The sequence below is a fragment of the Vulpes lagopus genome, chromosome 18, assembly GCF_018345385.1.
Source record: "Vulpes lagopus strain Blue_001 chromosome 18, ASM1834538v1, whole genome shotgun sequence".
Taxonomy (NCBI): domain Eukaryota; kingdom Metazoa; phylum Chordata; class Mammalia; order Carnivora; family Canidae; genus Vulpes; species Vulpes lagopus.
In genome coordinates, this window is record NC_054841.1 from 18874520 (window position 1) to 18945861 (window position 71342).

The window sequence follows — 71342 nt, forward strand, 5'->3', positions numbered from 1 at the left end:
TAGGAAAGGCAGTTTTGCTTGGCATCCTTCGCAGCGTCACCACTGGGAACTGCCAGCATCTTACAACCAATGGAGTTTTCCATTTCTCCCTCTGAATTCTGGCCCAGTTCTTGTGTGTACAGGGACAGAAGTGAGGGTTCCTGGGAAGGGCCCAGCCCAACTTGCCCAGAGGGCTGACCTTTTGGACAACATGACTTTGCCTCTTAGTTGAATGGCTACCTGCTTTGGCCAAAGGAAGAAGGAAGAAGGAAGGAGGAAAGAAGGGGCACTAATCATCTCATGACCATTTCCAGATCATTTCTAATTAATTACCTTTTCACTTGGCTGGTGTCACTCACCCTTCAGGTCTTAAAAGTGCTCCCTCTTCAGAGAAGCCCTCGCTGACCACCTACCCAAGTAGATCCCTGTCCTCGTATCCTTTGACATAGTCTGCCGTTGTATCATCCACAGTCTAGGAATTGTGAAAAGTCACTTATCTGAGGCTTGCTTGGTATCAGTCTCCTCCCACAAGGTGGTAAATTCCAGGAGAAAGTGACCACATCTCTATTTACTCTACTACTCCCAGTAACTTGCCTGGCATCTGGCTCACTGAGGGTCCTCAGAAAATGCTGTCGAGTGAGTGAATGAATAGATGAAAGCTGGGATATGGTTATTATGAGTCCTCTTGTTACAGTTGGGGAAAAGAGGCCAGGAGAACCTGAAGGAATTGTCCAAGTGGTGGAGTCTGGGCTGGAGCCAGGGCTTGATCCCTGGTGCTCTCCAGCAACAACTTCCTTTCCAGCCCTTTCCAAGCCCTTGGCATTCCGCCAGTTTTCAGCATTACATCTCCTCAGACCATACCTGGGGAACCTGGAGGCCAAATTTCAGCCTTGAGATTCACAGGAGAAAAGATTCCAAGAGCTGAATAGCCCATGCATGGGGCAGGTAGGAAAGTGGGTTGAAATTCTGTTCTCCCAGTAGCCACACCGGGCAAGCACAGGGTGAGACTGGCATGTTGGTCAGCCCTGCTTCTTGGCTTTGCAGGGTCATGATATTGGGTATCAATTCCTAAGGTTCAGCTACCAGAGGAATTTAAGATCCTGAGGAGAAGAAAATATTCAAATATCCAAGAAACATTTCAGGGCCAAGACTCTTTTCTGATAATCTCCTTAAAGACATTTCCCATTCCAGTAATAACCCTTTCTTTGTTTCCCTTTTCAATAAACTGCGATTTTTTTGGTCCCTCTTTTGTAAAACTGAGGCAGATGAGTCTCCATAGGATTAGATGATTTTTAAAAACTTTTAAGATTTTGAAGTAACCTCAGATTTATAGGAAAGTTACAAAAATAATTCAAATAATTGCTTTGGATTTACCTAAATTCTCACAAACTTAACATTTTACCACATTTATTTTATCATTGTGGGTATGTATGTGTGTACGCACATACATATAACATTTTTTCCTGAACTGTTTGGTAGTAAGTGGTGGACGTAACATCTCTTTGCTTTTAACATATTGATGTGTATCTCCTAAAAACCAGAAAATTCTCATGTGACCATAATCACAGTAGAATTTTCAAAATCAGGAAATTAACGTTCAGAGAGTACTATCATCTCATCAAAAACCTTCTCCAAATCTCACCAATTGTCCAGTTATGTCAATAAAGTGCCTTTGAATGAGCAGTATGGGTCTGGGGCTTGGTTAAGGAAACCTGGTACTGATCCTGGCTCTTTCCCTTTTTAGTCTGGGGGCTTTGGATAAGTAATATATTCCACCCAAGCTTTGGGTTCTTCCTCTATAGAATGGTAATAATAATGGGACCTTCTTAAGATTGTTTTAGAATTGGGACACCTGGGTGGCTCAGCGGTTGAGCATCTGCCTTCGGCTCAGGGCGTGATCCTGGGGTCCTGGGATCAAGTCCCACTTTTGGCTCCCTGAGAAGAGTCTGCTTCTCCCTCTGCCTATGTCTCTGCCTCTCTCTCTGTGTCTCTCATGAATATATAAATAAAATCCTTAAAAAAGGACTGTTTTAGAATTAAATGAGATATAATATATATGGAAAGGACTTACCCCTGCCTCTGGCAACAAATACACATGCAAGAAATTGTAGCTCTTGCAATTAATGGCATAGGAAAGCCTTATTTATTTATTTTTTAAGTAATCTCCATACCCAGTGTGGGGCTTGAGCTCATGACCCCAAGATCAAAAGTTAGTTGCATGCTGTGATGACTGAGCCAGCCAGGTGCCTCAGGAATGCCTTGTTGAAGAGTGCCATGTACTGCAATGAGGGCATTTAACACTGCTGCTGCCTTCTCCAGGTTTGGGATAGTGAATAGGGCATCTGGCTCTACCTCTGGATCTGCTCCTGACTTGTCTGTTCCCTGTGCCTATGGACATATTCCTTTGTTCCATCTCTTCTTTTGCCTATATTTGCAGTGGGGGGTGGGGGTGGTTCCCAGGCACATGTACAAAATTCCATTTTAAATCCTCACTGTGTCTCTCAGCTCCCTTGTTTCCAAAACCTGGAGGGAGTTTCTTCATTCCCTGCCCAGGTGCAGCCTGAAAATGTGGGAGAGAGCACATCCTGGGGCTCACACGCTGGGGCAGCCCACAGTACTAGGTGAATGCCCAACTTCTGTTCTAGAGAGACTTTCTAACAATTCCCCAGGGAGTCCTCAGTGGGAATGAGCTTCATTTGCCCCCAGAGGTCACCAGCACAGCCAGACCCACCATGTATTGGTCCTCCATCCTTTTGTGGCTCACCTTCCTCATTCCTCACTTCAGGGGTTACCATCTATGTAAACTACCTTCACCTAAGTTCTTACTTTAAATTCTGCTTTGTCAGGGAACTCAAATTAAGGCAATAGCCCTTTGGCATTTTGCAAATGTCTTCTATGTCCCTTGTTTTTCAACCACTCTTCCCAGCTTCTAGCCCCCGGCTTGTTGACTCTGCCCCTCAGATTCTCCTTCTTCTGGATGCTTGAAGTGCTACACCCCGGGTGGGGCCAGACCTTTGGATCTCCCTGAAGAATACCCCTAGACTTCACCCCTCCCCTCTAACTTAGTGGCCACTGCCCTAGCTCAGACCTCATCATCTCCCAAGAAGCCTGTTGAAAGCATCCCAGCTGCCTCCTGTCCTGAACTTCTCCCTTTCAATCTATTTTGTACAAGGCTTCTCATCATGCCAATTCTGTTTTTATGTTTCTAATCTGCTCACCACACTTTTTGACCTATAGGATGAAGCCTCATACTGCAGCCTGGCACACAAGGTTCTGGCTAACCTCTTCAATTCCTCCCACCTCTTTGCCAGTTTTGTGTCTTCCAGGACTCCCAAGTTCCTGCAGTTCCCAAACACACCAGCCTGTCTCATGTTCTGTGCCTCTCCATGTGCAATTCTCTCTGCTAGGGAAGTAAGTCTACCTCAATGGGTCCAGAAAATTCTTGTTGATTGACCTTTATGTTTCATCTCAAGCATCACTGCCTCTTAGAATTTCCTGACCATGTCCCCCTTTGCTTTTCTAGCATAATACTTATTGCCCTGAACTGAAATTTGCCTCGACTGGAGTGCCTTCAGGGCAGGCCTGATCTTTTTCACACTGCATCTCTCAAACCTAGCACAGTTCTTGGCTCAGATGAGCACCTGGGAAATGCTTATGGGATGAATTCAAATGATAGGCTTTTTGACCCAACTCAAAGATCTGGACTCCTTTTATGCAAACATGCATGCATGAGTTTGATGCTCATTGGTTTGCTAAGAGGTCAAAAGGCTGGAGGAGCTCCATTGGGAGAAGGGGACACTCAGTCACATTGATCTGATTTGGACAGAACCATAAGTAATTTCCCTCCTCCCATATTCCCCCGATGTTCACATTTCCTCCCTTTTCGACTGTCCTGGTCCCAATCATGGATGTCTGCCTCTCCTTGATTCCCAAACAAACTTCCCATTAATGCTTGCCTGATGCAAATGTCGAATGGTCCTATGTGGATGCTATTAAAATAATAAATGCAGAAGGGGATAGATGAACAAGGCTGGGAATCGATCTTGGACCCCTGATGAGATCATTAAGAACTGGGGGGAAGGAGTAGAAGCATCACTCTCACAGGTTGAGATTTCACCAGTGCCTCTTCCCACCCCCCCATCAATTCCTTTCCCCCTTCCCATCTGCCCTTTGATTTATGAGCTGGAAGCCTACCCCTCCCCCATCCATTACCCTCAATGCAGCCCTAACTCACCATAGAAAATCTATTTGAGTCAAATGGACTTTTTATCTTTGCCTGGGAATTAATGCATTTTGTAAAAGATATTTTAATCATGCTTTCCTTATGGCAATAATTTTTGCATAAAGATATCTGCTTCAAAGACTCAGGCAGGTGCCATGTAGAAGATATATCTTGGAACACATAGCAAGGTGTCTAGACTGGTCATACCTGAGGAGTAGACATTGTGGGGAGTAGAAGAAGCTGCCTGGAGAAAGTTTTTACTGGATGATGGAGAGGGACATGAAAAACTCTTTAAACTCTCAAGAGCAGTTGCCTCTCTTATTTGTCAGTATATTCTTCTTGGAATTGAGTTCTCACTCTCTTATAAAAATAAATAAGACTTTAATTGAGGTGATTTAATTGAATTCAAAAGAGGTTGGAGAGTGAGCATAATATGGAGATAAGAACCATACCTGCATAGGTCCAAATCCTAGTCGTACCACTTTCTAGATGTGTAGGAATGTCTCCCTGAGCAGAAGAAAATTAGAAATTACCTTAATTACTACTTCCATGACACATGAAGATTGAGTGAAAACATGCACAAAGTTTCACAGCTCATGTCTGGTACATAGTAAGTCCCCAATAAATGCTAGCTTTCCTTTATTCTCTTCTTTCCTCATTTGAAGTTAGAGACACTAGGTCAAGTTTTAACATTGTCACTTTATAACAGCCAGGCACATGGTACGTGCTCTGTAAACACATGTTGAGTGAAAGAACAACTTATGTTTTGAATCACTGACAAACTCAGTTCTCTCTTTGGCTTATGGAGATAAAAATTCTGCCAAACAGACCTTTCCAGGTGGGCTATAGATTTGCTATTTTCTCTGCAACCTATCTCAATTTTATTTATCTATTCAGTCATTCTCTATTATGTCACCTTATTTAAATTCTTTTATTTTCTGATATTTTCTTTTTTTACTTACTTATTTGCTCATTGCCTGCCTCTTGCACTGAATTATAAGCTTAACGATGGCCCGTATTCTTCTCACAACCCATTGTATCCCTAGGACTTGGCACATAGTAGGCACTTAATAAAATATTTGTTGAATATAGTCATAAATAAGTAGAATAAATAAAATCATTTTTTTCTTTGTTGATTCCTGCTTGATTGTATAAGTGCCAGGAAAGCAATACCAGGGGGAGTCCATTTCCAGAATAGCTTGTACAAAGGACTTAAAACTGTAGTCATAGGAGTGGCAGGGGCTGTGGGGGACACTAGTGAAGAGGTGACCAATGGTCCAATGTAAGATCTCTGAGTGTTGCAAAAAATTGCTTTCCTCCTCTCTACTTTGATCTAGGAAGAGAGGAGGGTGTTTTGGATTGCCAAGATCAGCCTCTTAGTGGGAGTGGGAAAAGGGGAGGGGATGACCCCTGGTAGGAAGGTAGGAGAGAGAATGGCAGAGGTCTTCTTGAGACCATATAGATGACATACCAGCTTTAAGAGAGTGGGAAAGAAGGCATGCTCCTCTCCCTTAAGCCCCTGGTTTGATGGTTGAAGGGGAGGAAGCATATGTTGCTTGAGCTCCCCTCCCTCTACCCACTAGTGCTAGTAGAATGGGGTGGCTGCCAAGACTAGGATGAAGGGTGGCAGGGAGCCCACTTGCAGATGGTATAACTTCCAGAATTACAAAAGCTTGTGCCAGAGGCTCTCATTGGCTCACAGGGGTTCAGGTTCTCATGGCTGATAGGCTCAAGAGTGAAGTAACAACTGCTCTGACTTAATCCCTCTGCTGTGAATTGCTTTGGAGAACAGCTCTGTCCTGGCTATTTGGGAAGTGGGAGAAAAAGGGCTGCAGGAGGAGTAAATGGGATGCATTCATTTATTCACCTATTCAACCATTCCATTTTATTCATTCACTCAATGAATTTTTGAGCACTTCCTAAGGGTGAGGTACTGTCAGGTTAAGGAATTCAATAATGTAAAAGATTCACAGCATCTGCCAACACAAAGCTTATGGTCTAATGAAGGAAAAACACTTAGAAGGTAAATGTACTAATAAACATATAATCGTAGTTGTGATCTGCTAAAAAGGGAAATTTATCAGTATCAGTTCTCAGTGGTCAAAAAATGGGGGGTAACAAACATCCCAAAACATGAGGCCTTAAAACAAGTATTTATTTAACTCATGAGTCGATAGACCAGCTCCGTAGGCTGAGGTCAGTTTGGTTGTTCTTCTAGTTGTAGCTCAGTCACTTGTATACTAGGCAGTTGGCTATGGGTTGGCTGATCTGGATGACTTCGGCTTGGATGAGGGGCAGTGTATTTCTGTTCAATCATCTCATTGCCAGGCAGCCTGGGCATATTTTCATGGTGAAGGCAGGTGAGCAAGAGAGTAAGTGAACATGCACAGTGCTTCCTGAGGCCTAGGCTCAGCACACACCACCACTTCTGCTTCATTCTATTGGCCAAAGCAAGTCCCAAGGCCAGTTTAGATTTTAGTGGTAGGTAAATATACTTCATCTGTCTAGTGAGAGAGGCTGCAAAGTCGTATTCGAAGGCTGTAGGTGAAGGGAGAGAGGAGATGGTGAGGCATGGGGGCACTGATGCAATCGGTCTATCGCAGCATATCCTGCTCATGCAGAAGAGAGCACTTGATTTAATCCAGCAGTCACGGGAGGCCCCTCTGAGGTTGTGACATATTAGCTGAGCTATGCAGGGTAAGTAGGAGTTAGCCAAGTCAAGAGAGCATGTGCTCTCTGAGCTCTGAGGTAGGAGTGAATTGGATAGAATCAAGAAGCTAGAGGCAGGGTGGCATGGCTGGAACATGGCGAGAGAACCTTTGGGAGGACAAGAGGTCAAAGGTGAAGGCAGAGGCCAGCCCAAGCTTGTTCTGGAGCTGCCCTGCCAGGGGCAAAGGATGCCTTTGAAGCAGTAATCATAATAGTAAATCACAAGAGCTCTAATTTATTGAGCATCTACTCTGGGCTGAGCCTGGGCAGGTGGATAGAGGACAAAACACTGTCCTTGTCCTTGAAGGACTCAAAGAAAAAGTGAGGAGTGACTGGTGTCTGAGCAAGTGACCATGCATATTGAGAGGTGTGATGAATGGAAGTGCAAAGCACTAAAGGCCCTGTAGAAGGAACAGCCTCCCTGCTGGGGAGGGGGGAGCTTGGTCAGAAAGATGAATGGGAGCTTCAGGTGCCAAAGAAGGAGAGGGCCTTCTGGGTAGGGGGAAGGGTTTGGGTGGCCGATATGTGATATGTGTGTGAAAAGCGGCCTGAGGGTCAGTGTGGCTGGAGTGTAGCAGGGTGTCAGGGCAGGAGTTGAGGCTCAAAAGAAAGCACGTCAGGTCTGTGGAGGGTGTCAACTAGCTGCAGGGTCTGAGCTTTCTGCTGGGTCTGGGGGTGGGGCAGGTGGAGTTTCTGGAAAGACCACTCTGGTGGTGCGTGCGTGTGTGGAGGTCGGTGGGGTTGGGAAGTTAGAGTTGCCACAGGAATCCAGACAAGGGTGGGAAAGAACTGGGCAGCAGCACACGTGTGAGGGGTGTAAGCCAGGGAGAGAGAGAGGGATGATCACTCTGACCCCGAGGTAGCCATTGAGGAAGTTGTGTCTGGCTAATGGGAGGGGTCATGGAGCCTGGAAGGGTTCCTGGGAGGTCTCTGGAGAATAGGAGTGGGCAGTGGCTTCCTCACTCTGACCTCTCCTCTCTGGCCTCAGCCTCAGGGAGCTGAAGCCCCAGCAGCTGACAGGCTTCCTGGCCCCTCTGCAACAGTGCAGGAGGGAGGAGGAGGAGGCTGGAGCACCAGAGCAGGAGGGACGGGGGAGCCATGGGAGCGGCCCTAAGGTGGGTCCTTTCTGCACAGTGTCAGGGACAGAGAGGAGCTGGAGGAGGTCAGTGGACCTGGGTTCAAATTCCACTTTATTCGAATGTTGTGGGGAGAGGTCAATGGGCTGCTTAGCACGGAGTTAGGCTTGTGGGTGCCATCCAGCAACCCCAGCAGAGCTGCTGTATCACACAACCGCGGGGATGTCTTTTACCTGGAAAGTAAGGTGGCTGCTGCCTTCTGAACTATGGAATAAAGACAGTGAAGATGGGCGACGATGACCATTGGTGGTCTTCAGAGTAAGGTGACGTGGTGGTACCCCGCCTTGTGGAGGTGGACCTGGAAGGAGGCCTGGCATTTGGAAGGATGCTGGTCTGTCTTCTCAAAGGAGCTGCCATCTGTCAGGGGCTCAGGCTGTCAGGCAGGGTGCCAAGGGGGCCTGCAGGCGAGGGACGCTTCCCCTGACAGGGGAGTCCTTCACTGTCAGCAGCTTCGCCTCAGTGGGTTAATAAAGCCATCCATCACCCTTCTCCACGCCAGGTATCTAAATGCCTGCTTAATACCACCCGGGGGTGGGGTGGGGGGAGGCGGGAGCCTGCATCAAGGATGTTCACCTGGCACCAGTGTTCCGGGATGGGAAGGACATGCCTGGTGGCTTGGGACCCTGCTGCAGCCTTGACGCAAGCCCAGTCTGGGTCCTCCCTCCACCTGGCCAGTTGGGCCTCTACAAGATCACCCAGCTCGTGGGCCATGAGGCTGTGGTCCTGGCACATAGCATCGAGTCACATGGAGCGGTCACACTGACATCCCTGTTTGCCAGCTTACTGCTTAAAGAGGACGATGCTGGGGTGGGAACGGGTGCCGGCTCCCCAGAGCTGCCCACATTGCTCTGCCCGGCACATCTGCCACCAGCACAGGGTCAGGGAGGTGCGTGGGCTTCTTGGGAGCATCAGTGGGACACCAGTGGTGCTTTGATATCTGTGGGAGTGGAATAAGTCTGGGCTTGTACAGGAAAGGTGAAGGAACTTGGGTTGATGAGATTCAATCTGATGATGGGCTCTTGTTTGCTGAGCACGTACTATGTGCACTTGTCTTGTTTTAAGCCAGGGACCAGGTGCAATTATCATCCATGTTATGCAGATGGCTAACAGGGGTCTAGAGAAGTGAGTTGTGTGTGTTTACACAGCCAGAAATCCCAGAGCTGGAATTTGAACCCAGGTCTACCTGACTCAGAAGACTAGCTCTTAACTGCAACAGTTTGCTGGCTTCAGGGTGAGGTACTTCCACAGCGCTAACTCCCCGTTCCTGCCGCCCCCCCCCCCAATAACTCTGTGAACCAGCGTTATTCCTCCCATTTTATCCCTGTTGAGAAGAGAGCTCAGAGAGGTGACGTGAGCAGTGCAGGGTCACCCAGCCAGGAAACTCAGAGCTGAGATCCAACCTGGGTCTGCGTGACTCCAATGCACTCTATTGTTTTCTGCATCAAACCAGTGTGCTTTTGCAGCCACAGATTCTTTCTAGCTGAAAAAGAGAAATCAGATGTGGGATCCTGATAGGAAGAGAGAAGAGAGAGGGAGCTACTCTGGTACGGTCAGGGCCTATTGCGGTTATCTGCTGCCGCCGCCGCTGCTGCTGCGTAACAAATCTTTCCAAAGCGTGGTGGCTTAGAACACCATAGTTGTTTATTATCTCTCAGTTTTTGTGAGTCAGGAATTCAGATGGGGTGCAGCGGGGATGGATAGCTTCTGACCCACGGTATCTGTTGGAAGCCTTAAAGGCCGGGGCAGGGATGACTCTTTCTCACATGCCTGGAGGTTGGTGCCAGCTTCCAGCTGGGTGCCTCGGGTGCTCCCCGTGCAGTCTCTCTGTGTGAACTAGTTTGGGCTTCCTCACAGCATGGAGGTTGAGTTCAAATGGCAGGTGCCCTAGGGAGCAAGGCGGGCAGAAACGACATAGCCTTTTATGGCCTAGCTCAGGAACTCCTGTCAGGTGCAAGGGGAAGAGGAGAGTGTTGCTGGGTTTGTTTATGGAAGATGCCACCTGCCACAGGGCCCAGACCAGGTGCTGGGTGACCCCCTTCTTCCCTCCCTAACTCCTGAGCAACCCTATGCGTCCAAAGAATAAGGAAAAAACTGCCCCATAACTTGTGGCCTGACACGTGGTGGCATTTTGAAGATCAAACAACGTATTAATCAAGAGTCAAATCACTGCTTTCCTTTTCTAAATGGCCTGGCCTCTGTCAAAGTGGAATTTGGCCCTTATCACAAGCTCTCCGGGCGGGTTCCCTCTTCATTCACTCATGATGAAGGTGAGGACTGAGTCACAGCCATCCGGGAACTGTGCTCAGGTGGAAGAGACCCACAGGCAACAAATCATCTTAGGCAGTGTGCTGGATAACTTAACAGTCAATGCAGCGTGAGCAGGAATGAGCAGGCCGGGGGCCCCGGGGATGCTGAGAACCTTCTCCCGTGGCTAGCTCCTCCCCGACTTCTGGCCCTCCTGATTTTCCTCTCTGTGACCCCTAGGACCTTTTCACTGTCCCCTGGATTGCTGTGGGGTGGTGGCTTCTGCTCCGCCTGCCCCCTCTCCCCCTCTAGTAGTGCCCCCTTTGGCCAGCTCAAAAACAGCCCCTGTCTCTAATCCCCCGTGGGAGACCTCCTGGCCGGATCCATCCACCTCCTGCTCACTGGCTTTCTGACCAGCAGCTGCATTAGTTGAGATAATTCTGTCAACGCACGCCTTTTGTACCCAGAACGTGCCTGGTAAATTTGTTAAAGAATACCCCAGGCTAACACATCATTACACTCCCAAACTCATCTATCTTTACTTCGGATTAATTCTTTTTTTCCCTCTCTCTTCACCTCCTCCATAAATCCTGGTGCACTTAATTAATTTCAGTTCCACTGTAAGGTCCATAATACAGAATTGTTCAAGCAAACACAAAATTAATTATTCTATTTACAGCCTTCTCATTGAGAGGAGCATTTCATCTTTCATAATTACATTTTGGAACATCCAATTATGAATTCAGGCGCCTGCTGCTTTGCATATGGGGACGGTCCCTGAGTGTCCTCAAAGTAGGGGAGTTGGGCTGGTGGCCTCTTGAGCCTTTTACCACTGACCCAGGTTCTGCTGGTTCAGTCCCTGAAGTACCTTTCTGGGAGACACGGAGGCAGAGGTAGGATGACAAGGTCTGGAAAGGAGTCATGTCCAGAGATGGTGGTAAAGGAGGAAGGAGGAGGAAAGAGGATGAAGAGTGGGGGATGTGCCAGTTTGATTGGGATCTCATCATATGAGCAAGAGCCTTCAAATGGGAGGGAACAGACCTCTTCATCTTGCCAGGTTGGCAGGGAAGGTTCTTGGCTTTTCTGCAAGTCAGTGAACCAGACAGCAAGGCAATCTCATGTCTGGCCTTTGCTCTGCTCTCAGGCATGAACCCTGGAGGCCTGTTTTCCCTCCTTCTGTCTGGCCCTGTCTAGAGGTCCACTTGGAGGCATGAATCTCACCAAGCCATTAGGCTCTTGGGCATGAGACTTCTATAGGTAGGAGAGCCATGCTCTCTGCTCCCCAGGGGCTCTTTTCTGCATCTCAAAGTTTATATATGGACCAGCAATGCCTCTTACATGTGGTCAGAAGTACACCTGTTCAGGGCCCTGCTCTGGACACCCCTGTGCTGGCACCAGAGGGTGGTCACTTGGTTGTACCACTGTGCTTGGCCCACTAGAATTTTAAGATACTGCCAGAGCCCTGTTTAAAAGTTTTAAAAAATATCAATTTCCACCTGACCCATATCTAGATAAAATAAAACCTATCTGTTTAAAAACAAGTCAAATTATTCCTTAAAAATTTTATTAAAAGTAAGATCCAATTTTTGGAGTGGGTATGCTTTGCCAGTTCTTATTAGGGAGTAGTGAGGGAATGGGCCCCCTGTCCTCCATACCACCCTTTACACCTTACTTCAGAGGAAATGGGGCTTTATTCTAACAGAAATAGAAAAAAACAAAAAACAAAACAAAACAAAAAAAAAACAAAAAAAAGGAAAAAAATCTATTGAGTTCCTGCTAAGTGCTAGGCATTGTGCTGTGCACTGTACTGGGTTCTTTGTATTTGTTGCTTATTTAACTCCCACTGTCACACTATGGCTTTCAGGGGTGAATTCCTGACACATGGTTCCCCTCTTCTTGGACATGTGTTTGCATGTGGCCATGAAGAGACTTCAGTCCCAGGCACACATGTGGTGTGAAATCTCAAGGAAATGATTTACACCATGAAGGTGAAAAGGTGTGGTGTCAGAACTGGACTGTGTACCCAGACTGCCTGTCTTTGAAGTCTGGCTCCCAGTATTCTCTAACTTCTTAGGCCACTTCCCTTCTCTGTGTCTCCATTTCCTCATGTGCTAAATTAGGATAATACTACCTGCCTCACTGGGCTGCTATGAGGTTTCCATGACACGGTACATGGAAAACCCTGGCTTCTACCAGGAAGTCACTCACCAACAGGCCATGTCTCAGTTTTTCTGTCTGTGGAATAAGTAACTTTGGGGTAGAAGGTGACAGCGATGCCCTTTGGAAATGAATGCATGGTCATATTTCACAAAGGTCAATGCCTGGGGCAGGTTTGGACTTTTAGGAGTTAACATGGGATGTGAGGGATATGAAAAGCCCTGAGTCTGTGCACCCTCCACTTACAATTCAGTCTTGGAGTGCCTGGGTGGTTCAATTAGTTGGGTGTCTGCCTTCGGCTTGGGTGCTGATCTCAAGGTCCTGGGATCTTTGTGTCAGGCTTTCTGCTCAGCAGACAGTCTGCTTCTCCCTCTCCCTCTGTTCTCTCTCTTGCTCACTATCAAATAAATTAATCTTTAAAGAAATAATTCGATCTTATTGCTCCTTGATAAACCCCTCTAATAGTTTCTCAGTTCATTTTGAATAAAAACAGATCCTTCATGGTGACCTGTAAAGACCCTGCCTGCTTACTCTCCAGACTTACCTACTTTCCACTTTCTTCTTCACTCTCCATGCACCAGTCACAGCCATCTTCCCTCAGTTTCTGGAATTGCCAAAGTTGTTGCCACCTCAGGGCCTCTGCATTAGCCATTCTAACTCCCCCACCCCCCCATACTTTCTTCCTCTGTTCTTAGCATGACTGACTCTGTTCAAGGGCAATCTCTTTAGAGAATCTTCTCTGATCATGCTACCTATAAAATAGTCCTTAGCCTGATGCTCCTCATCACATTGCTGATTAATTGCCTTCATAGCCTTATACTATAACTTATAACTAACTGAAAGATCTTGCTTGTTTTCTTATTTCTTGTCTGTCTTCAGATCTCTAGAATGTAAAGATCCATGAGAGCAGGAGTTGTGCCTGTCTTGATCCATTCTCTATCTCTTGATTCCTGTTAGGTACACAATAAATATTTTTGAAGCGGACACTTGAATTTCATCCCCAGTGTGACTAGAAGAAGCCTGGAAAAACAAAGATTTTGGGAGATCTTGGTTTGTGATTAGCTGTAGAGAAAATGGACAAGGCTTAATTTTTCCTTTAAATCAGTTTTCTGATCTTGAGGAGGTTTCCTCCACCCTCAAGATGGGGGAGAGCCACTGATTTATCTCGTAAGTGATTTTTTTTTTCCAGACGTGCCCATACCGAATAATTACTTGCTTTTGTGGGCCGAGAATGTCTTTCTGCTGTTCCACCTGATAGGTTTGTTTTGTTTGTTAATTAGCTATTAATTGCAAGGACTCCTGGGGACTGGAGGTGGAAGGGAGGCCCCAGAGGTGGGCCAGGGGGTGTGGGGCAAGCGAGGACCCCAGATTGGAATGAGGACGACCTCACGGGGCACTGGGCTAATTTATTTCAGATGTTGTCATGTCCAGATAGTCAATGAGTTCCTGGGATGATGAGTGATTTTGTTAATTGAGTCCCATAAACACTACAGCTTAATTTCCAGCAGTGGGGCTGCAGCTGGTGGGTGGGAGCTGCCGGCAGCTGCCACAGAGGCTGTCCTTGAAGGAATTAGGCCCTGGATGCTGAGGAGCCTGGGAGGGCAGGAAGGGTGTTCAAGGACACGAACCTCACCCTGGGGGTGTTCTTTCTTCCCTGCTCCTGTTGCCCCTCACTATTTCTCTAGGCTGGGCCTTGCTTGTGTGAATGCCCCAGTTTGGCAAAAGGATAATGCCCATAAGTCATTTGAAGGGGGTTTCAGAGCAGGCACCCCCCCAAAGGCCTCATTTTTGTCATCCTTTCCATCTCTGAGGCCTATAGTATTTCTCTGGAACATTCTACTTGTTGCCTTCACCTATGTCTCTCCAGCCTCTCCAGCAGCTCTGCTCCAGCCCATATTGTCTGTGTCTTGGCAGACCTTTACAACCATCTTGTGGGTCTCCTTGCTGCCACTCTTGGCCCTACAGTTTTTCCTACTCAGGGTGGCCTGCGTGATCTTCCTGAAATGTCCACCTGACTGCATCATTCCTGCTTTAAATTCTGCTGTGGATTTCCACTTCCTTTAGATAAAGGCAAGAGTCCTTTCCAAGGTCTATGAGACCCACTTAGGCCTGTGGCCCTGCTTCTTAACAGTCCCAACTGGGACTGTTGCACATCTGGGACAAATTTCTTTTTCATTTTATTTTTTGGACCCAATCAGATTTTCTTTCTTTTTCTTTCTTTCTTTCTTTCTTTCTTTCTTTCTTTCTTTCTTTCTTTCTTTCTTTCTTTCTTTCTTTCTTTCTTTCTTTCTTTCTTTCTTTCTTTCTTTCTTCTTTTCTCCTTTCTTCTTTCTTTCTTTCTTTCTTTCTTTCTTTCTTTCTTTCTTTCTTTCTTTCCTCCTTCTTCTTTTTTTATATTTATATTTATTTATTTGAGAGAGAAAGAGAGAGATAGCAAGAGAGAGCACAAGCAGGGGAAGGGGCAGAGGCAGAGGGGAAACAGACTCCCTACTGAGCAGAGAGCCTGATGTAGGGCTCCATCCCAGGACCTTGAGATCATGATTCGAGCTGAAGGCAGATGCTTAACTGACTCAGCACTTAACCACTCAGTGGCCCCCAGATTTCTTAGATTAAAAAAAGTGAAGTCTTTGAACAAGATGTCCTTCCACCTTTAATATGTTCCATGCTCCCCATCACCTCTCTCCACATCTGCATGGCCCACTGCTCATCCTGTGGCCTCAGAAGCCCCTTCATCATTTTGGGGGAGCCTCTCTGGCCCCTGCAGCCATGTTAGGCCCCCTCAGGTGGCTGACAGCATGGAGACATGACTGCATTTGCACACTTACACTGTGTATAACAATATGTTTATTGTCCTCCTTGAGGGCACAGGGGTCATGACTGTCTGGGACAGTACTCAGCACTCCCAGCACCCAGCATAGTGCCTGCAACCCAGCCGATGCCCAACACATGTGTTGAATTGCATGAATTCAATGTGGAATGGAATTGCTAAGAGGGATAGAGGGCAGTGGAGTACATAGGTGGGGTGTGGTTGTTTCCAAGGCTACAAGGAAGGGCTTCAGAGATAATGTGTTCCAGAGATTCTGGAAGTATTAAAAAGTGGTCATATTCTTGGGTCTGAAGTTTGTTTCAGTCTTTGTTCTGTGATAACCTTTATGTCCTTGGATGGCTCACTGAACCTCCTTATGCCTCTGTTTCCTCATCTGCAAAATGGGTATAATAATCTTGTAGGGTTTCTGTGGGATTACATGAGGTGATTTGGTAAAAATCTTAACTTGTCATTGTTGCCAATATCCCTACCCCCAACATCATTATCACTATTTTCCTCTTCCCCTTCCCTCCTTCCTCCTCTTCTTCTCCTTCTTCATTTCTCTCAACTGCACAAGGAAAAAGAAAGGAAATTGGTATTTACTGAGAACATCTTGCATGCTAGATGCTTTCATGTATATTATCTCATTTGATCCTTTTCACATAAAAACTTGTATTCTCTATTTGTCTGTCTCCTTCTCCACCCCCCCCCCATATATGGCTGCCTAACCCAAGAACACACAAAGACACAGGCAGTGCTAGTGGCCAAGCCATGCTATGAATACCAATCTGTCTTGCCCCAAAGCCTGGTGATGGAGGGAGAATTGAGGAACTATTGTCTCTTACTCCTGGGTTGGATTTCCTGTTTTCTGAATTTTATCTTCCTCTTTATTGGTTTACATACACATTTTTGGTGGAACACTCTCTCTAGTTGTGTCTTAAAGAGATATATGAGGAGTAAACCACTAAGGACCTCTCATGTCTGAAAGTATCCTTATTTTATTCTTACACTTGAATATTTGGCTGGGAGTGTATTTGTTTGTTTGTTTGCTTGCTTCTTTAGAATCCTTTCCTTCATAATTTTGAAGCCAGTCTTTGGCAACCAGGTTCCAAAATAACTCACGATAATTCTCATCTCTTTATATTCGTGTATAGTCCCCTCCCACATTTAATAGAAATGATCTGTGTGACCAGTAATGATGGCCATAAGGACATGTGGCTTCTGCTTTGCTCTCTTAGGATTACTCTTTCTGGGGGAAGTGAGCTGCCCTGTAATGAGGACACTCAAGCAGCCATTTGGAGAGGTTCACATGGTGAGAAACTGAGGCCTCTCACCAACAGCCAATACAACTTGCCAGCCATGTGAGGCATCTTGGAAGTGGATCCATCGGCCCTAGTCAAGCCTTCAGATGATTGCAATTCTGAAGTCAGTATTTTGACTGTAACCACATGAAAGACCCTGAGCCAGAACCACCCAGCTAATCCACTCCTGAATTCTTGATTTGCAGAAACCATGTGATATAAATGTTTATGGTTGCTTTAAGCTGCTAAGTTTTGGGTTGATTTGTTATGCACGGTAGATAACTAATACACACTGTTCCATCATCTTCTAGTTGTTGAGACATCTGAAGCATTTCTGATTTCTTATCCTTTATTTGATCTATTTTGTTTTTTCTCTCTGGAAGCTTAGAGGATCTTCTCTTTGTATCCAAGGTCTTGACATTTTCCTAACATTTCACTATAATGTGCCTGGTATGAGGCTATTTTCATCTTCTCTGTAAACCCTTTCAATGGAAATTCATATTCTTCAGCTCTTGGAAATTCTCGTAAATAATTTCAGTAACTTTCTTCCTTTATTGTCTCTGCTCTCTCTTCGTGGAATTCTCATACTTTGGATTCTTTAATTTTTTCTTTTTTTCTGTCCTATTTTCCACTTTCTGTTTTTGCTGTATTTTCTAGGGAACACCCCTTCTTATATTCTTAGTCTTTTGAATGTTATTACTTAAACTGCTGCATTTTAAATTTCTAAGGCCCCATTTTTATGTGTTCTGAATGTTCCTTTTTATATTTTTCTACATTTGTTTGATGCAATCTCTTTTCTAATTTCTCTGAAGATACTATGTATATAATATATAATATGTATTATAATATGATATATAATACATCTCTACATTTTTTCTAACAGCCTTATTGAGATATAATTCACATACCAAATAACTCACCCCTTTAAAATGTACAATTCAATGGTTTTTAGTATATTCACAGAGTTGTGCAATCATCACCACAATCAGTTTGAGAATATTTTCATCACCCTTGAAAGGAGCTCTGTATCCTTTATTTATTACTCTTCATACCTCTCATCCATACCCAGACCTAGGCAATCACTAATGTACTTTTTGTCTCTCTATATTTCTTGGTTCTGGAGACTTTACATAAATAACATATTTTTTTGGGGGGGTAGCAGAATTCCTGCCTTTATCTACTTGCTTCTTGCCCTACATTTATTTGCTTTGGTCTTTATCTCCCATGTCAGAGGACTTTCTCTGGTCTATTGACCATTGGTTGTCTATTCTCATTGAAGAAGGGGGGCACTAACCAGTTGATTGGACACTTTGGATATGAGTGGGATTTGGTGACACCAAGCTTCCCTTTTGGATGGCCTCTAGCTTATTTGGTAGGGCAATCTCATAAGTAATCTTTTAAGCCATCTCTTTTTGGGATGGCTAGATTCCTAGAGAAGATTCTTTCAGTCTCCTTCTTACCTGGAGGCAAAGCTCTGGCAGTCAATGTTCTGAGAGACAAGTGGGAGAGCAACATGGGGAAATCTCAATATCCAAAGCAAGTAAGTTTACTTGATGCCTCTATTTCTGGTCAGGAACTTTGCTCTCAGTGGTGCCTGACATCCTTATTCTAGAGATCTTTTGTTTTATAATCTCTGGAGAAAAAATTCTCCACCTATCTGCTGAGACAGGGCAGAAACAATGGCTTCTCTGTGAAAGGGTAGGGAGAAGATCTAGGCCTCTGACTGTTTCTTAAAAATATTTTTAATCAGTGTTATTTATATTTATTTAACAAACATTTATACAACTATTACTGTGTTCCAGGTACCTTTAAACTTTCAAGATTTTGTTGTGGCAAGAAAACTCAACATGAGACCTACTCTGTTAAACAGATTTTTAAGTGTACAAAACAGTATGTTATCTCAACATTTGCCTGTGGTCAGGTCAGGCCTGTCACAGCCCTCCTCTATTCCTATGAACTTCTGGCTTTCAGTTCTGGGTAGTTCAGTGTTATTGGAATGAGGAGTGCAAGGAAAAGGGGAGAGATGTGGACCTGACCTGACTATAGGCACAGTGTTGTTCATTGGATCTCTAAAACTTATTCATCTTGCATAAATAAAATTCTATACCCATTGATTAGTAACTCCCCATTTCCTTTCCACCTCCAGTCCCTGGCAACCACAGTTCTATTCTTTGCTTCACTGAATTAGACTATTTTAGATACCTAGTATCTAAAGATGTGGAATCATATGGAATTTGTCCTTCAGTGACTGGCTTATTTCACTTAGCATCATGTTCTTAAGGTTCATCCTTGTTGTCACATATTGTAGGATTTCCTCCTCTTTTTAAGGCTGAATAATATCTCATTATATATTTATACCACATCTTCTTTATCCATTCATCTGTCAATGGCCATTTAGGTTGTTTCCATATCTTGGCTATGTCAACACTATTGCAATGAACGTGGGATGCCACTATCTCTTTGAGACCCTGATTTCAATTCTTTCGGATAAATACCCAGAAGTGGGATCACTGGATCATATCATAGCTCTATGTTTAACTCTTTGAGGCACCTCCATACCATTCTCCATTGTGGCCGCGCCATTTTATGTTTCTGGCCAGGCATTTTCTAAGATTTTTGCAAATTCTCCTTCTTTTAGATCTTCTTTTACTCCCCACATATGGTGGTACTGGATGTCTTCAGTCCCCAAGTCTTTCAGAAATTCCAAGGGGAAACAGTTTGGTTCTCAGGTTTCCCCACTTAGGATCCAGTTTTCTTGAGTGTGTCAGCTTGGATCCTTCAAGAATTGGACACCAAGATGAGATTAAAGATGCAAGAGATTTATTGGGGAAGACACCCATGAGGGAAGAACGGGGAGGAAACTGGAGGAAGCTGAGAGAGCTGTCAGGTCATGATGCATGTCTAACCACCTTGGAGGAGAGAGGGAGGCAAGGAAGGTTGGGTCGAAAAAAAGCAGTAGAATGATGTGCAGTTCCAAGAAAGCTTCAGCAAAGCTGATGGGGGAGTTCTTGAGGCTAAATCAATTGTCAGAGGAGTCTCATGTCTTCCAGGAATACCCTTGACTTAGTATCTCTTCTATGCTCTGCCAGTGGCTGGGGGTGACTGTGGTGATAGATTCAGAGCATAGCAGCTAGGGCAGTTAGTTACCAGGAAGGTGGGGAAAGGCACATTCTCCTGGCTGCCACATAGTCACAGCAGGTGTGCTCATCCTGTCCCCAACCCCCAGGGAATCAATAGCAGAGGGATTTTCTTAAAAGGCAGAACCCACAAAGATGGAGAGAATAGGAAAGGCAGTAACAATAAAATTTTGGAAGCTGGTTGTGTGTTTTTAATCTGTTGTATTTACCCAGAAATCCTTTGAGATAACTTATTTCCAGTCCTTGTTCTCTCATAGGTGCAATTAAGACAACAAATATCCCAAGTACTGCCTTGGCTCCTTACTCTCAATGGTTAATATGTAAATTTTTTTAGTTTATGACAAATGTGGCCAGTTATTGACAGTGGTTTGTAAGCTTATGTGACCCAATGCTTTTATACCCGATTATGGTGTTGCATAAATGTAATCTACATGACAAGGGCTCTAGTACGTTGTACAGAATGGCTGACCAGAACCAGTGTTTTGCTTCAGTTCAGCTCAACAAATACGTGTGGCGTCCTACCAAGTGCCTGCCCTGTGTGAGGAACTGGGAATGGAGAACAAATCAGAGATACGTGTCTTGATTGTAATAACCTAGTACAATAGGTGTTATGAGAAGGTGGCATAGGGTACTGTTGCAGAATAAATAATGGGCACCTAACTTGGCCTCTCGGGTTCATGGAAGACTTGGAGGAGACAGTTGAGCCTTCCAGGACAAGTGGGAATAGTGCAGGAGATGCAGGGAAGGGCATTTCAAATAAAGGGAACAAGTGAAGACGCATGGTATGAAGTGTCAGAGTACATTCTGGAAGCTCCAGGTAGTTTGGTGTTATTGGAACACAGAGGGCCAGGGGTATAGGTGAGATGTGGTGGGCCTGACCCTAAGGATTAAGGAGGTGTTAGGGAGTTGGGGGTTTGTACTGAAGGTGAAGCTTATCCAGCCATGGCTAGTAGTTTGGGCAGTTCCCAGAGGCTGCCATTGTCCCTCTCCCCAGGACCCCAGGTCCTTCTGGGGATCTTATAGGTGCTCTGGGTGTAGAGCTTGGCTGACTGTGAATGTCTCCCCATGGTGGTGCTGTCCTAACATTTCATCCTGTCTGATGAAGCCTGTGCCACCTCGCCCTTCCCCCCTCCCTAACTTGATAGCACAGAAATACGAATCCCTTTGCAGGCATCGTTTCTCTTTGAGGTTCCACACTTGAACCTACTAAATTGCTCTCCACGCTCACCTTGCAGGAAGCAGGAGGCCGGGGATCCCCTGCAGACCCCAGATTCTGCAGTCTGGCTTTGAGGAGAGGATGTGTGCTCAGATTTTCCGAGGTGCCCCATGAGTCACCTGCTTGCAGGAGGGGTACTAAGAAGGGAAGTGCGATGGGAATCAGACAGATCAGGTGTTAATCCTGGCTGAGGTGCTCACCTGCTGGGCGACCTCAGGCAAATTCTTTCTTTAGTGACCAAGCATTGGCTGATGCCCTCACCATGCACAGCTATATGCTGGGTTCTGGGAAAACAAGACAATGTAGGGGAGACAGACAGATGGGCAGACAGGGGGACGGCTAAGGTGCCTTGTGAGCCCAGAAAGACTCAAACCCTCACTTTACCTGACAAGGTGTGTTATCATGACTCTACAGTGGAGACATTGGGGCTTGGAAAGATCACATGACTCACCCAAGGTCTCTGTAGCTCTGTTCTCCTGTACACCATCCGCGTTCCTCAACGTCTGCCCAATAACATCACAGCAGCAGCAGCAGCAGAAGCCCACAGACCTGCTCCTACTTTGTCCTGCCTGTGGAAGGATTCCAAGTATTCATGAGCCTGGAGAAATGGGGAACGCCTTAGGCCTTCAGATGTACCCACCTGGGCAGGGAGGCTATGTTGGTGGTCTGAGATAATTCCAATTTTTCTTTCTTCACCTGCAGGACCATAGATCCCATGTCCCTGGGCCCTGGACAGAGTGGTACCTACAGGTAAGGTCTTTGAAGGGGATCATTAGAGCTTTTCGCCTTGGCGTATCTGACCTGCGGGGCTGGGCATGTGTGCTGGGCTGTCAGGAAGAGTTATCTCCAGACAGCCCCTTGGCCTGCCTGTTTTCTCCTCCGCGGTCCCCTCCTAATTCATTTTCTGCCTTTAATGTCCTGCTGTGGGGCTTCGTCTCCCATTAGGGCCTGTAATGTGCACCGATTCCCTTCAGCTTGACTGCCCTTAATAGGCAGCGTAAATAGAATTTAGTGTGGCATGCACTAACATCTCTATCCATTGTCCAGAGATTAAATACTTGCCACCGATGGTTCATGCATCATCAGCCTCGGGCCCCGTTTCATAGCTCCCAACCAAAGGAGGATATTAAATTAATTTGCAGGTTGCTTTAGCAAAACCTAACAAAAAAAAAATCCTCCGCAGGAGAAGAAGTGGGGGCATGATGCGTCTGCCCACCATCAATCATGGGGCGGGAGGGTGGGAGTCATTTAGCGACCAGGGATGGTGCTTCAGTCTGTCTGGGGCTGGGTCCCTCTAGGGGCCACACTACTGGACTGTCCACTTCCATCCCCAGGCCTTGATCCATGGCCAGCCCTTCTCTTGGCTCTGGAATCCAGTCTAACGAGTGGAGTGAGGGGTAGAGAAAGGGATGTGGGAATTCAGGGCCAGAGTCTAGAATGCAGGGGCTACTTTTTCTTTCTTAAGGGGTAGCCAGAGGACAACATGTGAAATGGCCATGTGGTCCTGGTTTGGAAGATCCTGGAAACCTCCCGTTGGATCTTTTTGGTTCCTTTGGCATCCGTTTCTTACTGGGGGCCCTGCTCAGCTGGCTGTGCAAGTCTGGGTTGTGGAAGACAGACCATAAGATGGTAGGGGTGAGGCTCAGCACTGGCCCTGCCTCTGGGGTCCAGCTGGGCATTTACAGGCCCTTCTGCATTGGATGGTGGTTTGTGTCACTGGCCACAGTCATATAGTGGAGAGAGACGGCAAACAGATTGTGACAACCCAGATATGAGAGGTTTATCCTGCCTTAGAGGACTCCTGTGGGCACTGGGGAGCAGGTAATCTCTGGTCTGGACCTCTGTGGATAAGTGGGAGTTATCTGGCAGGTTGGAGGCAACAAGAGAGTCTGGAGTACACAGTCAAGAGGTGTCACCATGGACGATGATGTCAGAGAATGGCAGGGAGCTCAGAATGGCTGGTCAGTGTGGTGAACAGAGATGAGGCTGGGAGTTGTGCTTTATGTGGAGGCAATGGGAGCCATGGAGGCCTCATTGGCAGGAGGGAAACAGGGTCAGAACTTTGCTTTGTGGAGATCCTGAGATAGTGAGAGGGTAGCCTTCCACGGGGTTAGGCTGGAGGCAGGGAAATCTAGGGAAGTTTTGCAGGAGCCCAGGGGTGATGGGGTTGGGATGGTGACACTAGTGGGGACCAGAAGGGTGAATCCCAATTCTGGACTGAGAGTCTCTGGGACAGAAGAAATAATGATCCCATCCTTCTGCTCCTCCGTCTTAGTTCTGATGTGGCTGGGAACAACTAAACCAAGTCCTTGTGCTCATCTGGGGGCATTGGGAAGAAATGCCGAGTCCAGGTGCCTGTCCCCTGGGCTCTGACTGCCCGGAAACAAGGCCCAGGGTGAGAGGAGCCAGGGAGAGGTGGGGTTTGGCTCAGTTGAGAAGGGCTGACACGGAAGCTGCCTCTAGCTGGTGGATGGACCAGAAGGGTGGCCCTTCTCCCAACAGGAAAACGGTGGATACATGGCAAATTTGCCACCACCCTCCTTGCCATTTTCTGGGCGGTTATCACTAATCAACTCAGCCACTTTTCCCAGTGAGGGCCAAAGTGTCCTTTTCAGCCCAGAACACCACAGCAGCCACCACTAACAGACTGTAGCTGGCAAAGGAGAGTCTGACCAGTCCAACCTGTGGAGTTGAAAACAACCGTGTCCAAACTGGGGCACCCCTGGCCTGACCCCATACGATGGCCTGAGCTTGGCCCACGGGGCCATTTTTCCTGATAAGAATGGAGAAAACCAGACATCTACTTGTTTAACTCCAAACCAGGCTCTCGTTTCTTCCCAGGTCTGAGCAGGCTTGGTGGGTGTGAGGAGCCTTGTCTTTGCTCAGATCTTAGATGCTTCCAGTCCACCGTCTTGCCCCTCCTTGCATTGTGGGCATATGGTGGGTCCCCAAGGCTTTGGGGAGGAGGCAAGGAGGGGTCTTCAGCAGCTGCATGAGACTCCACGGGGAGCTGCCAAGAGCTCCCTGCTGAACCCCTCCACCAGTGGCCTCCACTCACAGGGCTTTATTAATAGCTTTTAACATGATCATTTGGGCTAATTGAAAATGGAAGCAATGCTAATATGCTTCTTACATTTCATTCCTTTTTTTATTTAAAAAAGATGCTAAAAGCATTTATTGAGTAGTTTCTGGGGAAAAGAAATAAAAAGGTCTCCCCTCTGGCCATGGCAATGGTGTGGTCTCCTGCCAGCACCCCACGCGGGGTTCTTGTGGTTCATTAACGTGATTTAAGGTGTCCAGGTGACCCCGTTATAAAGCCATCAGTGGGAGTGGCTCCGAGACATCCTTTGCTCCCTGGTGAGCTTTGCCTTACTAGTCATGAAGGTGGAAATAGGTGGGACGGGATGAGGGCTCTTTGGCTGATGTCCCTTCCCTGTGGCCCCACTGTGTGGTCTGGGTGTGACTGTGGTATAGGCACTGGTCTGGGGATGATTTAGAGTCCTGAGAGAGCAAGGTCTGATTAGACCGAGTTTAGGGTTAGTACCCATCTCTTGGTCAAAAAGGATAGGTGTGCCACTTCTTCTCTATTCACCAGTTCATTTCTCTGCTCTTTTCTGGGCCCCCAAAAGCTGATCCCTGGACTTGCTTAGAGGCTTCCCATTGGATTTTTGCCAATGGGAGCCACTGGCAGGAGATCAAAGGGAGGAAGAAGAGAGCTGTGGATCTGACGTCTCCTGGGGTGTGTGGCTTGGGGCTGGCCTCTGGCTCACCCTGCCTTTGCCATCCAGGTAATACCCAACCAAAATCCTCATTCCGTTCCTGGTTGCCCTGTCCCCTGCATGGTCCCAGCTAGGGATGGCCCTGGCTCCCCATCAGTCACCTCCAGCACCGCTTCACAAAACCGTCACCTCCATATATATAGCTCCCACTGAGAACTCTCCTGGGATGGCCTGATCCAGTATGTTCTCCCACTAAGTACTTGTGGCCAAGAACTGTTTCTAAAATCACTTCTACCCTCAAAGGATCAAAGTTTGCACTTGACAAGGCTTTCTGCACATTCTGAAGACCCCTGCAACACTGGCAGAGTAAGTGTGGGGCTCTCCAAGGGGGTCCTTTTGAGGCCAATACAGGGCTATGGATGGGCTGGTGGCTACTAGTCACATAGTCACAGCTCAGCTGTAGTGTGTGTGTGTGTGTGTGTGTGTGTGTGTGTGTGTGTACAAGCGGGTATCCTTGACAAGAGCTATTGTGGGTAGGGGAGAGCTTCAAAGGAAAGCTCTCTGGACTCATCTTCCAGGGGAAGGAAGTCCCTAGGACCCACTGTCTCAGATATCACCTCATCCTGGCAGAGAAGGCAGCTGAGGCCAAGCTGAGAACAGTCTTGGAGCAGCAAGAGGCTGGGTCAAGTCAACAAGCATTTGCCCTGTGCTGTGCTAGACTTGAGAGGCAAAATGTTGACTTGGACTTGGATACTGGCTACTTCTAACTGGGCGGTGACTTGAGGTCTTCTTGGGTCCTCACTATCTTTATCTGCAGTAGGACCAATGTCCTCTGAGGGTCTTGAGAGTCTGTGGTCCTCTGAGTGTGGACACCTAAGTTTGTCATCCTTGGCACTATTGCCATTTTTGAACTGGATAATTCTTTGTTGTAGGCCATCCTGTGCATTGCAGAATGTTTAGCAGCATCACTGGCCTCCACCTGCTAGATGCCAGAGCATCCCACCCCTAGTTTTGATAATCGAATATGTCTCTAGACCTTGCCAAGTGTCTCCTAGAGGGCAAATTGCCCTGGCTGAGACACACTGGTTTAGAATGATGATGGAAGCTCACCACGTGCCTGGCCAGGGGTTTTCCCACAACTGTCTTAGTGAATAGATTCGGACTTGGTTATAGGTCTTATCACCCTAATTCTGAGGTGTGGGACCTGGGCCTGCATTATCCTGGCTTCATGAGGCTTCATGAGTAGAATTCTCCTCCACACCTTCCCTGTTCCAGGGATTGAGGACTCATTTGTTCAATGATAAGATAAGGTCTGAACCTGACATCTGAAGGCCCAGCCCTGTGGGGTGAGAGAGGGACCCAAGGAGGGGGGCAGGAATGAGGCCTCTGTGAGGAGGGTCCCAAGACGTGTGGGGGAAAGATCTGGGCCTGTGGTAACTTCTTGATGTGTCCCTGGGCAAGTTACTAACCTCTTCATGCCTCGGTTTTCTTATCTTCAAAATGGGGGTGATAATGGTAACCCGCTTCATGGGATTCTTAGATCGGTCAAGCCTGGAAGGCCAGAAATGGCACACTCATAAGGCTTCCTCAAAAGGATGTCCTGAAGGGGCAATCTACGCAGTGTAGGCAGGATTAAGGAAACAGAAGGGGGGTAAGGCCATAGGGCTAGCAAGAGCAGAAAACAAGGACCCCTCTTCCCTCACCAGGCTGGAGGGGCAAGGGAAGAAAGGCATCTCCATAGGTCCTTGAGAGCCATAGGAGTCTTGGAACTCCTCCTCCTTGTCCCACCTGATCTAGAGCCACAGCTAACCTCTTGCCAGAAACCACCCCAAGGCTGGAGGGTGAGGGTGGCACAGCAGGGAGAGAGGTCAGCTTCCTGGGGTACCATGCGTGTCAGAGAAGATGGAAGATTGGAGGGGGACAGTGATGGGGGCGGCCAGCAGACAGCAGGTGTTAGGAAAGTGAATGGGTGGATATTTGCTAAACATTTTGTACAGTTCCCAGCAAGCACGGGGTGTTCCCTCCGGGAGACCCTGTGCTAGACTCTGGGGGTGCCATCCAAACTAAATAAACGTCTGTAGCCCCTCCTGGCCCCAGGGCAGGCCGCATCTCTGGGAAGATCCCAGTCTCTCCGTTTTGGAGTTGAGGACTAGCCAGGCCGGCTGTGGAGTCGTGTCCCCACTCTCACCTCACAGACACACTGGGGGAGGCTCACTCTCTGGCCTTTCCACCCTTGCCTGACCCAGAAACCCCTGGGTATTTATCAGCCCTGCGTCATCTCCCCACCTCCCTGTGTCTCTTTGGTTCAGACCCCATATGTGGACCAGAAAGGGGGGAAGCCTCAAGGGCTCTGTCCCGGGAAAAGATGGCTCAGCCTTTGTTTTGCCCTGAGTCCCCTGAGCAGTGGACTTTTCATGATGCAAGGAAGAGATTTCCCTTTGCTTTTGTGAGCCCTTTTGTGCACCCTGCAGATATGGGATGGTAAACCCCCAAGGGGCCCCTGTGGGGCCCATGCTCCTAGCTGCCTATAGGGTGCCCCATCAAGGGTTCTAGGGCCTAAGGGGGTGCCCTAGAGGGAGGGAGAGGAGGCAGAGGGAGTCAAGGAGGCAACATTTCATGAGCTTTTGTGCTTCATCTCTTGTATGGCTCTGACCTCGGGTTGTCCTGCGGGTGGAAGGTAGGCTCCCCCCACTTCCGGGGCCCATCCACCTGAAGGGATCTGGGGCCAGAATCTTTTTTCACTCAGCAATAACAGAAGCATGAAGGTTAGGGTGGGCCTCAGCTTAGTTTTTGGGGTGGCACAGGGAGGGAAGGGTTCCTAGTCTCTCCTTACCCCACCCCTCCCCCCTCCATGGCTGGTTACTTGTGTCTAGTGGGATCAGGGGAGCCCTGGGCACTCCCCCAACTCCAGCTTGTTCTGACTTTCCACCTGGGGTTGCCAGATAAGATTAAGGATGCTCTAGTTTAATTTGGATTTCACATACGCAGTGAATCATTGTTCGGCATAAGTATATCCCAAATGTTGCATGGCACATACTTATGCTTAATGACCTGTTATCTATCTGAAAGCCAAATCTAACTGGGTGTCCTGGTTATTTATTTATTTACTTCAGTCTGTTGGTTTTTATGCTAAACCCAATAACACTGTCCTCCCACAATCTCTGGCTTCACGCCCTTCCTCACTGGCCCCCATAGTAGGGGTTTCTGTACATCCTCCCCTTCCTGCACGGTTCCTTCCCCAGTCAAGTCTGGGATCCAAGCATAAAGAGCTCTGCAATGGGGCCATTTCAGACCCACAGAGTCCCCAGGGGCTGGTGGGCTGAGCCCTGGCTCCTGCTGGCCTTTGTCAGGGGTAGGGTGGTGGAGGCACGAGCAGTGGGGTGGACACTCCCCTGTCCTGCAGCCAGCACGGGAGGTCTGAGCATGCGTGGAGCCTGTGCCCAGCCACCTGGCTTGCCTTATTTCATTCCATCCTCCTACAGGTCTGCGAAGCTGGCGCTGATGGTATCTTTGTGTCAATGCTAAACCAAGGCACAGAGAAGTTAAGGGCTTGCCCAAGGTCACACAGCTCACTCGTAATAGAGCTAGAGTCCGAATTCTGATCTGACTCTGGGTCTAGGGTCTTCGGCGCTGGCCTATAGGGCCGCCTCTTCCAGGTCCTGGCCTTCATGCTTCTGAGGGTGTCATCCTGCCTGGGGTCGCTCCACGGAGGGGGCTGCAGCTCCGGAGTGAGGCTGGCTTGGGAACGTTTTCCACACACCCCCCCGCCCCGTGCAGCTGTGTAATGAGCCACATCTGTTACCACCACATGTTGCTCAGCGCTACGCAGATGTAAAGTCTCAATTTTTCTAATTAGCAGCCGCACGAAGTCTATCTTCATTTTCTCCTCCCCTCCCTCTAATAAACGTGATATTAACAAGGTTACACGTCTGGGTTTTTGCTGGGTGTAATTGAATCAGGTCACAGATTTGATTAGTGGGTGTGGGGCGCCGGGGTCTGGTCAGGCTGGCAGGGCTGGGGGAAGCACGGGGCTGGGGCTGGGTGGGCCTGGGTGGGGAGAGAAAGAAGAAGGTGAGGGGAGAGGAGGGGGCGGGCGGGGGGAGAAAGACAAGTCTGGGAAAGAAGCGAGTCGGGAGTGGGATGGCAACAAAGATGGGGAGAAAGTGAGAGGCACAGATGGGTGGTGGGTAGAGACGGAGGGAGGGACGGAATAACAGGGGGAAAGGAAGAGGGGAGGAGATGGAGCAAGAGAAGGGGGTAGGGAGGGGAGAGGGAATGAGACAGGGGAAGTATGGAGACAGAGGGAGAGGGAGAAAGACACACATACACGCCCCGCACCCCCACCATGTGAGTGATCAATAGACAAAGAAGGTGGAAGACGGAGTGGGGGGGCGCCTATGCCCCGTGCCTGTCCCTGGCTCCTGGCTCCCATTCTTCTGCGGGCCCCCCCACTCTGGGGCTCAGGGGGGCCTGGGTTGAGGTGCGCCAGGCACAGACCCCTGCCCCTTGCAGCCCGCACTGCCTCTCCTGAGTCTGCTGGTCTGTCTGAGGCCTGGTCCTGGCTCTGGGTGACCAGGGGTCGGTCGGCTCCTCGCTCTGGGCCTCACTTTCTCCAGCTGAAGAGTGCCTGTAAGTCCCACCCCCTGCACTGGAAGTCAAAGATTCCCTGGAGCACCCCGTTCCCTACTTCCATTGGGGAACGCTGGAGGAGTAAGCTGCAAAGCCTCCTGCTGAGATGACCCCTAGATGCACCCCTTGCCAGCGGGCACCCTTGGACAGAATAAGGGAGGGCCGGTGAACCACTGTCTGGAACGGGGCCCTTGCCCCCACTGGCTCCAAGCCCCCCAAACTACATCCCTCTGGGCATCCACACTTTCAGTGGTTCTGCACGGGGCGAACCCCATGCTCCGGGTCATTGGGTCTCTGCTCATAGTTCCATCCTCTCGTCTGTCTACCCCTGCGTCCCTGACTGTCCCAGCCCTACCTGCTCTTTCACACCTCTGCATTTTTTTTAAGGATTTATTTATTTATTCAGAGAGAGAGAGAGAGAGAGGCAGAGACACAGGCAGAGGGAGAAGCAGGCTCCATGCAGGGAGCCCGATGTGGGACTCGATCCTGGGTCTCCAGGATCACACCCCGGGGCTGCAGGCAGCGCTAAACCACTGCACCACCGGGGCTGCCCCACCTCTGCACTTTTGCCCCGGTCTGGGATGCCCTTCCCTACCTTCCCTGCCTTGTCCTCTGTCAAACCTTAAACTCAAATGTCTTTTCCTTCTTGGGTCCTGCCCTGTAGGACTGACGAACCGACTTCTTCCTCTGTGCGACCACATACTTCTCTCCCTTTCCATGGTGTCAGAAGTATGTCTAAGCATTTATGTGACGGTCTCCGCACACTGTTTCTGCTGCTGTCCCTGGCTGGCACCTCATGGGTGCTTAGTGTGCGTGTGACAGTGTGACCAGGTACACGTGTGCCCAAGTGATGGTGCGTGCCAAGGAGGCCTGGTGGCTGCAGCGCCGTGGCAGTGCCGCATTCCTGCTGTGACAATCTCTCCCGCTGATGACTCAGTCCCCAGGGCCTCGGGAGGCGCTGAGAAGCTTCTGTCAAGGGGCAGTGGCTTTTCCCCCCTCGCTTAAATGAGATATGAATAATTGATTCAGCTCCTGAATAATTAATCAGATATTCAATAAGGAAAGTAATTGTTTGGCGCATCCCCCGTGGATGGCCTGGCTCAGCCGCCGCCCCACTCGGGCTGGGAAGCTGGCGGGGGTTATGAGCCCATAAGGAGCCCGGTGCCAGCTGGGGGAGGTCACCTTGTCCTGTACCGCTGGCACTCCCGTCCACTCACCGACCCCTGGGAGGCCACTGCCTGCCTCCAGATGCCAGCCAGGACTTGGGTCTTACAGAACCCTGTTCCCAGTTTGTTCACCACGGCTCCTTCCCTGCACCTCCCAGCTCTGCGGAGGGCTCCCCTCCCCTCCAAAGGAGGCTCTGGCCCAGGTGCCAGCAGAGCGGGCTGTGGGCAGGCCTCAACTCCCCAGTGCCACCCCTCCTCTGCCCTCTGGCAAGTTCGAGCCTGGGCTGCACTGCCTGCTGTGTTCAGGGTCAGGCTTCCTAAGGAGCTGCCACGAGGGAGGCCCGTAGATGGGTAACCAAGCATGGTGGGTACTGAGCCCAGGAAAGCCCCAGAGAAGCACCTCTGACCTGGGGTCCCTCATGGGCCTGCTTGGCTTTGTCTCTCTTCAGAGACGGTTTTTCTTTCTGGCTCCCTGGAGAGCTCCCCCGCCCTCTGTCTATAGGACCCATCCCTTCCCTCAGACCGGGGTCTGTGTTTCGGGGAACACTGCTCGGCAGCTTCTGCCCACGGTGACGGTCTCGGATGGGGCTGTTCCCACTGCACAGTGTGGGGTGCGCTGGAGCTCCAGTCCTGTCCTCAGTGGGTGGGCTCTCTTACCCCTTTGTGATTTTCTTTAGGCATCACAGGTACTTCTGTGTTTGGACCAAACACACATGCACATGCCACACACAGCAGACATTCCCAAACACACACATACGCAGACACATTTGCCGTGCACACCACACACACATCACACAAATGCACACACAAATCGCACAGACGCACGCAATCAGGCATATACACCACACACAAGCACATAGTCACACACCATATTATACACACCACAAAATGTATACACAAGCCACATACACACATCAGACATATACACCACACAGTCAAACACACACATACATCATGTACACCGTACAAACATACACACAAACCACACAAATGCACATATCAGACATAAAAACCACACATGCATCGCACAAACACAGCACACATATGATCACTTATGATGCACATGACACCAAATCTCACAATAATACACATAAACATGCCACATAAGCACATGTAGACACGTCATATACACTGCATACACAGCACGTACACACCTCCCCCATCTGCATAAACACCCATTCACCCCTGCCCCTCTTCCAGAACATCTACATTAATCCTCAGAGATAGAGCACTGAAATCTAAAGAAGAAAGGGGTTCTCTCTCCCGCATCTGAGGGCTCTCACTCAGACTCAGGGCAGGCAGAGGTGTTTCCTTCTTGCCCTTCATCCGCTCCCCATGGAAACTTCCAGTCTGCTGGGACAGGCTCATTTCTGGGGTCTTCACCTCCTGATGCCCACGCCCATGGGCAGATAGGTGGGTGTTGGGACTGCTGCTTGGGGAAGGGCCTGAGAGCACATGCTCTTTGAGATGAGGAAGGGAAGGCCTGGGGCTTCCAGTTGGAGTTGAGCCCAGCGTGCTGAGTGGAACTCAGCTCAGCTACTGACGGAAGTGTCTGATGGGTTTCTGAATGTGTGTGTGAGCATGTGCACACATATGCACACTGAACCCCACAGGTGTGGAAACAGCTCAGAGGCCCTGGTCTGTCCTGCTGCTGTGTGTCTGTGTGTATCCTTCAGGGCAAGGTTGTGCAGGCTGCTGGTGTCCTCCCGCAAGTACCTGGTGTGTGCTGGTTCGCCCAGCCTTGCTGGGCACACACACAGGTGGCCAAGCCAGGTGAATGGTGGGCAGCTGGGGCATTGGGTCCAGGCTGGAGGTGGAAGGTCATCTGGGCTGCACAGCATGGACTCTGCACAGAGACACCCAGGTTCCCGTCAGGGTGCAAGACGGAGTGGCCAGCAGTTTCTGCATTTATTTTTATTTATTTTTAAAAGATTTTATTTATTTATTCATGAGAGACACTGAGAGATAGGCAGAGACCTAGGCAGAGGGAGATGCAGGCTTCCCGTGGGGACCCCAATGTGGGACTCGATCCCGGGACCCCAGGATCGTACCCTGAGCCAAAGGCAGATGCTCAACCACTGAGCCACCCAGGTGCCCCGGTTCTGCATTTATTTATCTGACAAGTACTTCTTGAGCACCTTCTGTGTGCCAGGACCATAGAGGGCATTAGAGAATAGCAGTGAACCAAAAGAGGAACTCCCAGCTCTTGTTTTAGTGGAGGAGACAGACCGTGAATGAGAGAAAAACGTACAGTGTGTTGGACAGTGATCATTCCAAAGGGAGGGGTAGGAAATGTGGACAGGGGTCTGCACCAGCCAGGGGTCCTACAGAAAAATAAAAGTCACATTAGCAATTTCCAACAGTCTGGTTCAAAGCCTCTTTAGAGAATTTAAGTAGGGAACTGGTTACACCAAGGGAAGGGCTGAGACACCCAACAGGGAATGTGAGGCCACCTGGAGATTAGCGACAGAGGGAAGCCTCCACCCCGCAAGCCCGGAGGGATAGGTCTTGGGCGATAACCATCCCCCGGAGGGAGTGGTGTCATCAGTCCAGCTCTGCAGGTTACTTTCACCTGGCGGGAAGCTTTAGGATGCCACCAGCTCTCCCCTGAAGGCTCCCGGGATGCGCCCTGGCAAAAATTTCCCCAATGTCTTAGGCAAACGTGGATTCTGTTGCTAAACTCTTGAGGTAGCTGTGAAACGGGAGTGGTGCCTTGGGGTAAAGCTCTGCATACACCATTAGGCATTTGTCTTCTCTGCCAGCCCCCAAGAATGTCCTGGAGTAAAATAAGACCAGCCTTCAGGGTAACCCCATTAAGCAGGGGAGGTGTCCTAGCCTCAAAGAAATATCCCTAAACCTGCCACTATGGGACAGTCCTGGGCAAAAAATCTTCCTTGGCATAAGCTTGGTGGCAAGTCTTCAAGGAACACTCAGTGATAATTCTGGATTCTCCTGGCTCTTTCCACAGGAGGAGGCAGCCAGTCCATCGGAACAGAGCAGTGGTGTTCTGAGGCACTGGTTTTTCTACAAGAGGAATGAGGACAGTCCTGGTGGGAGCTGAAGTTGGATCCTATAGAAGATGCTGATGAGGTCCTGTCCTGCACCTCGGGGCCTGCTGGAGCCCACCTGCAGCTGCAGCCAATTTCCTTGGTCTCTTAAGCCCTCTGGTCTTTCTTTCTCTGTGCTGGAGAGCTCACTCTGGTCCCAAAGGACCAAAGGAACCTGCTTAGTAGCCTGATTCTTGGTTCACCTCCCTGAAAAACAACCTCTTTCCAAGTCCTTGTCTTAGGGACTCCATTTAGGGGAACCCAAGCTGAGACAGGCCTTATCTGCTCCGGGTCTGAGCAGGGGGGTGGGGGGGGGGGCAGACAGGGGTGTTGAGCTTGCCCCTTCCTGACTCCGCCTCTCTGTGTTCCTTTTGAGAATCCAGGTGAGATGCCAGGCTTTGTGCTTCTGACGTCAGGAACAATTTCGGTGCCTGAGAGAGGAGAATCTGCGTCTAGGCTTTTTGTCTCCAGCCGTGGAGCAAAAACCCTGTGCTCGACATTGGGTTTCCATGCTCGGTTTGAATGAATCCGGTCAGCATGCTGACACGAGGGCTGCATTCCCTGAGGTGGCTCTTCTCACAGTCTTTTTCTCATTCAAGTGTCAGCAAAAACAGCCCTCTTCTCAAAGGCCTAAGTTCCGAAGTTCTTTTAAAACCCTTCCAAATGTTTAGACAACCCATGCCTGGCAGCCTCCTTGTCCCTTCTGATTCCATTTGGAATCTACTGGAAAGGCTGCCAGTATTCAGTTCTGTGAGTGGCTGCTACCCTCCACTGTTCAGACTGGGATCGCCTCTTTGTTAGGACTGTGTCGTGTGCCTGTGAGGCTTGCATGCTGCGAACTCCCAGAGAGCAGATTATGATGTGAATGATAGCCACTAGACTTGTGCAGTGCACAGCCTAAACGACTGGACCCAGCAGCCCTGCTCTTGAAAACAGCAGGCCGCCTTCCTGTGCTCTCTGGCCACTGCTTCTCCCTGTTCCTGGATTCCTGTTCTGCCAGTGGCTCCGGGCAATAGAGTAGGCCAGCCACCTATAGTCTGATGAAGGGACCAGTCAAAAGTTCTCCCACTGGCCTTGGAGGTCGAAAGCATCTGCTGCTAGCGAGTATAGGAGGCTGGAGGATCAGAGGAGCAGAGCCTGGTGAGTGATTGGTAGGACACATCCCCAACCCTTGGACCCCGAGCTCCGGGAAAGCCTCCTTGACCATTGACCTTTCAGAGGTCTCCCACCTGCCTGAGTACAGCCTCAGCCCTTGACCGCCTTCCTGGGGCCGGGGCTCATTCCCGGCTCTCTGACTCTCCGTGGATCTCAGAGGCTCCCCGTGCAGACCTGCAGCCTTTTCAGATTTTTTTCAAGGGCCAGATCAAGAGGCCCTTGGAAAGATTTAGGGAACACCTGGCTGCTGGAACATTCCAGAAGCGCAGGATTCGGCGCAGGGGAAGGACGGTGTGGCAGCATTGAAATGGGGGTGGGGAACGGGCACCCAGGACCTGAGCTCTGGGTTATTCATGCACGGTCAGAAACGGCTTGGTGCGTCCGGGCGCGATCCGGTGATCTGTCAATGAAGGCCTCCTCGCGCCCCCTGCCCCCGCCCCTGCCTCTGATAACATTTACAGTAAATCTATCGCACTGACCATTAAATCCGAGGCCGCCTCGAGCGATCGCTTCAATGGGGTGCTGACAGGCCCAGAGTTAATAATGACGCGGACGCTAACCTGTTTATTGATTTGCTTTTTGTTCCCTTCATCCTTGCTCACTCCTTCTCCCTCTCCGAGGAGAAATCGTGGAATTAGTAATCAGGTGACAGCCTCGCCCCCTCCTGTTCCCAGCCATGTCATCCTGCTTAAACTCTCCGAGATAAATTACCCCTACCTCCCCGGCCCCTGCCAGCCATTCACTCTCCAGTTACTCAGCACACGATGCCGCATCTGTCACTGGAGCCAGCAGACAGAAAAAACATTAACACAGACATGAAAAGCTTTTAACTTTGACAAGAGGAGCACAGCAAAGTTTTATATTTAGCCCCTCCAGCAAAGGCCACGGTCAATGCATTAGGGTGGCTTGTCAGAGTTGGGTGAGGATGGAGAGGGCGGGGACCCAGGGGCTGGGAGGGTGGGGTGGCCTGGGGAGGCGGGGAGCAGCAGGGACGAGGGCCCAGGATGGCCACTGCCCTGTCCTCTTCCGACAGCTGAACAGTTTAAGTCGCTAGGGGCTGAGGAAAGGATCTGAATGGGGGCCTCTGCCTCTGGGCTGAAATAGAGATTTTTAACTTAACGCTTTAAGATTTTAAGATGTGGTGCTGCATAAAGACAACCTGTTTTGTGGCCGTGGTGTTGCCAATATCCACAAATAACAGGCATCCTTTTATGGAAGCCTGAAAAAAACAATAACAAAGAAAGGTTTGCTTTACTGGACACAAAACTTAAAACTGAAAAAAAAAAAAAAAACCCGTAAGAATTGTTTTCTCCCCACTGGCCAAACATTTCAGACTGAGAGTGCGCCCTGCTTTCTCCTTCTCTTGCTCCTGTCCTTTCTGCTCCTCTTAGCCTTCTCTCTTGGCTTTTTGCCTCCCTCCTCCCTCCTCCTTCCCCTCCCTCCTCCTCTCCCCCTCACTCTTCTCCTCCCAGCCCTCCTAACCAAGCCCTTGCTGGCTCCTGCCCCTTCTCTCCATCCCTCTCCTGAATCTATCCTTCTCTCTAACTCAAGAAAAGATTTCAGAGGTACAGAAATCACCTGTTTCTCAGTATCTTTTGGTCCTCCACCCTGTGCCTTTCTTCAGTTTACACAGTGAGAGTTTGAGGGTTTGATTCGCTCACTCCTAAGAGGCAGCAGCGTTCCCCTTGGCCCGCAGGGAAGGAGGGGACACACGGCAGCCCACTTCCGAATGTGTACAGACACCTGCATCACAACTCTAGGACAGCTGTGGCTGGAGTGGCTTCGTGGAAGAGACAAAACTCAAATTTTGTCTTGGAGGAAATAAAATAATTCTTGTGAGCAGCATTTGGGAGTGGCATGGGGAGGGGTGGGGATGGAGATTCCCAGTTGGATCCATGGCATCATGGGCCATGGTGAGGGGCCGTGCCCTTGGCGTGCCGGAGGAGGAGGACATAGCCAGCTTGGCCAAAGGGCTTCTGGGAGGTCAAGCAGGACCTTGCGAATGGAGACCAGGATGTGGGGAAGGCTTTGCATGCTGCTTGAGGCTGGAGTCCTCCCAAAGCCATCCCTGAGATAAGGATTTGGATGTAAGGGGTTGCCTTGGGAGGTGACCCCAGGAAGCACTGCTGGGGTGTGGTGCATGAACTAGGGAAGGGAAGCCAGTAGAGTGTGCATTAGTGAGCAGATTATTGCTTTGGGCAACCGGGGTGTGACTCTGCTGGGTCCTCGTGGGAGACCACATGGAACTCCAAGGTGCCCCAGCACCACAGGTAGGTAGGAAACTGGAGCATTTCACTGAGGGCTGGTCTGGGTGGGAGAGGAATTCATTCCCTGGTCTTCTGGCCTGCTCTACCTGGGGCAGGGGTCGGGGTGGGCGCTCAGCAGGCTCTGCGGCCAGGGGACCTCAGTTAGCTCCTGGGGCCCAAGGAGATGCTCTGGGAGGACATCTAAGTACTTGCAATAAGAAACCTTGGATGTTTACAGACATGGCTAGGGTACCAACAACACCTGCTACTAGCTCCCAACCGTCAGAAAATGTGTCCTCGATTCATCTGCCAAACGAACATGCCAGGGTTTTGGAGCAGGTGGTCTTTCCTCTCAATATTTCTTGGAATGATCTTGCAGTAGAGTGAGAAATTGTGTGTTGATGTTTTTTTTTCTCTTTTAGGGACTGACTGGGTCATATCCTTCTTTATTATTATAGTATACATTTCATACATACTGGCTCGTAGTAGGTGCTAAAAAAAGTTGAACGCTACCTTCTCACTGTCATTGTTTTAATACTTATTTCCTTTCTCTATGAATTTAAGAGTTTGTGGAGGGCAGAGAGGGGGTGCTGGCCAGTTTTTACCTCCAGAGCTGAGCATAGTGCTGTATACAAATTAGATGTGCAGGGAGGGTTTGTTTAAGGAATGAATGAAGGGGGCAGCCCGGGTGGCTCAGCGGTTTAGGGCTGCCTTCAGCCTGGGGTGTGATTCTGGAGACCCGGATCGAGTCCCATGTCAGGCTCCCTGCATGCATGGAACCTGCTTCTCCCTCTGCCTGTGTCTCTGCCTCTCTCTCTCTCTGTCATGAATAAATAAATAAAATCTTTAAAAAAAAAAAAAAGGAATGAATGAAGGATAAACATCCAGGACTTTCCAAGGGACTTGGGGTTAAACAGACAGACTGTGTGGATCCTCGCCTGGGGGTATAAAAAGAAGGAGGATGTCTCAGCCTGCAGTGAGCTGTGGGGAGGACCCTGAGGTGAGGCAGGAGGGCAGATTACGGGTGCGTGGACCAGGGCATACGTGAGCCGGACACGACAGGTGCGTTACTCAGGGAGCCCAACAGTAAGAAGCAGAAGCCCAACCTGGGTTGAGGTGGAGTCCTGGGGGCAGGAGGACAGTCGTGGATAGAGAGTGTCCGGCGGTGTCTCCGACTGCCTCTCTCCCTCTTTCCCACATCCTTTCATCTGGCCTCGGGGCCCAACCAAGTCTGGGAGCGTCTAGGGGGCACTGGGAGCGTCCAGGGGGTTCTGGGTCAGCTCTGACTGGAGTCTTGCATTCCTAACACTGGCATGAAAGTTCCTAGGTTAGAGAAGGGGTCTCCCTCCCTAAGGCAGCCCGCTCCCTCCTTCTCAGCAGCTGCTCAGACTTCCCAGGGGTGCTGGGGATGGGAGGAAGGAACCAGAGAGGCCGGAGGTAGAGGCTCCCCCACCCCTTGCCAGAGCCCAGGCCGGTGTGGAGGGGGCTCCGATCTCTGGAACCCCTCGGCCCCTGTTACAGCCTGCCCTGTGGGGTCCAAACCTTGCTCAGTTTCTGGAAGGGAGTCTGGATGGCAAGGACAGGTCTGTCCCTGCGGTCCTGGGGCAGGGCGGGGAGGGTCCCGGCCACGTGAGCGAGGGGGAAGGAGGCGTCTGGCGGCCCTGGAGGCCAGGGTAGCATTTCACCGATGCCAGACGAGGTGAGTCCTTGGCCGCCGGACAGGGCGTAATAGCTCTTGCTCTTTGTATGGCGATAAAGGCCGAGGGAAATCAAGCCGGTGCGGATCTGTGTCTCCTGTAGCAGCCACACTTGCTGAATCTGCTGTTTCTGAGAAAGTGAAATTTCAGTCTGGCCTCTCCCCCTTCCCTGGCGGCCGGGCCCGTGCAGAACCTCCTCGGAGAAAACGGACACCCTCGTGGCGGCAAAGCCCGCATCTCTGCTGCCCTGGCCAATCTGGTGACGCGGTCTAGATGCTTCTGGATGCCAGTGCGAGGGAAGCTGCGGACAACTCCTCCATGTGCCCGGCCCCTGGCTTGGTGGCCCCAGGGACAGCAGGCGGAGGGGCCAGAGGGGACATAGGCCATGTTTGCCCTCCAAGAAAACGGTGCCACTGCCTCCTCCCTGCCCTCCCGCCTTGATTCTCAGATATGACCAGTTTTGCACCGGGAGCGGTCAAGACACAGAGACAATGGGCCAGAGGCCTGAAGAGAAATGGGTGAAAGAGAAAGATAAGAGTCTACTCAGGTGATATGTTGAGGTGTCAGAGAGGGTGGAGAGGGTGGAAACAGGGAGATGCGGGGTTGAGAGGGGGCACTGGTCAGAAGGATGACCCACTCCTGAGCACCAAGGGCACAAGTGTCCCGTAGAAGCTATCTTTGTTATGGGGCTGGACTGTCTCCTCTTCCAAATTCATATGTTCAAGTCCTGACCTCCAGTACCTTAGTCTGTGACCATATTTGGAGGGAGGGTCTTTATTTATTTATTTATTTATTTATTTAAATATTTTATTTATTTATTCATGAGAGACACAGAGAGAGGGACAGAGATATAGGCAGAGGGAGAAGCAGGCTCCCCCATGGGGAACAATACCAGGACTTCGGGATCATGCCCTGAGCTGAAGGCAGGCGCTCAACCACTGAACCACCCAGGCGTCCCTGGAGGGAGCATCTTTAAAAAGATAATGAAGTTAAAATGAGGTTGACCTCCTTCAGTCCAGGGGAAGAACGTGATTTCAAAAGAAAGAACTGTTCACCCTGCGACAAAGCAGTTGGCAATCATGCAAGTCTATCAAATATTTGGCTCCTTTCATCGAGGAAGGGTGCAGAGGCCATCACATGTCAGCGGCAGTTTGTGGCAAACGTGTGGCAGCCTTGATGTCGTGGCTAAGGCTTTGGCACTAGACAGATTTGAATTCAAAATGTCCTGAAGGAACTTCTGTGCTTTGTGCCCCAGGGAAGCCTAGTGACCTCTATGAGCCTTGATGTTCTTGGCTGCAAAATGGGGACAAGACCATTGCAAGGAGTGAATGAGTTAACTCAGGTGAGGCAGCCGGATGGTAGGTCCTGGAATACAATAATTGCTGAGTTCCTGTTAATTCTCCATGATTTATTTTTTCAGTCTATGAGACTCCTAGAAACATCTGTGAGGATGCAAGGAATGGACCAAGGATGTGGTCTCTAGGATTCTGGGTTTCTTTGAATTTCTTAACAGGACATTAGGGCTTTGGTGAAGGTACTCTATTCTCTATGGGCCATCTGGAAGAGTGGGAGAGATGCAGTGGGGGGAGCAGGTTCTTGGGTTCTCTCGCTTGTTATGTTGAGGAAGGTGGGACACTGGAATGCACCATGCAAATGTCCCCAAGATCCCAGGGATCTTGTCTGAGATTGGTACTTCTAGTCCCATCCTCTTTCCTCACCTCTTGCCCTCTTTCTCATGCCCGGGGGACATCTCCACGTGGAGGTGTCACCTTTCCCTCAGCCTGCTTCTCCTCCTGTGTTCATCTCATAGCAAACAGTACTGCCACCTGATTAATCTCTCTCTCTCTCTCTCTTTTTTTACCTGATTATTCTCTTAAACTAGGAGCTCTACAGGTCCCCCGACACATGGCCTGACCCTCTGACTTCCTAAATCTCTCCGGTATCTGTTGCCTCTGATTTATTCCACCGGCCCTGCCTTAGTTCATTTCTCCATCGTTTTGTCCTTGGATAATTGTTTCCACCTTCAGATCCCCCCACTCCAACTCTGCCTTTATCTAAAATACGAATCCAATTTGTGCGTCTCCCTTGCTTAAAACATTCAATGGCTTTCTGTCCCCCCAGGATCGAGTGGAAGCTCCTTAGCATTGCGGCAATTGGATTCTGACTTCCACGCCACCCTCTGCACCATTACGTCCTTTCCCTGTACGCCTCCAAGGCAAAACCGTTATGGTAGGGTGTTAGCTGGACTCTGAGTATTGGGAGTTCTCAGTAGAGTTTGGCCAATGCCTGTCTCCCCCTCCTTGTCCCCCTGGTAAGCTCTCCACCCTTGAAGATACATCTCAAGAGTCACTTTCTCTATGAAACCTTTCTGATCTTTCTCCTGCCAGGTTGGGTGGAGAGAACACTCTCTTTCCCTTGCATTTCCACAACAGAATGAGTTTTGTGGTGTGCTAAGGTGCAAATTAAGCTCTTCCGTTTGCTAGGTCTGAGAAGGTGAGCAGATTATTTAACTGGCCCGAATCTTAGCTTCCTCAGGGAAACATGAAGGTCCCTCTGCAGAGGGTGGTCTGGTACAACGGGTAAGCTCTCAGTAAATAGTAGCTGTTATAATATGAGAGTAGAATTGTTTATGTGTCGCCCATCTTCCTCGTCTCCCCTGCATTCCCAGCTCTAAGCAGCTTCTGGGCTGGGCCCTGTTGTGTTTATCTTTGTGCTCTGTATCCAAACAGCTAGCACAGGGACTGTCACAAAATAGGTGCTCAGGTTTAAAATTTGTATTCCTTTCTTTCTACTTTGCGATGGGCTAAATGTTTATGTCTCACCCTCTCCATTCGTAACATTGAAATCTTAACCCCCAGAGATGATGGTGATGGGTGAGAAGGCCTTTGGGAGAGCGGTTGAATGCCTTCTAGAAGAGGCTCCAAAAAACTCCCAAGCCTCTTCCATCATGTGAAGTCACAGGGAGAAGGCGGTGGCTGTGCACCAGGATGAGGGGCCTTAGCAGAGAATGCAACCATGCTGGCGCCTTGGTCTTGGGCTTTCCAGCCTCCAGAACTGGGAGAAATAAATTTTCTCTTGTTTTCAAGTGGCCCAGTCTGCGATATTCTGATAAAACAGCCCGATGGACTAAGATAGCCTCTGCTTTGTTACAGAAGTGTTGTGGAGAAGATAAGTAGGAAGATGAGGGAGAAGGCTGATAGAAACAGGGAGAACCAGGTTGATTTGGGGAGGCTTGAAAGAGGTACTCCCTGGCAGAGGGAGACAACCCTCCTCCCCTGGAAGGAACAGGGGAGCACAGATGGGTGGGGAGGCAAGAGCACGGGCAGGGGAGGAGGGGCAGTGATGTGAAATCCCCTCCGGGATCCTGTGGGAGGGGAGGGCATGGGGCGGGGGCTGGCTCCCCATGAGCTGGAGAGGAGGTTTGGACAGCGTTACAGAGAAGGCCCTCTGGGGTCCTAGTTTTTCTCTGGCTTACATCCCAGGGTACGTGAGGACTGCTGGCTTTGCTCCATCCTTACATCTAGGGTGACCACTTGTCCTGGTTTGCTTGGGACTTCCTTAGTTTTAGCACTGAATGTCTCCATGTCAGGCAAATTGGGGATGGCTGGTCACCCTATAGAGAGACAGCTGGGTATGCGATTAGAAGTGAAGAGGATCAAATTTCATCAGGAATCTGGGAGATAGAGCACAGATTTCCTGAATCTTAGCAGGAAACCAGGCAGATGACAGGGGCCTCCTGGTGGTGTGTTCTAAAGTGCAGAGCCTTATGCTTTCTGGGGCATTCTCTTCTCTCTCACCTCATTTGATTCCAACAGGTTTTTTTTTTTTTCCGTTTTTTTCGATTTTATTTATTTATTTATGAGAGACACAGAGAGAGGCAGAGACACAGGCAGAGGGAGAGGCAGGCTCCAAGCAGGGAGCCTGATGTGGGACTCATCCCAAGACTCCAGGATCACACCCTGGGCCAAAGGCAGGTGCTAAATCGCTGAGCAGCCCAGGGATTTCCCCCCTCAATAGGCTTTTAATTATAAAACTATCATATATGTATTAGTAAATATCTATGTAAACATGTATAAGTATCACATGTGGCTATTGGGTATTGGAGAGTATACGTACGCATGCATACCTACAGATTCATATTTACATTTCTCTTCCCACCACCACGCCAACAAGACTGCCACAAAAATGGCACATACACGCCCGAAGGAGGTAAGGAAAAGTGATTTTAACTTGGGAGCCGGCCACGATCGGTTGGTGGAGGCTGCCCACGCTGCTGTGGGGAGGCGGCCCGAGGCTGCCGTGGGTTCCTCATGCAGGAATGATGCCTGTCGTGGCTGCAGGAGGGACAAGTGGCAGTCAATGCACCACATATTTGGTGTTCCTGGCCTAAATGTTTCCCGCTCTCTGTCATCTCCTTAACCAGTTTCTTTCCACAACACACTGCTTTCCGGTCAGATGTCATGTGTGTTGGAAGCGTGGGTTTCTATCTTTGCTGATGGACTTTATCCCAAAGTCACAATCCTCTCCTTTCCCACTTTCCCCTGTCCTGTCAATGAGCACCTTGGATCTTCATTTTCTCTTTGGTGTTTGCAGCTCATTAACTCCTCTTTCCCTTGTGATCGTGGCTGATTAGCTGCTGCAGCCTTGCTGCAGCGTGCTCAGGAACTCTGGGTTGTCTGTGGCGTGGCCGTGTTTCCTTCTTGCCCTGTTTGAGGCGGGGCTATTTCTCCCAATAAAACATTAAATGGACATTAGTCAGTGGCTGTTCATTTTAACCCCACAAGTGTTTGTTAACCACTTATGTTGTGCTGTTTGCATTTCATCTCCACTTTCTCCATGTTCTCTCGTTTTCTGAAACTTGAAAACATCCTTCCGGAGATTTTCTTTTTCTTTCTTTCTTTCTTTCTTTCTTTCTTTCTTTCTTTCTTTCTTTCTTTCTTTCTTTCTTTCTTTCTTTCTTTCTTTTTGCTTCCAGAGATTTTCACTTCTGGTCATGATCTGATTGGATTTACCCTCTTGCCATGATTAATGATACCTCCAAATAAATGAAAAATGTCCAGACTTGGGATGTTGGAGGGTGCAGGGTCGTAATCCTTAGAGAACGGAAGCCAACCAAGTGAGCCGTAGGAGCTTCTGCTCACTTGCCGAAGAGACTCCCAGGCTAGTGGTGAGAGACAAAAAGCCCAGTGGAGCCCAGTGGTCTTGCTGAGTGGAAAAGACAGAGTTTGCAGTTCAGAGAAGCCAAGCCTGCTAGAATTTTCAGGGGGAAAAAAAGTACCAGAGAAGAGAAAGCAAGCATGAAAGCAAAAGTGATAGAGACAGAGACAGAGACAGAGAGACAGAGGGAGAGATCTTGGTTGCAGAAGGCTCCCCTTGAGTCTGACTGAATGATGAATGATTTGAAACTAAGTGTGCAGAACCTACCTGTGGCCGGGAAAACAATCAGTGGGAAGGAATAAACATTCGAATCCTTACAGCTTACACAGGGTTGGGAAAGTTTCAGGCTACCGCTAGCCATAGTGGAAAATATCTCCTAATATGGGGCATTGAGGAGAACCTTCAAAAAGTCATTGCCTCATCTGAATTTTTCACATTGATCTGGCATCTGAAGGAAGTTTCTTGACATAAGACCTAAAATGAGTGTAATTTGTTAAAAACTCACTATAGATAGGTGCTGAGGGGTTAACACATACTTATTGAATGCCATCTCTCGCTTTCTCTGATTTCAAGTTGGAGGGTTTTTTTTTTTCATTTAAATTTTGAGCAGAGCATTTTGTAAACCACTCCTCTCCAGAGGCACTGCCCTTTCGCCACTATACACTCATGGGTAGGTGGGATTAGAAGATTCTCCCTTAATCATTGCCAACATTTGCTTCTTCTTCTTCTTTTTAAAGATTTTATTTATTTATTCATGAAAGATACACACACACAGAGGCAGAGACACAGGCAGAGGGAGAAGCAGGCTCCATGCAGGGAGCCCGATATGGGACTTGATCCCAGGACTCCAGGATTACGCCCTGAGCCAAAGGCAGGCGCTCAACCACTGAGCCACTCAGGCGTCCCAACATTTGCTTCTTATCCTTGAAACACTAAAAAAAATTTTGTGGTTGGCTCAGTTGGTGGAGCAGGTGACTCTTGATCTCAGGGTCGTGAGTTTGAGCCCTACAATAGGTGTAGAGCTTACTTAAAACAAATGTTACAGCCTACACACAGGTAATCCGTGTTGAGCACTTACGATGTGGCAGGTGCCGTGCTGAGCACTTTACCTCTAACATCTGGCTGAATCACCACCGTTCCTATTACGCAGCTCAGGCTGAGAGAGGTGAAATGTTTGCAAAGATCATCCACTGGAAAATGGCAAAACTGGGGTTCTAACTTAGGTATGTTGTGCTCCCGGCTGCCTGGCTACCCCAAAAGTCTTGGCCCAGGAATGGTCCACCGTGGCCTTTGACTTTACCTTTCCCCATGCCCCCGCGTCTCTGGGGTCTGTCAATGCTCACCTCCAGTGGTGTGCTGAGAAAAAAAACCACCCCTGACTTATAGCATTTGCCAATTTTCCTGGTGTAACAACTCCCACCATAGTTGATTCCAAGCTACCAATATGATGCCTAAAGAGAAGCTGGAAGGAATACACATAGCTGGCACCAGCTCACCACTGTTTTCTCCCCTTGAAATGCTTCTGTGCATTCTGTAGGATCAGTGCCTTTGTCATCTGCTCTGGGAAGCCTTCCCTAACCCCTTCTGGCTGGATCCGAGCTGGCTTTAATCAGCACTTGCCACCATGTCCTCCAGTGATGGTTTCCTGCTCTGCTTCCCACCCGCCTCCCCCTGGCCTGGAAGCTCTTCAGGGGCAGCTCCAAGTACCTAGCACAGAGCATGCATCAGCCAATATTTCCTGAATGAATAAATGAACCAGGAATTTGAATCTAAACCTCAGTTCTGACCTGTCTACTAGGGCTCAGCTCATTAACTCAAAGCTGCTAACAATTTTGCTACAGCTTTTACTTTATTTGCTCATTGGATATTGAGCAGATGGAAGTAGTTTCACCTTTTTCCCTTAAAAGAGCTCTCTTCCTTCCTTTTAGAAGTGTAACATGTGATACATACAAATAAGTATATATTATATGCAAGCTATACACAGTGATAAAACAAATATCTGTGAGCTTACACCTAACTTAAAAACTAGACATAAAGGCCTTCATCTCATTTTCTCTCTATGACCTAGAAGGAGGAGCAGATCTACCCAAACGTGGTCAATTTCTTTTGCCCTATACATTTTTTCCCTGCGTTCTCTGCAGGTCTTAAAAGCCCGCAATCCCCAATGCCACCATTTTTGGCATTAGAGTTCAACTATTAACAAAGCATAGTCAGACAGGGGGACAGCTTCTATTTTGTATGTGACAATTGCTATTTGGGCTGACTCTGGACTCGTGCCAGCTCTACTTGATGATTCAACTGGCTCAAGTTGGTCAAGGGTTCCAGCCACCCAAGTGGCTTTCATCTCTGTGTTCTTATGTGTCAGGCTGAGTGTGTTAGATGCTTCCAGTCCACTTCTCTTTTCCTGGATGGAGCAAATTGTCTCAACTAAAGTCAGAAGACCAAAGGAAAAATGGGGGTGGGGATAGGGTCACATGATGAAGGCATTTGTGCTAATCCAGCTTGAAACGGAGCCATATGGGTTTTGGAGCTTACATCATATACCACTGCCTTTCTCTCCAAAATACGCTCCGAATCCATCAAGTTCTTTCCACCATCTGTGGCTAAGCCAACATCATCTCTTGCCCTGGTCCCTGCAATGGTCTCTCAATGAACCATTTATAACATAAAAGAGGGATCTTTTTAAAAAGTGTATCAGACCTTGACACTCTACTGCTCAAATCCCTCCCATGGCTCCCTATGGCCCTTAGCACAAAATCCAACCTCTTTACTTTGATAAAGCTTAGTTTGATCGGGCCTATGCCTCTCTCTCTCTCCAACCGTAGCCCAACCTCCTCTTCCCTTCCTTCACTCACTCCAAGCTCTCTGGCTACTTTTCAGTTCCAGATACATCAAGTTCTTTACTACCTTGAAAACTTCACAGATCTCTTCTGCATGCCTAGGATTTCTTTCCACAACTGGTTCCTTTACATCCTGCAGGTCTCACCCTATTATTTTCTCCAGAGCTCCAAGTGGTTCACCCCTTCCTGTCATCACAGCATTCTGCTCATCTTCACCACAACTTCCTCCTTTGTAATTACTTATATATTTGTCTCTTTTTTTTTAAAAAAAAAGATTTATTTATTTATTATTTTAGAGATTGAGAGGGTGTGGGGAGGGGCAGAGGGAGAGAGGATTTTTTTTTTTAAGATTTTATTTATTTATTCATGAGAGACACAGAGAGAGAGATAGAGACAAAGGCAGAGAGAGAAGCAGGCTCCCTTCGGGAAGCCTGATGTAGGACCCAATCCTGGGACCCCAGGATCATGACCTGAGCCGAAGGCAGGCGCTCAACCACTGAGCCACTCAGGCGCCCTGGGGGAGAGGGAATCTTAGGCAGACTCTGCTGAGTGTGGAGCCTGATGCGGAGAGATGTGGGGCTCGATCCCACGACTCTGACATCCCAACCTAAACCGAAACCAAGAGTTGGACACTTAACTGGTTGTGCCATCCAGGCGCCCCTTATCTCGCCTATATGAACTGTCTTTCCCACCAGACTATAAGCTCCATGAGGGCAAAGACTGTGTTTGCTTCCATTACCCTTGCTCCTACCAGTACCCTCAGTGAGAGTTTGTCAGCAGAATAATGTGTATATTTGATAGGTCAGTCTGGTTTTAAAGGTTGATAGACAGGTGTATGCATCGAGGGAACAAAGTTATTCATCCATACACTCAAATATTTTTTTGCCTGTTACTGTGCTGGGGTCTAAGCTGCATGCTCAGGGCACGGGGAAAATTAGGTATTGTGTTCCTGCCCTCAAGAACCCACAGCGATGCAATCGGGGCTTAGTGGAGCAATGTTAAAAGGTGCAGTGAGAGCACGGGAGGAGGAGCACTTGTCTACTGGAGGAGTCATGGGAGGCTTTCCAGGGTGCAGTCTTGAGTTAGGTTTTGAGGAATGAATAGGAGTTTGCTGTTTGTGCAGGTTGAGAGAAGCTATTCTGTGTAATCTGGTGTGAAAAATGCTGTAGTGTGAGAAAGCAAGGGAGTCTTGCGGAGATCGAAGTAGTTCAGTACTCCCTGGGTATAGCATGTGAAGGAAGTGGTGGGAGGTGAAGCTAGAGAGAAGCAGGAGGGGCTCATGAAGGGTTTTGCATTTTGTCCTACTGGTGCGTTAAAGGCTATTGAATTATGGGATTAACGTGATCATATCTGTGTTAGGAAGATCATTTTGGCAGCTGTATTTAGGGGGCAAATTGCTGGAGCAAGGGGAAAGGGGAGAATGGAGATTAGGAGACCATCGAAGAGGCTTTCACAGGCTTCTCTGCCAAGTGGCTTTCTGGCCTTACTAATAGAATACTATACTCTTTTCCACTGAGCTTAGATTGTACCTCAGAATCTTTCTTACCACAGCTCTTTAGGCAGGAACAACTAATCAGTAGGGTTTGATTCACTAAACGTACCCTGCATGCTCTTTTTGCATTAGATAATCCTGGGGGGCTCTTTTTAGCTCTGATATTATGGATTTAAAAAAAAAAGTGAACTCAACCAGGAGTATTTTCATTCTGACATGGGATAATGTCTTCATTCAAGGTTGTGTAGCTCTAACAGTGAAATTTCTGGCACTTGGAGCTGTGAGAGGAAATACTTTTAAGGAGCCTGCCAGCTCCTTGTCAAAATGCATACTTTTAATGATGTGTTGACTTTCTTTGTGCAGAAAGAATATTGCTCCTCTGCCCCATGTATACACAGGAGGTCCAATGATCCCACTTCCTTAAGGAAACCAGTCTCAGGGAAGACTGATAAGGAGGCAGTTTCTTCAGGGGAGAAAGTTTGGGTGTTAGTGTCAGCCACACTTGGCTTCAGATCCCCGACCTCTGGAAGAAGGCGGACATCTTCTGAGCGCCACCTGTGTGCCAGTCCCAGGTTTAGTATTTTCAGATAAATTTTACAGATGGGGAAACTGAGACTCAGAAAAATTAATCCAACACTTCTTCTCCTTTTTTTTTTTAAAAGGATTTTATTTACTTATTCATGAGAGACATAGAGAGAAACAGAGACACAGGCAGAGGGAGAAGCAGGCTCCATGCAGGGAGCCCAATGTGGGACTTGATCCTGGGACTCCAGGATCAGACCCTGGGCCGAAGGCAGACACTCAACTGCTGAGCCACCCTGGCGTCCCTAACCCAACACTTCTAAGCCTCAAGACTTTGAGTAAATTTCCCACGCTCTGTATAATTTTCCATTTGCTCGTTTGCAAAATGTGGCTGATGAAGCCTACCTCCCTGGGTGGTTCCAGGAATGGGAGGAGACCATAACGGGGAGAGCATCTTGTGGCTGGCAGGTGCACCCCCAAACCAGCTCCTCCCTCCCTTCCTTTGGCAGAAAGGCGGGCTGCATCTTCAGTAAAGAGAGTCTGGGTTTCATGTCCTCAGGGAGAAACTCATCTTTGCTCCGGGCTTTGAAATCCCTGGTGCCCACAACTTAATAGACTCACAATTGGTTAATTTTCTCCTGACATTGATCAGCGAAGGGTCGCGGGGGCGCACACCAGCCCGGCCCCGGGGGCGGGGGAGGGGCGGGGGCCGGGGCCGCCAGCTGGCTGGCCTGGCCTCCCTAACCAGAAATTCAATAACTTTTTCATATAAATTGTCCGTAAGAGAAAACTTCTTGTTTTCGGCAGTTGTCGCTGCTTCAGCATTTTTCTGTACAAGATGAAAAACTTTTGCATTGAGCAAAATACAGATTTATGGTCAATAAAGTGAAGTTTAACAGTTTATAGGGGCCATACTTTCTTTCTTAAAAACCGATATTAAAAGCCATTTTTCCCAGTCTTTGTAAAAATGGCTCTTCTATCAATCAGGATCCCAGTTTGTTTAAGTGACGGGAGAATTAGGACCAACTCTCTCATCAGAGGGCCTCGCGACTTGTGCCCATTGTCCCCTCCTGTCCTAGAGCCCTGGAGGCCACAGGGGCTGCTTCTGGAAAGGGAGGATGGTCAAGCTGGAAATCAAGAAGTTCCTTGGAGCTAGAAGGGAGTGGGATTTCAGATGGAGCCCGAAGCAGGCGACCGTAGAGAGTTCGTCTTACATCCCCAATCTGTCTGGTACGACTCATTTATCCAGCAACCGTTCACTGAGCAGCCGCTGTATATGTATGAGAGCCTGAGCTGGGCACCCATGAGAAAGGTCCACTGCATCAGCTTCCTGCCCTGAGGGTACCTGCAGCTGAGGAACGGAATCAAACGGATGATGGAGTCAGGGATGGGGATTATGGGAACATCGAGGCAGGATGCCTCCCCCAGCCTGAGGGCATCTGTGAAGACTTCCTGGAGGCGGTGATGCCTGAACCCAGACCTGAAGACAAGTGAGTGGCAGCAGCCAGGGAGGGAAGGAAAGCCCAGAAAGAAGGGGTAGTGGGATGAGGGTAAGAACAAATCTCCCTTCCAGGACCATCTCCCCCTAGAGTGGACTGAGAAAGTGGGGCTTTGTCTCACAGCTGCTCCCGAACCTCTTCATTACTTTGCAGCTCCTTGCCCAGCACTCTTCCTGGCTGCTCCCAGTGCCCCCGTGGACCCCCGCTCGTCCCCAGAGTCCTGGGAGGCCTGGCCCCATCCATGTGAGGCTGCTCCTCAGAAGGAGCATGGTGGGTGGACAGCACTTTCCTCTCCTGCCTCCACCTCCCCATTCCCACCATGCGAGGCTATTTCCAGCTTGGTGGATGTTATTGCAGTGTGGATGCAACCTGATAGAAATGACAGTGCAGGAGGAAAAATGCAGAACCCTGCGATGTATGAGTCTTCAGGGAGCCCCAGAAAGAGTAGAGCAACAATAAAAAAAAGGTACTCTGAGCGGTGTATGAGCCCTGCTCCCTTCCTTAAGGCTTGTTCTTCATTCTCTCTTGGAGAAAGAGCCACCCTGCTTAGTCCTCTCTGGAGCCCAGCATCCCGTGTTTCCCATGTCCAGGCAACCCCATCCCTCCGACCTGTGAGGCTAGATCCCCTTCCCACCACCTGAACCCAAACCACATGACACTCATTGATCCGAAGATGTGATTCTCAGAGGCACGCGGGCTAGTTTTTCTTCCCTGAAGCAAACTCTGTGCAGCTTCCCCGGCTCACGGTGGGGACAGTCTTTGACACTTGCGTGCAGGGCTCCACAGCCCCTTGGGTTCTTCTGCTGTTAGTCCACCCAGGGCTTACCAGTACCCGAAACATAAAGTACCTGCCGCCTACCTTTTAGAGGCACAGGCTACAGCCCCGACGTGACAGTTCCCTTTGCATTAGGTCAGTTGAAATGCTTAGATGGGGCATGTTCTCCGAGCCCTGAGCTGAGACAACTCCCAGGTACTGGGGGACGGGAGGCTGTTCCTTCCATCTGGCGGGGCACACACAACAGTGTCTCATGGAAACTGCGTGTGTAATTTAGAAGTTTCTAGCAGCCACATTTAAAAAGTGAAAGAAACAGGTAAAACTCATTAATTAACCAAATATTAATGTTAATTAACCCAAATATTAGCACATCTCAATTTGGATTGGGCACATTCAGAAGTGCCCAAAAACTCTGTGTGACGATTAACTACTGCATTGAACAGCACAATTGTAGAGCATAAATGCACGTGTAAGGGTGTGTGTGAGTAAGGGTGAGAGAGAGAGAGAGAGAGAGAGAAGGAATATAGAGATGAGACTTCAGAGAGACATAGGAACCACAAAATTTAGGAAGAGTTACACTGACATTATCTTCAAAGGCAGTGAGGGCAGACGTAGAAGGATTTTAAGTGGAGGAGAGTTGTGATCAGATTCACATTTCAGGAAGATCATCTGAATGTACTGGGAGGGGCAAATAAATTCAGAGGCAGGAAGACTTAATAACTGGAGAGAATTGCTTCCTGGAGATGGGGGGGTGGTGCTTAGAGTGGGTGGGGCAACAGGGAGGGATGCGGATGGGTTCTAGACTCAGGAAGGAGGTAGACCTCACAGGACCTGTTGGGTGTGTAGGTGTGAGGAGAGCCAGGAGTCAAGGATGGCATGCTCTGTCCTGTCCAGTGGGTGGAATCCATGCCACTTACTGAAATTCAGAACAAAAGAAGGCATCCAGGTTTGAGAGTGGATGACGAGGGTGAGGTGGGACACTTGAGTTTGGGTGTCCTGTGAAAGTCCAAGCAGAGGTGTTTATTGGAGAACGAGTGGGTGGATCTGGTGCCCAGGAGAGAGGTGTGTGCTGGAGGGGGAGGTTGAGGACTCACTGGTTATGGGGGAGCCCAGCCATACCTCTGGCTCCAGTAGACCTTTCTGGGATTGCTAGCTCTTAAGCCTGTCTTGGAGGCTAGTAGGGACAGCACACCCTGGGCGCTCTGCAAACATGAGCTGCCAGGGAACCATGTTGGTGGTGGTGGTGGGGTTCCCTCTTGCTCAGGAGCCTGCCCTCCTAGACTTTTGCTTCCACCCAGCTGGGCCATTTTGGAAAGGTCTAAGGCATGTGGTTGTTTTGAGGCAAACTGGGGCTTGAAACTGGGGGGCCCCAAGTGAGCCTGCGTCTGTCCTGGAAACGAGCAGCTCATTGGCTCACCCATCATTCGTTAACACCTGTCCCCTGGCCCACACCTGATTCTTTGTCTCCCCAGGACCCTGGCTTCCACCCAGTTTTAGTTCTTAATACTCTCAGATTCCTTCCTTGGTGTTGGCGAGGCTCTGCAGCATGGCCCAGATGCTGTTTGGGGCTGGAGGATCTCTTCTACCCGCTGCCTCCAAGTGGAGGTTGTCAGCTGATAGCTCTCCACCGTCAGCCCTCTTTGGGACTCGGCCCGGTGGGGCACACGCCCTTCCTGGGGGAGCCTGCATCAGGGGCTGCTCCGTGCGGGGTCTAAAGACACAGCCCCTGGGGCCCAACTCAGAACAAGTCTGAAGGGTCATCCCAGCCCTGGAGCTCCCCCTGGGGCCAGCTGAGGCCTCGCGGGCCATCTGTCCCCCTGCCCACTCCTGCTGCTGCCCTTCCCCCGGGGCCCTGGCCCGGAGAGGACTCCCTGAGAGACCTGCATGCGACTTTCTCCCCTGTGTCCGCTTCCCGGGGAACTCAGCTGCCTGCGACACTTGGCTTTGCTGTTTGTTCGGGCCATAGAATCACAGCCCGGGTCAGATACTGTGGCTCAGCACCCCCACCCCCACATCTCAGGCAACCGCTCATTTGGCCCACAGCTTTCATCGTCAGACACGCTTTCGTGCTGCTTTATTCTTCCATCTATCTCTTTGCACCCTTGCCCCCACCCCATCCCCCTCTCTCGGTCTCATCCTCCTTTGCACGTGAGGACCTGACCCAGGACAACTCCTCACCTCCAGGCTTTGTCCTCCCTCCGAGTTCTGTGCCCCACCCCCCCTGAATTGGGCCAGAGACAGAGGAGATACCTGGAGCCCATCAGCATTGGTCTCCGCGTTCGTCTGTCACAGCTCCCCCTCGGGCCCCTGAGCCGGGAAGGTGGAGAGGGCATTTGAGGGCTGTGTCCCTGCAGTCCCTCGAGCTGGGCCCCGGGGGCTGGGCTAAGATTTCTGCAAGGATCTCGAATCGGAAGAGCCTAAGTCGTAGCTCACGTCCCCACCGAACAATGAGGCTTGATGAACGGGGTGTGATGTGCAATTGCTGATGAATATCAAGCTGATTCCCTGTGACTCTCAATGTGGTGCATGTGTGAGAGCAAAGCTGTGTTGTCCCGGGAGGGCTCCAGAGGGGCTCTAAGTTTCCCAACTTCCTGGCCTCAAAATCGATGTGTACAAAGGAAAAAAGAGCAGAAGTAGAACCCGCAGAGCAATATTTCCCAAGACGAAGCCTGACATTATGACTGTCTCTTTAAGCTCTCGTATTGCACGGGCGTACACACACACACACACACACACACACACATGCACACGCACACGCACATATTTTTTTTTCTCAACTTCATCTTCTGACTGACAAAGCTCTTTCTTGCCAAAAGCGACCGTTATAAAATTATGACTTGCGCATATATAATGTTTGTGTTCAACAAGAAAACAGAAATGCCACCTTATTTTGTGGTTACAGCTGCACAATTCACATCCGGCAGGATTGATCATATTAAGGTTATGCAATCATCTAATTGCAGAGACGAGCCTTGAGTAATAACTCCAAATGCTCGCACTTCCATCGGCACAGCAGAGTCGTTGCCGAGTCCTGATTAGCGCCTGGCAGCGCGCGGGCACCATTATCCGCTCTGGCATTGTCTAAATCTCCATCTCCAGCCGAGGCAATCTACCCACTAACTGATCTATGACAAGCAGACCCATAACAGCAAAGCTGTTTGGGTTGCAAATACATCCACGGCTCTTTGGGCTGTTTCCAGCTCTTTGCGGCAAAGTTTCTCCACTTCCCAATGGGGAAGCCGCCGCCACTCACTTCCCTTCCTTCTTGTTGTCAGGAGGCTGTGGATGACTGGACAGGGAATTGGTAACATCTTCTCCCAACTAACTCCTACCCGGAATCTCAGATCACGGCTCCAAGGTCACTTTCTGCGGGAGGCTGCGTCTCCCAAGTCACCAGTGATCGGTCTCATCCCTGTGCTGTTTGTGGCCTGGAATTGTTCGCACGATACCTGGGTACGGGCCGACCTCGTGGCTCCAGCCTCAAGCCCTATCCAGAACGCATCACTTTCCCCACCTCTGTCATCACCTGGGCTCCAGCCGCTGACTCCCCTCTCTGAATTAATTGCCTCACTCTCCCCGCTGGTCTCCTAGCTTCTGTGCTCTTGTCTTCTCCTCAAATCTGTCTTTACCTTAGTTGACAAAGTGCTTTTCCAAAATGTCAGTCAGATAATATCTTCCTTCTACTCAAAACCCTCCAGTGAGGGACGCCTGGGTGGCTCAGCGGTTAAGCGTCTGCCTTTGGCTCAGGGCATGATCCTGGGGCCCCAGGATTGAATCCCACATTGGGCTCCCTGCAGGGATCCTGCTTTTCCCTTTGCCTATGTCTCTGCCCCTCTCTCTGTCTCTCAATGATAAATAAATAAAATATTTTTTAAAAAAACCGTTCAATTATTCCCTGACTCACTTTGAGTAGAAGTCAGCCTCTTCAGTGGTTTTATAAGACCCCATAGGCTCTTGCAGAGTCTTCTCTTTGATCTCATCTATGTCTTTCTAACCTTCTCACTCTACTCCAGCCAGACTGGTCTCCTTGCTCTTCTTTGGGCAAGCCAGGTGTACTCTGACCTCAGGGCCTTTGCACTTGCTCTTGCCTTTGCCCAGAATGCTCTTCTCTCAGATAATCTACATGGTTTGTTTCTTTTCTTCCTGTGAGTTGCAGTTAAAATGCATTTTATCAGAGATGCCTTCCTTGACTATCTTATCCAAATGACAAACCCTTTCCACTCCAGAATTCCCTCGTCCTCTTACTGTGCTATATCTTTTTCTATGGCTTGTATTGCTCTCTGACATACTGCACAATTAGCTTATTTATTTTGTGGTTTGCCTTGTTTGTCCTCTCTGTAGTCTCGAGTGACACCGTCTAATAGAACTTTCTGCACTGGTGGAAATGTTGTATATCTGCGCTGTTCAACATGGTCATTGCTTGCATGTGTGATCATCGAGCACTTGAAATGTGGCTAGTGAGGCTGAGGGATTTTGAACTCAATTTCATTTTAATTAATTTAAATGCAAGTAGTCACATATGGCCTGTGGCGCTACACTGAACACCATGGGCCTGGACTATCTGCATCATGGGGATGAAAGTCCTCCGAAGGCAACTTCGAGGCACCTGTCATAAGCCCTAGAAATGTTCATCCCCTTTGACCCAGTACTCTTGCTTTCTGAAATATAACCTAAGGAATAGTTGTTTATAGAAGAACATTCGCTGCCTGGTTATAGATAATAGTGAAAAAAACCAAATGGAAATAAGGAAATAAGTCAAATGTCCAGAAAATAGGGGATTGAACACATCAGATATGGTGTCCGTGTGATGGAAGCTATGTGACCCTTAAATGAATATAAATTAATCATGACAGATATAATGTTCGTGATATATTGTTAAGTGGCAAAAAGAAGCCAATAAAACTGTGTCTGTGTCATAATCCCAATTTTAGGGAAAATCGATACGTTAAGTATAGTGGTTAGCAAAAGCGTAGAGGAAAATCTATTGATGGAATTACCCGTGATTTTAATTTTCTTTGATGTGTTTTCAGCAAATTCCAAATCTTCTGCAATGAATATGCGTCACCTACGTTGTTGGGAAAATAAGGCGAATGTATTCTTTTTTTAAAAAAAATTAGTTTCTGCCTGTACTTCTGATTTGACTTTGCTATTTGTAGATACAGCATTTGGAACAAAGCTGAGTTAGGTCCTTTGCCTTTGTTCTCAGTGATTTAAAGTCCTCCCCGGGCTGCTGCTGAGAGCTGATTTCTTCCTTCAGGAGATTCTGTTTCATTGGCCCTTAGTTCCTTTTTTGAGAATTGGGTGACCATGAAGTGGTTTTAATCCATCCTTTCCTCTCCCTGAATGTGGCCTCGGGGTGGTTTGTCCTCCCCAGTGCTGTTGCAGTGTCACTGATCACAGAAGCTTCCAGCTTTGGTCTTGTCATCTAGGAACTGTGTCTCTCCTGAGTTTTGGTGACTGTTCTGGCCAGAAGCATCCTCTCCCACCCAAAGTCCTAAAAGTCCTTCTCTGTGTGCATTATGGCAATGCCCTTCCTCAGCCTGGAGATCTGCACAGTCTGGTCTCTGCTTGCCTCATCCTTTTTCCCATTCACATATACACGATTATTTGGGGTTCCTCTTCCCCGGAATGTTCTTTCTCCACTGACTTACCTCCTCTTTTTTTCCTTGTGCATTAAGATCTAGAGTAACTCTTCCGCAGGTATGAGCACCGAGGACAATTTTATTTCTAGGGTTACTTTGTTGTTCAATGCAATTCAATAAAGCATTTATGTGTCTCATGCACACTGCGAGCTTCTGGTGATATAAGGTTGGAAGGAGCATGGAGGAGAGGGAACCAGTATTTGCCAAGTCCCTGCAATATGCTGGGTACTTTATACATGGCTCTGGGTGTGTCAGAGGACACAGACGGGCAAAGGGTCGTTACAATGCAGCATGACAAATGTCCTAAGTCAAGTGCAGATGAGATGTTATGGGAACTATAATTTCTACTGGGATGGGGTAAGCAGTTAAAAGTTTTAGGGAGAAGTTTTGTTCAAGTTTGGTCTCAGAAGATAAATAATTTATGTGGCAGCTGCCCAAGTATAAGACAGTAGGCTGAGCTCTTTGCCTCTCTGAGCCTCAACGAACTTCTGAAACGAACATAGTAACTGGCGTGATAATAACTGGCCACCCCTCTAGGCCCTTTTGCAGACTGCTTGTGGGTAGGTCAGAAGTGCTATGGAATGAATGCTGTGGGGGCGGGAGACCCTCAGCTAGTTCCTCAGGTGGTATAACAGAGGTGCGTGTTCTACACCGGCCCCCGGAGTTCCTGGAGTGCTAACTTTCTTGATCACACACCCTTTACTGCCCCCCCTTCCCTCCCTGACTCACTTCCCCTCCCCTACTCATGCTTCCCGGGACTACCTCCTAAGGATACCACCTGCCCTGGAATCCTTGTCTCGGGGCCTGCTGCTAGGGGACCCAAACCATGACACCTGGTGGCCTCTGGAGACATGAGGAGTCTCTCCCCACTGTCTCCCTCCATATGGCCCTTCTCACACCCCTTCCCTCTTACCCAATCCTATAGCATCTTCATGTAGGCTTTGGTTCCTGATTATGACAAAAACGGCTTCTGGAGTGTAGGACCCATAGACAATAGGAAAATGCAGAGAAAGGGTGGGTTTTATTTTATAGCATGTGTGGGAGCAATTCTCAAGGGGTTTCCACCTCATGCCAACCCATCACCTTGTGAGGTCTCCAGCCCCAGGAGTGGCCGCAAGGAGGGCAGGACGCAGGGTGGGGGCCATGGTGGGAGCTGGTCTGTGGCTCTCTGGTCACTTCCTGCAGTCACTTGGAGCTGGAATAGAAGGAAGGTCTGCGCATCTGGTCCTGCCCTGCCTGGCAACCTGCTCCCTGTCAGCCAGGGCCCCCCTTCTGGGTGGGGCATTCAGGAGAAGGGGCCCAATCTGTGGCTCTCACTCGCTGGCACCGGTTGCTGCTCGCTCAGCCACCCATTCAGCTCCTCCTGGGCAGCCGCTCTCCCAGCCAACCAGTCCTGCCTGGTCCCTGGCCTGGGGTTTTGGAATCAATGAAAACCAGCAAACGGGCCCTGAGCATCTTCGTGGTGCCCAGCCCCCAGCCAGGGGCCCTGGCATGCCTCATCCTCAGATGAGGAAACAGAGGCTGGATGAGAGGCTTGAGAGGTGCCGGCTGGCAAAGCGAGCCCCCAGAAGAAGCATCTCAAGGCCTGGGAGGCCGAACCCAGCATCACCTTCCGGCACCTGCTTGTTGGAACTTGATTTTCGAGGTGGCAGCAGAACGTGTGGTGTTCCCACCAGCACCAACATCTGGGGCAGGGGCGGGGGTGGGGTGGGGTCTTCATTAAAATGCAGTGACTCCATTGGCACCAAAATAAATGTGACATTTATCAGAACCTGCTAAATCTATTCAGCGCTTGCTTCCTTTGGAAGTGCAGGTTTTGTGCCGTGGGCCTGGAGAGAAAAGGTCTTCGCCTGTGAGAAAGATGGGGTGGCAAGATAGGAAGGAGGGCGCAGGAAGGGGCAGGCCAAGAGGGGGTGAGCAGCCACAGCAACCCGCTCTCTGGAATGCCTGGAAACCCTCTGCCAGGGGATTCTAAGGCAAAGATCCATCATGTTGAGGTGGTTATCCAGCAAGCAGTGGAATGCTGTCTCCTGATTTGGAAATAAAACAAGTAATCCCCCCGAACCTAAACCAGATTAGACTAAACTTTATGGAGCTCCCAGCATGTGGCTGGTACTTTTAAATATGTTATTTCTTACAATAACCTGGCAGGTTACTTTACATCCCCACTCTGCAGATGAGGAAACTAAGGCACACAGAGGCTAAGTAAGATGCTCAAGATCTGTCATCTGTGTGTGTGGTGGCTCATGACCCAAGCTCCGCAAAATCATGGTGGAGGGATAGAGATCTCGTTCACAAGGTTTAGAGATGAGTGTTTGGATGATGGGAGACTGTGGTTTGAGTCTTGAAAGACAGGCTTTGCTCCTCCTTGAGCCTCGTTTGTTTCTCCATTTACAAAACATAATCCTTAAAATCCTTCTGGTTCTGGTCACTTTGCACATGCAAATATCTGTGTGTTCTTGGTCATCAATCACAGAAAATCCCAAGCCACCATTCCCAGATCTCTTGCCTGGGCTCAGGTCCCTGGACAGTAATAGAAGCTCATGGCTGGACATTTATCAGATGGAAGCAGCAGAGGGTGGCCGTGCTGTGGCTTCCTGAGCTTATCTCCCATCTTTGCTGTGTGTCCTTGGGCAAGTTACTTAACCTTTCTGAGCCTTTTCTCACAAATTATCATTGTTTTAAGAATTATGATTAATAATTACAGCAAAAAGTATTAAGTGATTATCAAGTGTTGGGTACCCTGTCACATGCAGGAAAATTATAGGAAGATTAATGCAAAAGTTTTTTTTTTTTTTTTGTTCTCCCTATTTAAGAGATGAGAAACCTGAGGCCTAAATGCTATAACGAGATATGATAGATTCCTGGAGAACAGGAGAAACTCAAGAGTTTATTTCTTGCTCCTTACTGGCTCAGGAGTTAGTTGCTAAATCCCAAGGACTCCTCAAACAGGCTGAAACAGGAGAGTAGCCAGGAGATGTGAATAGAGAAAATAAAACAACTTCATCTCAGGGAGGAAATTATTTACTTTTCTTTTAAAATATGATACATTGCCAGACCCAGAGTTACCTCAAGCGGTTATTTTGGAGGGACTCTTTCTCAGATGCTCCTGGCACCTTTTGGGAACCTCTTTTCCAAGGCCATTGAGGGGGTACGTAGGCAGGTAGATGAGTTTGCCCAAAGAATAATTGCTTGGTCCCATAAGCCCTGCTGTTAAGGCATCAAGGAGGCAGATGGTTCATGGCGAGGAGTTTATGATTCCTGTTAGAACCTGAACCACCCATGTGTGGGCTGCGGGATGCCCGGCACTGTGCTCGAGGCCTTTGCTTAGGTGATCTCATTCTCTTCTGAGCAGTGGGCACTCTTATCCCCACTTGTCAGAGGAGAAGACTGAGCCTCCATCATGCAATGAGCCATGGGCTGAGAGGCAAGAATTTAATCGAACACTCGTTCTCCTCTTTCCTCTGGGCACAGACAGCTTCCTCTCTTCCCCTGAATAGTTAACAGTGAGGCGGTTAAAAAGAAGTGCTCAGTGCAATTATGGCAGAATGGTTAATACATAATTGCATATTTTTGTAAACAAGTTTAGAGGCTTTCTCAGTGACCTCTCTGTGGCTTTGTGGTTCTGCAAATAAATTCTCTTCCCTTTTATACTCTGATTTTAATTGGGAGCAACAGCTCTGCCACTGTTGCTTTCACAGCCCCTGGTGCTGTGGTGGGGTGTGTATGTTCGTGTCTGTGTCCTGTGCAGGTGCACCTGGACATAAGTGGGTGCACCTGTGCACCTCACTCTGGGGCGACAGCAGAGTCAATGACTCTGCAAACTCGTGGCATATTTTGTCGAGAGCTCCAGGATGAGGAATCTGGAGTTTCCAGACCCTAAGGTGACTATGGAGATCTTTGTGAGGATCATTCATTCATTCATTCATTCACTCCACAAATACTTATTGAGGTCCTTCATGTGCCAGGTTCTCTGGAAAAATAGCCCTGAACGAGGCAGATCCAGTCACAGAGCAGCCAGGGAATGTTCTCTAACTATATTTAATATTTCAACAAACTGCCATGAGCCCACCCAAGTTACTTGAAACACCGAGCTTTGCCCTGGGGAAGAATTATGTCAGTTTGGTGGGGTTTTCCTATTGGCTGGAAAATTCTGGGTGGTTATAACTAGTCAAAACTGGAAGTGAATGAGTTATTACTTAAACCATGTAGGGTGTTGTTAGACAAATTCTTTTGAAATAGGGGTACCCTGGTGGGGAGCTACGGGGGATTTAGTTGTTAGCACAGGGACTCCTGGTTTCCACCACCTCCCCTCCCCTGCTGTCTCCCCGTTACATGCTCCCTGCAGGCCTCTGGAGGGCCCCCCAGATGTTCCTGCTATTGCTCTTAGCAGTGGGGGGTGAAGAGCCAGGGTGGGGGACTGGGCCCAAACTGCCCCCCTTTCAGTAAGCCTGTACGGCTGTCAAATTCTATTGCTACTCCCTAAAGGCACCTTTGCTGCCTCCTGCACTCCTCCTCCCGTACTTCCCTGGCCCCTTCCTCCCAGGGTGCTGGGCCCTGGATCCAGGCCACGCTGTTCACTGCATTCCCTCCCACATTTTTATTTGGTGCCTTTACTATGTTGCAAAAGAGGTCCTCATTTGGAAGCTTAGGGGCATGGGCACCCCTTCTCCCATCAGGCCTGATCATCCTCCTCTTAATAGCCCTACAGACTCCCCAGGCCCTGTGGCAGGGAGAGGCCACTGGAGGAGCAGTGTTCTAGCTCTGCCTCTAATCTGCTGAATGCTGAACCAAGCAGAAACCTGCTCCAGAAGATCAGGGATGTGGTGTGCCAGGTGCCAGCTGGGCGCCGGGCAGGGGAAAGATCGAAGGCCTGGGTGGTGGGGCTTGGGCCAGGTGTCTCAAGTATTAAGAGATCAGGATGGGGCTGGGCTACGTGGTCTCCAGCTGTGTCCTTAAAGACTGAGCATCTTCCTGGACTCAGCCTAAGACCCCTCCCAGGAGAGGGGCAGCGAGGCCTGGGCCTGGACTCTGGCTCTGAGATCTACAGAGTCCCAGCTCTGATGCCCACCACTCCTTGCATATCAGCTTGCTCTTCTGAAGAGGGACTTACTCTCCACCTACCTCACAGGGGCACAGGGGCAGAGGGGTGAGCTGTGGGAGTAAACTAAAAAGGTCTATGGACACAGAATAGGAGAGCTGTGGGGTCAGACTTCTGGAGTTCAAATCCTGGTTCCACCATCATCCTGCTATATGGCTCTGGGCAAGTGACTCAACTTCTCTGCACCTCCATTTCTCATCTGTCAAATAGGGATAAAAATAGTCCTAATTCATAAAGTAGTTGTGGGGATGAAAAGACTTGAGAAGATTCATATAAAGGGCTCAAGACAGTGCTTGGCACACAGTAAGTACTTAATAAATGATGATGATGATGGGCCGGTGTGTAGATCTGACATTGTCTCTATTCACTCTGAAGGGCAGTTAACCATCCCAAATCTCCAATTTGGGTCTTCGACCTTCACCTGGCTCTGATTGGGTGCCAAGTCTCTGCCCATGAGGTGGGGGTACCAGGTGGGCTCCAGCTGGGGAGTGTGGAGAAGCACCTGCCCCTGTGGGGCCTATTGTCTTGGGTTCCTCGTAGGGGGCTGCGGTAGGTGCTAAGCCCCGCAGATGGGACCCTCAGATGGGTCACTCTGCCTTTCAGAACAGGCATGAAGCCCCCAGCACGACTACTAGGCTGGGATAATTGGGATGTTGCAGAGCCAAAGGGGAAGGAAGAGGCTCAGTAGAGAATTCTTCTGTCTGCATGACACAAGTGGCAGATCTGAGCTGACATCTGGGGAAAATTCAGAGCGCTTCTGATTAGGAAGTGTTTTAAGTGGCAGAGGAAAAAGAGCCTCTGGGTTGGCAAAGCCAACAGCCCAAGGCATGCCCTCTTTTCCGTGGGGCCTTGTCCCCTGAGGAAGTGTCTCCGAGCTCTAACTCGGGCCAGATTGGTGGCCAGATTCTCAGGCCTGGGTGGTGTGCATAAGACAGAAGTGAGGAGCTGGCTGGAGGTCCCGGTGGAGGTGGGGAAGGACACCCTTGGGGCCCCAGGGCCACTGCACCGCCACTCCTCCTTTCAGAGCTGAGTGCCTGTGCTGGGTCCCAGGTCTTGTTCTGGACAGGCTGGTCAGGGCGGCCCCTCATTCTCTTGGGTGCAGCGCTCGCCGCCACTCCCTAAAGACAAGGGTGTTAATGAGGGCCTCCGTTCACCTGCACAGAAGACTTAGGAGGCAATGAGCAGGTACTTTGTATGCAGTTAGTGTCCCAGGTTCTACAAGCATCATCACTGAATTGACACATGGCTCATCCACAGCCTCTCGCCAGTTTGACTTGAGTCATCAGAAGGTATCGATCAATGGAATATTCCTCAGCCATTAGAAACGACAAATACCCACCATTTGCTTCGACGTGGATGGAACTGGAGGGTATTATGCTGAGTGAACTGAGTCAATCGGAGAAGGACAAACATTATATGGTCTCATTCATTTGGGGAATATAAAAATAGTGAAAGGGAATAGAGGGGAAAGGAGAGAAAATGAGTGGGAAATATCAGTGAGGTAGACAACATGAGAGACTCCTAACTCTGGGAAAGGAATAAGGGGTAGTGGAAGGGGAGGTGGGTGGGGGTGGGGGAGACTGGGTGATGGGCACTGAGGGGGGCACTTGACGGGATGAGCACTGGGTGATATGCTGTATGTTGGCAAATTGAACTCCAATAAAAAAAATAAAAATAAAAAGAAGGGGGATTCCTGGGTGGCGCAGCGGTTTAGCGCCTGCCTTTGGCCCAGGGCGCGATCCTGGAGACCCGGGATCGAATCCCATGTCGGGCTCCTGGTGCATGGAGCCTGCTTCTCCCTCTGCCTGTGTCTCTGCCTCTCTCTCTCTCTCTCTCTCTATCATAAATAAATAAATTTAAAAAAATAAAATAAAAAAATAAAAAGAAGGTATTGATTACTCTGGGGTGTGGAGGCCAGGACTTCTGTACCTGCTGAGCTGGGGGCCTGGCCGGGACTGGAACTACCAGCCTGATAAGCCCCCCTGCCATCACCCCCTTGTGCCTGTGTCCTGACCTCTCTTGCCCACGAAGTCTCTCTTGGCCTCGCCCGATGGCCCTCCCTGTCTGGGGGCTCTCTGCCCTCGGCTGTCTAGGACTTGGGGCTGCCAGCCTTTCTCTGGCTGTCCATCCCTGCTGGCTCCTCCCCTCGGGTTCTCTGTGGGGACAGGAGGCCCTTGGGCTGCTGGGATCAGCAAAAGCCTCATATTCCATCCACAAAACACCGGCTGTGGTTCCCCTCGCCCCCCTCCGGAGGTCTCCAGTTGTCTCTCGTGCCAGTTCCTCAGTCCTCAGCCCATCCAGGTTCCCTGAGAAAGTTGGTGTTGAGGTGGTCCCGGCTGTGGGTCAGGCAGTGGCTGGGCTGGATTCCCATGGGAAAGCGTGTGCATGTGTGTGTATGTGTGTGTGTCTGTGTGTTCTCAGCCTGTGGTGACACAGCCCCCCCTTTCGCGTGGGCCCCTCTGCTGGCTCAGCCTCTCCAGCCACAGACCACCTGGGTTGCCCCACGTAGAGCAGAGAAGTCGGGGCTTCGGAGCCCAGGGAGGGTGGCTGCGGTCCAGGGCAGGGCATGGGGGCGAAAACCACGCATTTCCTGGCGTGTCCTTTCCCGGGCTCCCGGCTTGGCCCAGGGTTTGGGGAGGGGATGGGAATCAGCCCCAGCTCCTCCACAGGCAGGGGGAACAGGACGTGCTGTTGGATGGGTGCCCTGGCTCCGTGTCCTTGGGCCAGTTGTCTCACCTCCTTGAGGCCTTAACAGTGGTGGTAAAAATACTAGAAAAGTGAGTCTTTTTAGCTGTGCTGTGAGGGTGCAAGGTGCGGCCCTCCGGACAGTCTCTGGAGCTCTTCTCTTTCCCTCCTTTCTGCCATCAGATCGTGACTGAGAACCTCCAGGGTCCCAGGCCTCCCCCCACCCCGGCATGTGCCACATGGGGAACTGTACCTGTCTGTCTTTGAGGCGATCTCAGTTAAAGATAATACAACCACAGAAACAAATAATAATAACACAGAATCTCAGGCCTCACCCCAGATTTGCTGAACCAGAAACTGCATTTAAACCAGCTTCTGGGGTGACTCAAATGCACAGCAAAGTACTAGTCTAGGGAACTAGCTCCAGTCCTACATTCAGCCTGGCTCCTCTTCTCGCCAGCTGGGTGACTTGGGGCCAAACTGATTGGCTTCTCTGGGTCTCAATATCCTAATCTGTAAAATGAGGAGAATGATCAACATTTAGCACCTGGAGCTGTTGTGACAGTGGAATGACAGCGTGCTGAGAGTGCACGCCGGGCACCCAGGACGCAGAGCTTCCAACCCGCGTGAATGTGACTGGGTCGCTGCCCGCACCTTTCCCTCTTCTGGCCCCATGGATTTATTCTGATATCTAAATAAGAAAGGCTGCGTCTTCCTCTCTCACCCAGCGGAGATCCCAGGAAGCGTGAAGCTCATGGACCCCAGAGCCAGATATCCTGGTTTCGAATCTGGTCTCTGCCTTTTGCAAATAGGGCGACCTCAGACAGGTAACTTCTCTGAGCCTTCGTTTGCCCACCCGTGAAATGGGGCTAGTGTGAGGATTCATGGAGCCAGTATAAGTGCTGAGAGGACCTGTATAGGTGAGGCTTGGCAACGGGTTTTCTAACCTGGACCTAAGGGTATTGTCACGTCCACCAAAGACAAGTCCCAAGACCCTCCCAGGTTCCCGGATCGGGGGAGTGGACTCCCCTTCTTGATGTGGGGAACAGGGTATAGGCCTGGGAGGAACTGCTGGCAGACAGACCACCACAGAGGAATTCTGCTGCCAGCTTTTGAACTAAAAGTCCCTCTTCTTCCAGAGTAACCATTGCTATTACCAGTGGGGGGACGAGTGGTCCTGTCTGGGCTGTAAGAGAAGGCAGAGAGTGCTCTCTCTCTCTCTCTCTCTCTCTCTCTCCAGGAAGGCAAGGAAGGCTCCACAGCATGGGTGTGATGAGAAGTGAATACGGAGGAAGTAGGGAACAGAATCCAGGGAGAAGGGTCAGGTGAGATCAGAGGGCTGGAGGTGTGAAACCACCCCCACCTAAAGGAGTAGAAAGGCCCCCCACATAGGGGCCTGCCAGTCTTGCCACTGTCTGTAGGCAGGCCTGCAGTTCCCAGGACGCTCGGGGTGGAGGCCGATCTGTAGGAGCGTGAGTTGTACCCACCCACCACCGTCACTGCACCCAGCATGGGCAGGGAGAGGGGTCTGAGCCCCCCTAGGGAGCCCAGTGGGTGGGGGGCTCAGGCAGGGTGGGGGCAGACCAACTGGCTTCTTCGGAGCACGTCTGAGCCATCACCCTCCAACTGTTCAGGGGCGAGGCAGCCTCATTTTAACGGGCTTCTCCCCACTTTCAAGTGAGAGACCAATTACGGAGCGTTTTGCACCACAATTACCAGCGTTAAAACCTCTTGGTTCCATTTGATGAATTTTAGTAGTAATTGAACAGAGGCAACCATCACACAGGAGATTGTCCAATTGAATCTGCTCACGCGCTGAACTGTGAATCCCAGCCCTCCCCCAGCAGCCACGGCCATGGGGCCCCGGGGGGGGGGTGCCCACTTCCCTCCCCCTTGGACCTTGCCTGGGCCCACATGAGGGAGGGACCCGAGGTGATGGGGGCTGCCTCCTGCGAGGGACAGCCGGCTGTCAGGGTCTGGGTGGAGATAGAGCTGGGAACCTGTAATTGCTGATATTTCAGAGCCCAGAGCTGGACTGCATTCATGCCTTCATTTATTATTTATTGAACAAACACTCTGTAGCGTTTATAGCACGCTGGCCGCTATTCTAAGTGCATTACAAATATTCACTTCTTTAATCCTCACAGCCATTCCAGAGCTGGACGTGTTATTATCCTTCCCATTCAATGGATGAAGAAACTGGAACTCAGAGAAGTTGATTAAATTGCACAAGGTCACACAGCTAGTACGTGGTGAAATAATGCTCCAGAGCTCCTCCTCCTGTTTTCTTATTCCCCTGTGGTGTCCTCTCTTGGTTGTTTAGGAAAACCTCATAAGGATTCCTAAGTATGTTGGGGGCTGAAGGAAGGGTCTGGTCCCTCCTAGTACTGGAGTGACAAAGAAGGGTGGGCCACAGGGCCTGGGTGCCTGCTTGCCAGCGGGAGGAGGAAACCTAGTAGAATCCCTATGGATGGTGAGACTTGGGTCAGAGTCAGGGCTGAGTGGTCCAGAGCCACTCCTCATCCGAGGCCCTGTTTCCACACCTCAACACAGAGCTCAGGTTCTGTTTTTTTTTTTTAAAGATTTTATTTTTATTCATGAGAGATGCACAGAGAGAGGCAGACACATAGGCAGAGGGAGAAGCAGGCTCCCTATGAGGAGCCTGATTTGGGACCCGATCCCCTGACCCTGGGATCATGACCTGAGCTGCAGGCAGATGCTCAACGACCGAGCCACCCAGGTGCCCCTCATGTTGTTTTGAGCGGGGAGAGGCCACATCACCCTGTGCCATATCTGGTTGCCCATCTCTCCAGCACGTGCCCAGGCCCTACTGTGAGGAGGAAGGATGGTGAACCATCTCAGCCTTCAGAGGTTCGATTCCTTTGTTGACTTAGAGTTGGATCAACCTGACACCAACTGTGTGCCTCGGACATTTATAGGACACTGAGGCTTCACAGGGAAACACCATTTACCCAAGATCATGTGGCCAATGTGGTTGAGTCAGACTTCAGTCTCTGCTCTGTTGGACTCCCCAGTCCTGCTGTATGCATTGTACCCCACTGCCTGTCCATCAGGACAAAAGTAAACCATTCACACGTGTGGACACGGGCCCCAAGACCGTCTGTGAGCGCCTCACTAACCTGCTGATAGGAGTTGTCTATTTGTCTGACTGTTGTCCCTACTCGAATGTTAGGGTCTGGACTGGGTCTGAATTATCTTAAGTCTGCCCCAGGGTCAGTGGGATGCGAGATTGAAAACAGACAGGGATGTGCTAAAATCTGAAAACCATTGCTGGAGGCAACTCCCTTTCCTTGAATTTGGGAATTTCTACTTAAACTGAGGGGCCTCTTGAGTGGTCTAGGTTGTTCTTCCCTTCCCATGCTGCCCTCTGGGCATCTGAGGACAGCGGAGTGGCAGCTGAGAAGAAACACTGGGCTCTTTCCAGCAAAATCACTGGATTCAGTCTTGCCTATCGCTCAGAGATGGTAATCCCATAATCCCATTGGAGTCACTTGGAAAATGTATCTAGAGATTGCAGAGCTCCATCCTTAGAGATACTCATTCAGGGGCTTTAGGGTCGGGGTGGGGTGGTGCTGGCTGAACATCTGCATTTCTAACAGGGACCCGGATGATATTATGCTGCTGGCCCGGGGACTAGACATTTTTCTTTGACCAGAATACTGACTTTGGACATGTGTCCCTTGACTCCTGTCTTGGGGGATGCTCCTGATGGCACTACTGGGCTGTGCTCTTACCCTACCCCAGCCCCCAACATGGCTTTGAAGGGGTGCAGGGTGACAGCCAGGGAGTCTCAGGCAGTAGCTTTGCAGAAAGGGCTCTGGGACAGTGCACGGGTGCCCATGAGAGGCAGCCTGATGGCCGTCACTGAGAAGTGGCTGGATCAGAGATGAGCCCCATGGAGAGCTCTAGCAAACCCTTCTAGTGCAAAGCTGGGAGGCTCTGTGGAGCAGTGGAAAAGTGCATGCTTGGAAGGCTCTGCCTCATTCTGGTCTGTGTGTGTGTGCGTGTGCATGTGCGTGTGTGTGTGTGTGTGTGATTTTGGGCACAGTACTTCCTATGTGCCTCAGTTTCTTCATCAGTAGAGTGGGGCCAATAATACTTTCCACGGTTGGTGTCAGGATATAATTGAGATTATAAATGAGAGAGCTGCAGTGAGCGTGGGGCCCTCATCCATTCTCTTTCCCCGTCCCCAGAGATTTCATTACCCTGAGTTTCCTTGGCTCCTCTCTCTGTTCCAGCTTCTGCCCAGCCTCTCCAGCCACTGGACCATCAGCCTCCATTATCATAAAAAAGAGGCTGGATTTTAATTTGTGGAATGTTTCTTTCTTCTTCTTCTTCTTTTTCTTTTTTTTTTTCTAAAAAAGAAAAGCCTAATTAGGAAGCCCGTTAAATGCCTGCAATTCCAATATAATTCTATTAAATTCTCCCTGTAAAGTTAATGTTACAGACTTTTTAACAGATGTTTTAATTAGGCATTGTTATTAAAGAGAATACTGTAGAAATTAAAACCAGACCCTAAATGGGGGAAGAAAGGCAGTTTTCTTGTGCTGGGTAAATGGTGGCAGCCGCCCAGCAAAGAGCTGTTGGCAGCAGGTCATGAAAAACACACACAAAAGGAGAGGAAATGCTTGGTGCGATCCGCAGTGCTCAGCAAGAGGGAGAATGCCCGGGCCTGCTCCAGCCAGCCAGCACCACCTCCGGCCCCGACAGTGCAGCAGACAGGAGAGAGGCGGGCAGGGGCAGAGGCTCACTGGCCAGGATGGACAGGTTTGGGAGGGGGGTCCCTTACGACTGTGGGCATCCCATTTGGGTTTGGCTTATCTGACCTCTATGGCAGCCACAACTCTTTACCTATTTTACAGATGAGGAAGCTGAGGCTCAGAGACATGTGGTCATCTGCCCAGGTGGACACAGGAGGAGGCTTGGGTCTCCTGTGGGTTGGGTTTCTAGAAGTGGGTTTCTGCGGCATGGTGTGGGCTCATCTCTGTAACAGCGATATGGTCCTGTGGTTATATTTAGCCTGAGCTGGGGAGACTTTAGAAAGACCTAAGTGTAAATCTGCTCCTCACTGGCCATGTGTCCTTAGGCTAATTGCTTCATCTCGCTGAGCCTCCATTTCCTCCTGTGCAAAATGGGAACAATCATAGGACCTATCAGTTCATGGGGGTAGGGCAGCCTGGGTGGCTCAGTGGTTTAGCAGCACCTTCAGCCCAGAGCATGATCCTGAAGACCCAGGATCGAGTCCCACGTTGGGCTCCCTGCATGGAGCTTGCTTCTCCCTCTGCCTGTGTCTCTGCCTCTCTCTGTCTCTGTGTATATCTCATGAATAAATAAATAATAATAATAATAAAAATTCATGGGGGTAAAATGAGATATTGCAAAGAAGGTCCTAAGCCCAGGGCCCAGCAGATGGCAAGTGCTCAGGGAGTAACAACAGACAGGATAAGGGCTTTCTGCTGGCAAGTGGCAGGGCTGGGGCTCCCATCCGAATGGTTCGGAGTCTGTCCTTTCCCTGGCACCAACGCTACCTCATGCCCATTGGCTACCATTGCTGTGGCTGTTATCTGGAAAGTCATCTCACCTTTGATGCCAGCTAAGCAACGGTTGGCCAGAGAGTGTGGTTGGCTCAGGGAAACCATCCTGCTCCTGGGGTAGGAGTCTCTGGTTGCCATGGAGACCCCGAGGGAGCCGTCCAGCTCTCTCAGAGATGTGCCACCCAATTCCACATGCTTTTCGAAGGAGAGATGGGAGGGGTGAAGTTGGTAAGACTTGGATTCAAGTCCTGCCTCTTTTTGGTGGCAATAGGGAAGCCATTGGCATGTCAGCCTATGATCCTACTCCTTTGGGTGCATCTTGCTGTTTCCTCCTTCCAGGCAACCAGCCAAGGGCCTGGGTGCGAATGCCCACTCCCTAGAGGCGTGGAGGTGACTAACACACCCTCTAGGTGCATCCAGTGACAAGCTCAGATTTACCTTTCTAAGGGATAATTTTCCTGTCCATCCTCCAAGGCTGTCAGCCCGAGATTATTCAAATAATGTTTATTTCAGTCCTGTGACCCAGATAGCTCTGCCACGAGCATTTTCTAGGGAGCTTTGAAAGAAGAAATAGGTGAAAGGGGAAGACCTGCACTGGTCTCATTCCTAGCCCCCTGCCCCACCTCTAAGGAAGCTCTGCTGATTCTTGCTTGTGTCTGCAGGAGCTGACACATATTTCCCTCCACTCTCATTACCCCTGTCACCACCATTCCAGTCATGTTTCGGGTCCAGAGGGAGGCCTTGGGGATGACTGTTGATCAGGATGGCTCTTCTTGGGGTTGTCACCGTGAAAGCCCTAAAATGCCGAGGACACACTACCTGGCAGGAGGGGCTTCAGATCTGCTCGAGGAAGATGACTTCGTCTTCCCAACCTTGGACCTCCTGGGCCTTTTGTTTTGAGGACAGAGAGCAGTTTTTCCTGGTCACCTCTCTTTGTAGGTAGGAGGGTGCTGTGGAAACATGTGACCTCTGAAGTCAGCTGGCCTGGGTTAGATTCCTGAGTCCTGCCCCTTACTAGCTAAGTGGCTTAGCCACTCTGACCCTCAGTGTCTTCATTTGTGAAGTGGAGATGGTAATAGTATGTCCAGGTCCCAGGATACATATGACGATAACATACAGCCATGTTCCTGAAAGCATCAGATGTGTAGAGAAGTTGTGAAAGGGGGTGGACAGCAGTTACAATGTACACACACACACACATGCAAATAGAAAGGGTACATCATGACCCCCCAAAACTGATCACATAAGTTATCTCTAGATAGTAGACATGAAGACTTCTACTTTTCTCTAAATTTTGAATTGTTTAACCATGAGCCTATATTGTTTTTTTCATTAATAAAAGAGAAACAGCAGCAGAACCAATACAGAAACCAGAGGTGGCATGGAGGACCCTGATGGGTGAGAGTCAGCCAATTCACAAGCAGGAAGGTAGTCATTTAGCCCACAGATGGCTGGCTCGGCCACTCCTCCGGTCTGGGCAGGTGGCCCAGCTTTGGATCCCAAGCAAC

The 71342-nt window shown here is 49.5% G+C and overlaps 1 long non-coding RNA gene across 2 annotated transcripts; it reads left to right on the plus strand.

Annotated features, from left to right (window-relative positions):
* Positions 1-7888: 7888 nt before the first annotated feature.
* LOC121477764 lies at positions 7889-34314 on the plus strand. 2 transcript variants are annotated; one of them, XR_005984366.1, is made up of 4 exons: positions 7889-8025; positions 21610-21657; positions 33390-33571; positions 33852-34314. It is a non-coding gene; the product is annotated as an uncharacterized LOC121477764 (long non-coding RNA). The 2 variants fall into 2 exon arrangements; XR_005984365.1 differs by having other exon boundaries at positions 33390-34314.
* The last annotated feature ends 37028 nt before the right edge of the window (positions 34315-71342 follow it).